The sequence below is a fragment of the Phaethon lepturus genome, unplaced genomic scaffold (assembly GCF_000687285.1).
Source record: "Phaethon lepturus isolate BGI_N335 unplaced genomic scaffold, ASM68728v1 scaffold7142, whole genome shotgun sequence".
Lineage (NCBI taxonomy): Eukaryota > Metazoa > Chordata > Aves > Phaethontiformes > Phaethontidae > Phaethon > Phaethon lepturus.
This window is the reverse complement of record NW_010523988.1, coordinates 314-63892: the sequence shown is the minus strand read 5'-3', so window position 1 is coordinate 63892 and position 63579 is coordinate 314. Positions and strand designations below refer to the sequence as shown.

At 42.1% G+C, this 63579-nt stretch overlaps 1 protein-coding gene across 1 annotated transcript; it reads right to left on the bottom strand.

The window, feature by feature from the left end:
- Positions 1–9261: 9261 nt before the first annotated feature.
- Positions 9262–53285, bottom strand: ARHGEF28 (Rho guanine nucleotide exchange factor (GEF) 28; the record flags this gene model as incomplete). Its single annotated transcript, XM_010282288.1, has 27 exons — positions 53201–53285; positions 46034–46164; positions 43326–43624; positions 40638–40782; positions 39227–39338; positions 35888–35927; positions 35177–35300; positions 33663–33795; positions 33243–33298; positions 31679–31730; positions 30968–31115; positions 30739–30860; positions 29700–29840; positions 29016–29266; positions 27975–28097; positions 27465–27582; positions 26323–26577; positions 25271–25347; positions 24394–24572; positions 23770–23864; positions 22207–22389; positions 19495–19626; positions 18674–18759; positions 14989–15027; positions 14852–14899; positions 12534–13013; positions 9262–9559 (listed from the first exon to the last, which is right to left on the bottom strand). Coding segments are annotated over exons 1-27 (3952 nt in total), but the record flags the coding sequence as incomplete, so codon positions are not given.
- Between the last annotated feature and the right edge of the window lie 10294 nt (positions 53286–63579).

Here is a 63579-nt window from a genome sequence, read left to right as displayed (position 1 = left end):
GCCAGCAGGCTGGAGTCAAAGCAAGCTTCGGCCGGTGGGTAACGCTCCCGCCTGAACGTTTGCTGGAGAAACGGAAATCCCATAAAGTTACGGACCCAAGCAGCCTTTCCAAAGACTCAGCAGACGATGAAACCAAGTCCCCGTTCCTGCTGCCAGCCAGCACACCTCCACGCCTCTCCCGCCCGCTGTCCCAATTTGCACCCCGCAGGTAAAACTTCAATTGCAGTGAAGCTTCCTCTCCTTCCCTCCCCAAGAGAGTAACAGTTAGCATCAACCCTGAAAAAACAGTGTCTCTGGCACATGAATTTACTCCTGGTGAAACAAAAGGGGACATTTACACATCAAAACTATTCTTTTGAGCTCTCTCTTACCACAGACAGACATTATTGTGCTGATTAACTTTGCTTCATATTTTATGGATGGTTTTGGTTTGGTTTTCTTTTAAACTGCAATTTCACTTTGAAATAAACATTAAGTCAAAGACCTTGGCAAACAATTGATTTTGTCCCCCGCTTTTGGCCAGTCCTTCAGATGCAACACAAAGGAGTGTGCTCTGGACTTTGGCAAATATTTTCTTAAGTAGCAGGAGGGCACAACTCTGTTACAAAAACCAAAAGGGGGAGGTCATAAAACACTCTCAAGTCTTCTCCTAAGTACTTCGGTTTCATGTGGTAGTTTCCTAACAACAGACCAGATCCATCACTTCTTACTCATAAAAGCTGACGAGATAAAAAAATATAAGCAGAGGAATACTGAACCAAAATACAGAATTGCTGCAAAAGCAAAAATTAAGGCAATGCACCTGTTTCAAATCAATTTTTCAGATCAATTACATGCTAATCTTACCCTTCAATAGAAGCTGCTGCTTATTGATTAACGCAGGAAAAAATATGACCTTTAGTTTAAGAGTGAGCATCTGAGAAAAGCCACTTATCTGATAGAGTCAGAGATACTTGCTCTCCCCTGAGCAAAAAACACAGGGAAATAGTCACTTCTTTTTTACTGCAGTTTGACTATTAGCACAGCCATTTTTATACATTTTCAGTCAGGATGGCAAGAAGTATATGCACTGATGTTTGCTTCTTGCAGTCATTAAAAAAACAGCAAAAATTGAAAAGTTGCATATTCCCCAAGTTTTGCATCATAAGCATAGGAAGTTTCAGGGTGTGATCAAATATTTTGAAATGGGTGCCCTTTTTAATTGTTTGCTAAATGTTCTGTGAACATATAACTGCTGTGAAAACAATTTGCATAAAAGCTAAAGGGAAAACATCAAAGCCAGAAAAAAAGCACAATTATCAAATAAGCATGTGCCTTCATCCCTTCAGTGAAGTGCTTTCCTTGAGCGCATGGAATGTACTTGGGTCCACTTTCCTTTCTTTTGCTCCCACTTCTCTCCACTGTGGGCAACATTGGTCTTGCCCTTAAGCCCGATTCATCACCACCTCCTTCTACCTTGCACTTACTACAAGTTTTCTTTGTCTCTAGTCCCACAGCTGCACCTCTGTAGACCCCGGCTCTGCTTTGGTCTGACTCCCTCAGGTGCCTTCCCACCCCCTCGCTTCATCTGCTACAGCCCTGCACCAGTCCCATCCCACCACTCCGGAGAGCAGGACACTTGCCCACAGCGGAAGAAAAGTGATGCTATGTCTTAAAACACCCTCCTGCATTCATTTTTGCATTCAGTTCAAAACTGCCTGTGATTAACACAGAAGCCTTTCTTAGTAGGAACTTCATCCCCTTCCCATTGCCAGTGTGCTGTAATGGCAAGTTCGTCTGCATAGGAGGAATATATAGCACAGAAGAACTGCTACTCTGCAGTTCTTGCTGTCAGCAACAGCTATCCTGCAATTCTCAACCTCAATTAAAAAAAAAAAAGAGAAAAAAAATATCTTTTCATCCTTGCCCAATATACTAGTTTCCCTATCTGTCATGTATTCTTTATCACTGAATATATTCAATGACTTTTAAAGGCAGAGGGGTTTCTTTGATTTTTCTATGGTGGACCCTCAAATACAGCCAAATCACATTTATTTTTGTAACATTTCTGTTTCAGCTCTACATCAAACTTCCAAGGGACACTCAAAGAATCTTGGCAGGTGACTGTTGCAAGTTTTCCTATTCGATTAAACTGAAAACAACTTCCATACCAGCACTAAGGCTCATCCCCTCTACTACCCCACCAAAAATTTACACCCAACGGAAATTTTTCTATAGCATCTGCGGAGGCAGAACAAGATACTCCATGCAATCTCCTCTAGCAGTTTGGCTACAGCCAATATAATTTATGTGGAAGGCAACTGGGTGCTCCTGTGATGAATGCCAGTAAAAGACAGACAGACAATCTTCCCCAGTTTCTCAATAAATATTTAACAGCAGATGCTGCTGAGGAGGTTTCATATTACTAAGACTTCATTACTTTTACACAACATGCTACAGGCCATTTCCTGGAATATGTAAAGTATTACACTAAATAATTAAAAAGAGATTGTACTTTTCAAAATAAGCCAGACAGATACACTCGGTGATTCAGCTACATGATTTTACAGGGCGTGTTTGCATACTCAGTATCTTTCAAAATTTGATCATCCATAAACAGCTTCTCCCAGCCATTAGGATGCATTATTTATTCATACTTGTGCATCTATTTCAGGCTCTAACTCCATTACAAAACGTATACAAAACATTTTTAATGTTCTAAAGCAGGGCACGCAACCAGGTCGCCACCCACAGATCGCATTACCTGAGGAAAACACGGACCTCCCAAGGTATCTTCTTGACATCAAACAACAATTAGCAAGACTCTTTGTTTTGTGACTGCTCTTCCTGAGAGATCACCTCTTTTCTTGCAGACTTGTTGCCAAAGTCACAGCTCTGCGCAACCCTGAGCTGGAGCTGCTTCACTACAAACCAGCTGTCGGGCAAAAAAAACCCTGCCCAGGGTCTTCTGCTTCACAACGTGTTCCTTTCCCTCCTTCTACTTCCCTGAAACTCACATCTGTTGGAACAATCTTATTTCAGTAAAGAATAAATCTGTATATAAGAGATATGGTCCAAACCATTCCAGTTTCATTGATGCCAGTAATTCCACTGACTTCAAAAACCACTGCACTGAAGTTGCACTGAACTTGCTGGAACTGTAAATATGAGGAAAATGAGAAAGATTCGGCCATCATTCCGTTGTTAAGATGTCTGCAGGCAATGAAACCCTAAGTATGGTGTGCAGATTTACACCAACACCAGTGGTACCTCAAAAGACGGGTATGGACAATCTCTTCACTCCATTCACCATCTTAAATTACACAGGAAATTCTGTACTTATATTAGCGTACAAAATAAAACCAGAACATCATTAACTGACTTAATTAAAAGGTTATGTAATACTGCTGCATCTACTGTGGTTATGTTCAGAAATGAGAAATAGTATCCTGGGATGAGAAAATTAGTAACAGAACTACAAAACTCTAGCACTGCAGAGCTGAAAAGCAAGTGTTACTTGAAATATACTAATTGCAGATGACATATAACAACATATTTTTCACTTTGGTATCACACTGCCATGTGATTTAATCCCTTTTGCCATCTGCTTTAAACAAATGGCAGTGTCATTCCCAAGAGGGAAAAAATACTTCCCCTGTGACTCCTTTCCACCAAGTATCCCACAGACACTGATGTCTTATGGCAGAGCACGAAACTTGGTGTTCTGTGGTATGGAGAGGAGGCAAATTTGCTGTTGTCTGTTGCAGCATTAAAAGTAAGATCTTACTTGTTCTAATAAATCAATGCAATTTTGAACTTGGGAGATGAGGGTGCTGATGTTACTCAACTTCATATTCTTGCATCTTTCCATGTCATTTTATTCTCGTCGTAACTTATGTTGAGAACTGAATGCACTCTGTGCTCACCTATGCAGCCATCCATTGCAAAAGCAGAAGGGATATGTTGAACGTGGAAAGGGCGATTTGGAATTAATTGCCTGTTCTCAATTGCCAAGTACTCAATTAAAAAAGACAAAAAATTTAAAGTAGCTCAAAATAACACATCTGCTCAGGAGGCTCCCTGACAAACTGGGAGGTCCACAGTCATGTTGTCTTTTACTTTTAAAAGACTTCCCTCCTTCCCAAGTGAAAGAGCAACAGAAAGAATTCAGGGGCAAACAGTGAAAAAAAAAGCCACTATTAAAAATATTGTGAAACTCACCAGAAAACCTCAAAACAGGCAGAAGATCATCTTCACGTGCCATTCTGCAGGTTGTAGGGGGGTGGCCTGTGACTGGCTACAAAGGACACTTTAAACAGGAGACGTGTAAAGTGTGTGCTGTACGGGGCACAATTACCTTCCAGCTCAGAAGACCAGCAGGTCAGAGGTACTCAGGAGGAGTTCATACAGCAGCAATCATACAGAAATTAACTCACAATGGTCACATATGCAGAACTGCGATGACTTTTTTTTGTGGGAGGTAGTCATTATTTATCAGGTTCCAAGTGATGAAAGCGATCTTATTCAACAAAGTCCTCAATATGGGATCCCATTAACCAGCTCCAGCGCTGGTAGTAGTAGCTTATTTGAATAAGGCCTTGAGTTACTGAGCTCCACCCCTTGCCAAAATTCAGGGCTGACTTGGAACCACAGGGAAACAGCTTGTACCTTGTCAGATGACTTTTTAACACTGTAGTGCAAAGCATATTTCACCTGGTTTGTATCACACTTGCATCAGCTTTCCATTTTATACCTCTTCTGACAGCAACAAATTCATCTTACACAAATAGGAGAAAAGAGCCAGGCCCATACAGCACTCTCCTCAAGCTCCCTGATGCAAACATATGCAGGCACTTCTATACCATATCATTAGGACATAACCAATGTTAAGGTAGCCAAAAAACAATGTGTTGTTCTAAGCCTCATCTCAGGTACCAACAGGGAACTAAAACGAATGAATCTGATCTACAGTTTTAAGAACAGGTTCAATAGCGCAATCACCGTTAGCACAATCTGCCTTAGGGAATAGGAAGGGAACTTCTTATAAAGAATAAGGAAAAAAAACATTAGTTATAGGATACTACACATTGTTTCTGGGTTTTCTGTTTTTTCTATTGCAAATTAAATATTTTACATCCCTAGAAAATATTTTCTTTGATGAAAACCACTATAAATTGATTATTTCACCAAAATCAAACGACCTCATTTGCTTATATGCATATATGTACAAATTTCTGTCCTTTAAAAAAGATTAAAATCACATTAGTCAAATAGAGCCCTGTTTTTGCTCCCTGGTTTTGCATGTGGCTGTTTATAGAGATCACGTGTTTTTCTGTGTTCCTCATAAAGGTTTAAACTGTATTTTTCACTACACCATCCATAAAGATCCTTCGTGCTAACACTGCAAACGATGGGGGAAAAGAACCTCCTACAATCAAGTTGCAGTGCCGTTTTCGAGATATATCACTTTTCAACTCCATTCCTGTAGCTACAACACCTGAATAAAAAAAATTAAAGGCAGTACCAGTGAACAATGCTGTTCACTTCAAAGTTTAAAAGAATTAAAATTGCACTGATTCCTGAAATCAAAGAGGTGAATCCATAGGTAAATCCTTAGGCATCACTTCGGCTAGTTAACCTTACATGTCAATTAAATGCAAGACTAATTTATTCAATTCTCAGTCTAGTCTGACACAAAACCTATACTTCCCCTGATTCCTAATTAGCCAAATACTTGTCTTCTTTCATGCAGATAATTTCATAACCATTAGTGTAAAGCATTAACACATTTTCCTTTCAATCATATTTTCCTCCTGTTGACTGACACACCTTTTCTGGCGAGTGTACTTGTGCCAGTTTCATCTTTGTGGGAACTTGCCCCAAGGTCTTTAGTAAAGTTCCCTCCCATACACATAAAACAATGATATATAATCATGATGCTAGCTATGTGAATAGACATATGTATTACCTTAAAAAATATGAATGGAAAATTATGCACTGGAGGAATGTAGCAGTTTCCATTTGAGTGTATTTATGAAGCTAAATTGCATAGTATTTAACATACGGTAGAATGCAGCATGATTAACTCCTTGACAACGTGTTCAGGTGGTGCTTCTCATTAAAAAATTTAAGAATTTTTTGACAGACTAGACTTCTTACAGGATGCCTAATAATTATAGGAAAATTAATCAAAACTAAGAAATTCCTTTTGTGTACACACAAAACTTACTATATACAAGATCTGACCATGTATGCTGTATATGGCTCCAGCAAACCATACTCAGAATTTGTTTCTTAGTTCTACTTTGACTTACTATTTAGAAATGTTTTTTGAAATATGATTATGAGACTTTATACATAGAGCTAGTTCAAAAACATGGGAAAATGTCAGGAAACATGCATCCACATGAAAATATTAAAAGTTACAGCTAACTTTAAAATTCTTTCTAGTCTTTCTCTCACTGCATCTCTGTTGGTTTTCCTTCACAGTGATTGGAACCAACTATATCCTGTAGAGGTGTCAGGAAATGGAGGCACAAGGTCAGAGTTCTTCTCAAACTCTGCTGAATTCTCTGGGTAAAAAGCACGACCAAAAACAACCCAACAAAAAGGAAATCAGCTTCCTTGTATTAAACATCCATACTGCTCAACTTGATTCACACCACTTAGGAACAAGCGATTTACTTCATTTCCATGTGCAGAGCCATTTGCTGGGGCTTTGGATGCCATCTGTCCTTCAGAGGGAAGTTTAGCGTTCTTCTCATTCCCCGCTGCTCGTACAGTGGCTCCTGACACATGACAGAAGCAAGTCTGAATCGTGCAGACTCATGCACTGCATGATGAGAGCATAAAATATTTGTCACCCTCCGAATCACAAATGCGACTGTGGAATGTGGGGACATCTCTCTGGGGGGAGGCTCCCAGCCCTGCCTGCTCCAGCAACGCGCCGGGGGCTTTGCAGCACCATCGGATGCTGCGACGATTTGCTGCGCTGCTTTGCCAAAGATGCCTTATGACTCAATCAAGGCAGTGACTGCAGGTTTTACGGACATGACTTAGCCAGAGAAACTTACTAGCCTGTTACTCTACCTCTTGGGCAGGCTTTGTAGCCAGTGACAGTCCCCAGGCTGCTGGGACCGCACCAGTGCCCTGTTACCAGGGCAAGGTAAGAATGTCTACACAAGATACAGTGACAGCAGCTCAACACAAAGCTGGCCCATTGTAGGTGAAGGGCATCTTTACATACAGAAGCTCCAGCAGCTTATCTTAGAATCAGTGCAATTAAACTGGTACAAGCCAGTTTAATTAAACCAGATGCTCTCATGTGGGCTCAATAGAAAGTATCCTGGTTAGCTTGCATCTGAACATTTGCCAGTGCAAGCTAATCCACTTTTGAGAGGTCTAAACCCACATGTATGTTTCTTTTCAAATTTGCACTAGCTTAGCTAACTTATTACTAAAATGACAACTTCAGTCAAACCAGAACAAGTTTCACCAGGCTAATTATTTAGGCATTTTCAGAAATATTAATCTCTTTTACTAATCAGCTTGGTTTGCTGATTGTGGTGATGAGACTAGCCTGCCCTACCTTTGATTATAAAATGGTATTTTGGCAATCTGTGTACCAAGGACTAGTAAGGCTACAATGGATGTTTCCTTAATATATTACAAGGAGTACTGAGGAGCAACTTCCTTAATCAAGGACTTTTTTAGTTGAAAAACTTCAAGATTTGACCTAAGACAATTGAAAACCATTGTACCTGTGTATGTTTTCAACTTCTGATCCTGCTGCCACTGGTCTTTGCTGTGACCTGAGCTGCATGCAGCTGGTGTGAGGACAGAAGGCATCCTGCACTGCCAGCTGCAGAAGAATCATAGGATCATAGAATGGTTTGTGTTAGAAGGGACCTTTTAAGGTCAAGATCAACTGCCCTGCAATGAGCAGGGACATCTTCAACCAGAGCAGGTTTCTCAGAGCTCTGTCCAAACTGGCCTTGAAGGTTTCCAGGGATGGGGCATTTACCACCTCTCTGGGCAACCTCTGCCAGTGTTTCACCACACTCATCGTGAAAAAGGTCTTCCTTATGTCTAGCCTAAATCTACCCTCTTCTAGTTTAAAACTATTATCCCTTCTCCTATCGCAACAGGCCCTGCTAAAAAGTCTGTCCCCACCTCTCGTGTAATGCCCCTTGAAGTACTACTGGAAGTCTACGATAAGGTCTCCCCGGAGCCTTCTCTTCTTCAGGCTGAACAACCCCAAAATCTCTCAGCCTGTCTTCATAGGAGAGGTGTTCCAGCAAAATGGGAGCTCGGGCACTACTGCAGTGCTGACTTGCCATGTTTCACCTGAATTTCACAACTGTGCAGCAAAACCACACCAGATTACTTAATCTGTCGCACCAAAAGCGCACCATTGTCCCATAAGACCTTTAGCTGTTGTGGTTTTTACATGCTGCTTTACAACTCTCAAAATAAGGAAAGAATGAAGACACCAAGTCAGATCAAAACTAGCATTGTGCAACATAAGAAATAAAACCCAGATAGTTTAAACTTTCCCATTAGCATGTTTTTAAGTCCTTCAGGAAATTTTCAGTGCAATGCAGTGTTCAGATAGGTGGCCTTTTCTACTCACTTTGGTAGCCACCATCAATAACTGCTATGCAATTTACATTATCTTTGGGCGTTCTGGTAAAACACAAGAATAAAGAAAGGTAATGCAGCAAGAACTATTTTTACTAACATGGAAACTTATTGTCAAAGATTGTATTATCCCTTAGAAGTGATGTAATTTTTCTTTCCACAATTACAGAGTCTTTCAAGATACTTTCATTTCTTTCTCAATGAAGAAAGATGAGGGTGTTTGACCACTGATTATCATTTTAAGATGGTAAATCAGAAGCTATTCTAACTAAAAGTCATCAAGTAATGCACATGTGTTCTAAAACAGCCCACAAAATGCACCTGAAACAGCAAGAGTTACTTCAGCTTTTTTAAAAAAAAAAAAAAAATCAAAAAGAATTGGAAAAAGATTTGGAGAGAACAACATTCTGAGTATTGTCTTCCAGACACAAACAGGGGGGTTGTGGGTTTTTTTCCAAAGTTTTCTGTATTTCTGTTCTAATCATTTTTTCACCTACCCTCAACAAGCTTGCAAAGTTTCAACTGTTTTAGCAAAATCTATTGCTTCCAATGCCACCAAGCTGTCTTTATTCCTAGGACTATTCATTCTGAGAGAGGGCAAACTGCCCCTAATACTTGTTAATTAAATAAAGTGTTAATTACCATTATTAAAAGCATCCTTGTTGCTTTTGCAGGAAAAAGACATCTGCTGGTAAGGACCAGTGGATTTCCACAGTGCACTGGTTAACGCTGGCTGACAAGTGTCCATTTTGAGATCCATCTGATTTTCACTAGTCCTTGCTGCATCAGAATTTGCGATGTTCAGTCCATACACACCATCCTCATGAACGAGAGAAGAATCTGATCTGTTGAGACTGCTTAGAGAAACACACACTACAGCTTCATTTAAGTAGAATGTATTTTCGCTATGTAAGCTGTCCAATTGATTATGTCCCATTATCTGCAGAAGGGGAAAAAAAGACAGAGAAAAGCATTTTCACCTTTGTCCAGCACCAGAATCATAGAATCACAGAATTTCTTGAGTTGGAATGGACCTATAAAGATCACTGAGTCCAAGTATCTGCTCCTTGCAGGACTACCTAAAACTGATACTACGAGTATCATCCTGAAGAATCCTTTTACCAGGATACATAAAATTAACTGCCAGACAGAATGGGGATTTATAGCAAATAGTCACCTAATTTCCCAGAAGTTAACCTCAAAACATGTTCAGTTGGATGTGTGTTCAGGAATAAACAGCAATAACACAGTACATTTTGTTTTAGTTCCCCTCAAAGCACAGGAAAACTCAGTAATAATTGTGAAATAGCAAATAACAAAAGGCTGACACCTTAGATGCACTGAGCTCTGCAGACTCCTTTCAGGGGGAAGTTTTGCCCCACAGCTTGACAAGGTACCACTTCACATATGTAAATCTGTGTACACTGCAATCCAAAAAAAACACCCTACCTCAGGTAGACAGGTAATCATAGAGGACAGGACTGCAGCAGTCAAATTAGGGATAGCAAACAGCATTCAGCAAGCAGCCATGGCTCCCAGGGCCTGAAAATGCAACTCCTGCAAAGACCCCCTGCATGCAGGTGTTCATCAAGGCTGAGCTCACAAAAAAAGCAGGAGTAGCAGTGTGAGTTACTGCAATGTTTGGCCATCCAAAACTATCTAGGTTCAGTGTAACAGCAAAAACACCGGGAAGGAAGTACTGGCTGACTGGGAAGCACTCAGCCAGCTCTGCTGCTGCAAGGAGCATGGTAGTGGAAAATGCAGGGCAAAGACTATCCCAAGGCCTGGAAAGCATCCAAAGCCATGTAGTTTACTTGAAATAAAAATACAAGTGGTCTTACACATGAAATATTAGATTAGGAACTACTAGTCTTTAACACTCAGCATTTCATTATTTTGCCTCTCCGTCTGTGCAATCCTGGACACCCCTGCATCAGGCTATCATCCTTTCCAACTTCCTCTCCTCAAAAGATTTCAGAAGTCACATCCATTAAGGCTGATGGGCACGTTCAGTTTTGGTTTTATCATCCACTTCTTCAGCACTGCCAAGCAAGTCAAAATTGTACCACAAGCTATGCTAGTAAGAAGCACCTTCATAGTTTGGGCTTGGGCAAGCATATATGGGTAAGTCATGTTCACACAATGTTCACAAAAGCTGGATGAAAAGGGGGAGGTCAGAGGCCAATCCTTTGCCCCCTCATGCAGGCACAGGCTTAGATGCTGAATGGTCACTGCCTGTTATGGGTCAGTTGCCAGCTGAAAAACCAGGGAGGTGATGGCCTGAAGAAAGACTCTATAGATTTTCTTGTGAAATCGAAAACCTGAGGGAAAAAAAAGCTGTTTGGGTCAGTGAGCTTTGCAAAAGCCAGGCAAAATGTTTTGATTTTCAGGTGTTTTAGAGAACAGTAATGGAAATGGAAACCGTACCAACCAAGGCAGGTCTGGAGGCGAGGTCCCCCCAGGCAGGTAGGCGCCCAGACAGCTGAGTTCAGAGTCAGCCTCTAACCTTCACCCTCAACAAAAACGTAATCATTTTTAGTATTAAACGCTTAAGCAGCTTCAGAGCTACTTCAAATTGCATCTGCTAATAATGACCATCTCCAAGGAATTACACTGTCAAGGATGGAGCCACACACCAACCTCTTCCCTTAAGGGGCTGCTTGTTTCAGGAAGCAGGGCCTGACACATGGGGTTCATGGGAGCCTGGCGTTTACCACTCTTGGAGCAGCCACTGTTCCTCACTGGAGACAGTGCTCTTGTCCAAGAACAAGGACAGCAGCCAAAGACTTCACCAAAAGCTTTTTATGCCTCAAGTATTACAGTAATTTCACTTTCCTACAAGAGGTGGGAGACACAATGTATCTTGCAAATACAGCAGCAAAGCAGAATAAATGACAGATTCTCACACTCACAATTTCCATCTCCTCAATTTAATACCCATCGGTCTGAGCCTGGCTTCTGTAGGGCACCCAGCTTAAAATCACAGAATGGTTGAGATTGGAAGGGATGTCTGGAGGTCATCTGGTCCAACACCTCTGCTCAAGCAGGACCACGAAGAGCAAGTTTTCCAGGACCATATCCAGACAGCTTTTGAATAGCTCTGAGGATGGAGACTCCACAACCTCTCTGGGCAATCCGTGCCAGTGCTCGGTCACCCTCGCAGGAAAACACTGTTTCCTGATGTTCAGCGGGAACCTCCTGTGTTTCTGTTTGTGCCCATTGCCTCTGGTCCTGTTACTGGGCACCACTGAAAAGAGTCTGGCTCCATCATCTTTACACCCTCCATTTAGATATTTATATACATTAATAAGAACCCCCATGAGCCTTTTCTTCTCCAGGCTGAACAGTCTCAACTCTTCTTCATAGCAGAGATGCCTCAGTCCCACAAACATCTTTGTGGTCCTTCACTGGACTCCCATCCCCTACCTCCACCACCCCCCACACCGTAGCTCTATGACTTTTTTGTACTGAGGAGCCAGCACTGGACACAGTACTCCAGGTGTGGCCAAAGTAGAGGGGAAGAATTGCCTCCCTTGACCTACTAACAATATTTTGCCTAAAGCAGCATAGGAGACCATTAGCCTTCTTTGTGGCCATGATGCATTGTTTGCTTATGTTTAACTTAATGTCCACCAGGACCCACTGGTCCTTTTCTGCAAAGCTCCTTTCCAGCTGGGTGGCCTCCAGCATATATTGATGCATGGGGTTGTTCTTTTCCAGGGGCAGGACTTGGCACTTCCCCTGGTTAAACTTCATGAGGTTCAAAGCCCTTTGGATACGCCTGAACCTCAGCTTCCTATGTGCTCACTAATTACGTTACCAACCAACAAAACCCAGGCATACTAGCCTATTCGTCAAGGCAAGCCTCTCTAGGCCTGCAGTCGGGGACATAATTACGGTGGGGAACCACACACCTCATAGCTCCCTGTGGATGACAACAGGCTGCTTTGCTGACCATGCTTCCAGTGCCAGAGGAGCTGCTTCTGCATTTTCACACTGTCTCTTTCTCTCTCCACCATTTTCTGGCCCTCCTGGAGCCTCTCCAGGCTCTGCTGGTACTCCTGCAGCTGCAGCGCCAGTCCCTGGCGGCTCCTCTCCAGCAGCTCCTCCTGGCACCCGCACTCCCTCTCCCGCTGGCCCAGCCGGCCCTCCCTGGCCTCCTGCTCCCGCTGCCGCTGGTCGCATTCGCGCAGCCAGCGCTGCTGCTCTTGCTGAAACTGCTGCTTCAGTTTGTGTATGTTGGCCAGCTCCTCCCTTTGTTTTTCCAGATTCCGGTATTTCTCTTGTTCCAGAAGGAGGTTTAGCCGAGAACCATGGCCCCGACTGGTCTTCTCATTCTCTTGCAGGAGTAACCTTTGGAGCTCTCTGTGGCTGTCCTGGATAGCTAGTGCTGCCTAGACACCACAACAAAATCAGACACAAATGTTTAAAGATTAGCATTAATCCATTTCTGCATTTTTACAAGGAAGCATTATATAAAAATGCTTCAACCTCCCATAATATCAGCACTTAATGCTTTTTGGGAGGTTATTCTTCATGCAAGTGGAGAAAATTCGGTGTTCATGCCTTTACCAAGAGATGTTTCTAAAAGCACTCAACTATTTCGAGTACTTTTAACACAGCTTCTGGTTTACACTTAGTATTCATATATATTTACGTTACAATTGTGCATACGCACTTTAGTTACAGCTGGGGTCCTGTTCTGTCAGAGGATGTTAGGACAAATAGGAAAAAATATTTTTCATGGTTAAAGAGGGCATTAAAGCACTGGGAATGCTACACACAACGAGCTATTCCTAACACAGCTGTGGTTTATATAGATAATACTGTACTGTTTCCAGTACAGCCCACTCCAGCCCTACGGCTCTCCCTGCTAACCTGCAACAGCGCAGTCCTAGCAAGATCAGTCCTACAGGCACCTGCCAACATACCCACGTCAACAGGACCACACTGCTACATGCATCTGGCCGAGATACTTGTGCCGGCAGAAATTTGCAGTATAGTAATGAATTTGGTTTTGGTGTTTCAGTAGTTTATTTTACAACGAAGAGCGCTAGATTCTGTCCTTCACAAGGATGCCGTGACATTGTTTGCATTAAAGATTGTGACATCCTCCAGTAACACAAAAATAAACAGCTGGGATTAAGAAGAAAGAAAAGCAAGAAAGACCTAGATCTGCTGAGGCACTTACTGCACAGCCCATCTTCAAGAGCTGACATGGGAATCTACTTCAGCAGACATTCCCAGAGAATTCCCACAGCCCCGTTATCCCATGCCACCAACCCCAGAAAGAGTTTTTAACTTTATGCAATGTGCCATTCCCACTTTTCTTGGCTCTTCCTCCAGTATTGGGTCAGTTCCAGTGATCTGTAAACAGGGCAAGGACAGCATCCTCTGCTTGTTTCTCTGCACCTATGCTGCCAATTTACGGTCTGAATAATTAAGGCATGATCCCAAGCCTTACTTTAGCTCCCCTCTGGTGTTAAGCTATATGTTTTTCAATTCTTAAAAAAATTTGCTTGAATCACAAACTTTTTGTTTTGCTTTTACATTGCTTCAATCCACTTAGCTTCTAAGCCCAAGGTTTCCAGAATTATTATGAAATATGCTAATGTCAAGAGGTCTAAAAATTAAACATACTCAAATGAAACATGTTAAAATAAAACTATAAACCTGCACCTATATAAGAAAAAATAAATTAAAACATTCAAACTTGTCATGAAAGAGGCAAAAGCTTTAGACTAAGGTTCTACAGAACACACACAATAATTAATTGAGATTGAAATATCTCAAATGGGTTGAGTTTGCTACCCAAGTGGCAGAGGCACTGTTTACTAGTAGCCAGGAGAATATTCTAAACAAAATACTAGAATTTTTCGATATTTGGAACTGTAATTTCATAAATCTGTACATGAAATTACATCAGTTCAGTTAGAGACATCATTTTACTTTTTACTTTCCCCCTAAATTTTTCTACTGTGTACACATCTTTTTGTGGGGGTGGGAGGGGGGGGTGATCCCCAAGCAAGCAAACATTATTCAGTTCTTAAAAGAAACCTACCACTGATGTACAATAAAAATATATTACATGACTTATACAACTTATGCAACAGTTGTTACGAGGTAAATACCCACTGACATGATGTCTAAAAGTAGGGCAAGATGAAGACAAACCTTAAGAAGTAAATTATTACGACTAATTATTCTACAAAGTTATCAGTGGAGTAGTCACCTGTATGCTGTACAAGAGACGGGTTAAGTTCTGGATTGCTTGTATGACCTAGAAAATAAAGCAGAAGGATTTTCAAAGGTTTGACCACTGTTAACTAAATAGTTATTTAAACCCCAGACAGAACGTAGTAAACTCACCTCTGTCCCTGTAGATCGTGGGAAACTCATACTTCCTCCCTAAAATAAACACATCTTGCTTTAAAAGGTAGTTTTTAACTTTGTATCATCTTTTAACAATTGTAGTTAATTTTCTTTTTTTTAAACTAGTGGAGACATACGTATCGCTACAATTGTAGTTAATTTTCTTTTTTTTAAACTAGTGGAGACATACGTATCGCTAATGTATGCAGTGCTGAGTCAAACCTCTTTGTGGGCACATGAAAAAAGAGAGAAGCAATAACCTATGAAGACTAATAATTCACCAACACTGGAGTTTCCGTGGAAATCACTAGAGATTCTAAGCACAACTGTAAAAACAAAAATATTTCATCCACAATTTTAATCCTCTCATGACTAATGCTACACAGAAGAGACAACTCCATTCATTCTTTGTTTACTCGACAGTTTTCATATACAGTAACCAGACTTCTGTAAATACAGCACAGTGGGTTTAGGTTACTTATAGTAGGGTGAAACAGCACGAGACTCTTCAAAAACAGAGATATTAATGTAGCAAGAGGCTAGCAGGAGTCACACTAGCCAGTTACGGCGAGTTACAGCCCCAGGTGCGCTGCGAGGCGCTGAGCGAAGGCTGCGTGCCCGCTCTGTGCTGCAAAACGCACCAGCACGGCTACCGATTGTCCGCTGAGGCGAGACACTTCACGCTTCCCACCCTGCTCCCTTTTCCTAGGAAGCTTTCTGAATTTATGGGGTGAAGCTCCCCATAATCCCTTCAGCATGAAGAACAGCTCCTCTGAGAAAGCCGAGGTGAAACGGTGGGCAAACAGAACACAATCCCTTCTGAGGCTACAATGAAAAGACTTCCTGTGTGATTTTTTTTCTCATTCTTTTTTCAGAGGAGGATTTGAGGAATATTCGCTCTCTCTCTGATTCTCTACTGAGTCTCATTTTCCACCACAGAGAGCAAAGCAGCTGCTCCATTTAGCGGTGGTAACTGAAAATGAAGATGAAAAAGGCCCCACAACGCAGCTCAAAGCAGACAAGCCAGGGGGAAAGGGAGCACCAGCTGCAGCGTTTCCTCCACCCCTCCCTCCCTCTCTCACCATCCCCCTTCAGTATTTCCCCTCAACCCCTCTCCACATCTTCACGTCCTCCTCCGCTTCTCACCGCACCCATGAGCCACTTAACTGCTCGGTTCTGCTGTGAGAAGCTGAGGACGTTGCACGGATGCCTCTGTGCAGCCCAAGGACTGACACAAGGGAGCTCTGCTCCCCCCTTGCTAGGCTGCCAAAATGAGCAGTGGGCAAGGAGGAAGAGCAGAGCCAGGAGGGAGAGAGGAGAAGGAGACCCTGGCAGGGCGAGGAAGAGTGAGTGTACAAAGGCGAGCCCGCTTGCTGAACAAGAGTGAGGCTTCTTTCAGGTTTTTGAAGCCCTTTTTAATTTAGTAAAGGAGGTGTCCAGGGGGATTGAAGGCTTAGCTGGCTTTGCAATGGCCAAGGGGTAGCAGGTGGCCAGCCCAAGCACCTCTGGTCTCCTCCCTGCAGCACCACTTGAGTGCTGGGGGATGAGCCCAAGGCAGGTTTACCCAAGCTCACCAGGAGGACAGCTGTATTGCAGCTGCACCGCTACAGCTTCAGCACAAGCCCTGTAAGTCCGGGTAGTTCTGAAGTAGTATATTCAGCTGTTTAACCTGTGCTGCGGGCCACCATCACCTCCCTGACGCTCTGCCTTAGCACCTTGGTTCAGAGCAACGAGCGGCAGTGGAGATGAGGACGGTCCGAACCCTGGGCAGGCTGTGTGCACAGTGCCTCAGGCAACCCCCTCGAGATGCGATGACAAGGCAGGAGCAGGGGGGACAAGATGGGGACCACCTCCCACCGCTGCCTGCTGGAGAACCCACATGTTGCACAGGCAACGATCTTCCTTCTGATGCTTGGTCAGCATTTAACCCCCGAGCTGGAGACTGTCATTCCATCTGTCTAGCTCCTGGTTTCCCAGGCTAGCTGGTCTGGGCCTGGCGCTGCCACCCCACAACCCCAGGACTGCACAACCAGCCACCAAGGGCAGGCAGGAGAACATACTCCGCCCCTGGAAGCCCTTGTCTTGCCTCTTTTGTTTGCTCGTTCTGCCACCTCCTGGTTAAGTCTGATTCTGACATGTGACATGAGTCTTGCCCGAATAATAGGCCAGACCAGAATAGAGAGTTAGCGGGGAAGAGTTTGCTGCAGATCCCTGTAGTCCAGCTGCAGCTCAAAGCAGGGCTAGCTACAAAGACAGATGGGTTTCCTCAGGGCCTTCTCCAGCCAAATCCGGGAAACCTCCAAGGATGGAGAACCCACAGCCTCTCTGGATAACCTGATCAGGTTCCTGCTTGATCACCCTCATGGTGACTTTTTTTCCTTATATACAGTCAGAATTTCCCTTGCTGCAACTTGTAATCTTGAATGCTGATCCTTTTGCTGTGCACCTTTGAGAAAAGCCTGGCTCTGCGTTCTCTATAACCCCTATATATAGGGTTTCTCTATAACCGTTCTCTATAACAATGGCAATGTTTTCATGTGGAGCTACTGGACATTTTAATGGGCTATTTCCTGAGCCCCTCTATCCTCTGTTAGGTTATTTTATTTCCCCTCACCTAGCTTCTGTGCTCCCTCTCTTAGACTTTTGTTTTCCACACACACTCTTCTTCCTACTCCCTTCTAACACAGAAGTCTAGTAAGTAAGATGACTTAGAGCTGAACATGAGGAAAGGTTAGAGGGAGATTAATGTATTAGCAAGAATCTTCCAGAAATAACTAGAAAAAAACCCCAAGGTTTCAGGCACACAAGCCCTCCTTCAGATCTGATCCAAAGACATTATGCTAACACTAAGTATCTCCTTTTCTAGCAAACTTTGCCTTCCATTTCAAGCCAAGTATTTTCTACTCTTGTCTCTCCCTTTTATTCCTTTTGTTGTCCTGCTTCTCCACCTAAGGAATCCACAATTACAGTTCAGTTTATTTCCACACAGTAATTCATACTGCTCGTACTCTTACGCTCTGCTGCTACATTAAATTTGTCATTCCCAATTTTGCCTAGAACTGACTTTTGATTCTGCTTTTTCCCCAGATTTGCTTATGAGTTATAGGACTTTGAAAAATGGGCAGTTTCTCTTCTATTCTCTAATTGCTCCATTTTGTTTTAATTCAAAATTCTGAAGCAAGCTGGTGTAACACAATCCATCCTATTTTATCTGCTTGCTCTCAGGACAAAGTTCTTCCAATGCACAAGTCTTCCCTGCATTATCCAAGCATTGCAGAAGACTTTCATCATCCTGTGAACAGGAAGAGGGAGTAGAGGGAATACCATTGTCAGCTCCGTAGACATGGATGTATTGAATATGATGACAGCAGAGAACCAGGCTCTTAAGTGGCCCATAAAAGGGGTACAAAACATTATGGCTGTTATTGCAACCCATCGATCTGTAAGCTTTGCAGGAAAAATGTTAGGTGTTTGGCTTGTTTATAATTGCTTTTTTAAAATTCATTATTAATTGCAGTGACCTCTATTAAATGGAATTATTTGGATTTGAGTGAAATGTGCCTATGCCATGCTTTGCGTTTTGGAACTGTCTTTAGATACCCCATAAAAATTAGGGCAGCATTTACATTCCCGGTGCCCAGAGTGCTATGTGCAACACAGGAAGAAACATTGGTTACAATACCTTATCCTCTAGGCTGGCAGCTGCCATTTCCTTTTCAACACTGAGATCAACTTCAGATGATTCTTCAACTTCTTTTATTTCTGTATCTGACAAATAAATCACCCCAAAATGCAAGAGAAAGGTATCAAAGCACATTCTGACTAGAGAAACAAAGGGCACACTTTTACAGCTACTCACAGGATGCTGAAAATAGAGAATTATGGAATTTGAAGTTACATAATGGATTCTAGGCTGAGGAAAACAAATTTGGAAGTCTGGATGGCACAGGTGGGACAATTCAGTTTTCCTACCTTAAAAACTAGTAGTGTTTCACTTCTGAAAGTTTGGAGATAAGTATAGCCACATCACTAAAAACGCTCTGCAGCAATGTTTTTTACAGGACTTTATTTCCATTTTTGCTGCAAGAAATCCATGCTATACCTTTTACAGATTAAATTATTGGAATGTCAATCCTGGTTTTCAGGCCTTCCGACAAAAATCAACCGACTTCGGATAGAAGAATTCGGAAAACTGCAATACAGATCTGCTGTGGTGCTGGGCAACAACAACAAGAAAGCATATGGAGATATGCAAATCTGACTCAATACCGCTGAATGCAGGCATGTGCAACAGAAAAGGTGCAGTGGATGCAAGCCCTTCATCTACTTCAATGAAGTTATATGACAATTTACACTATCTGAGCATTTGCGCAAAGAAAACTTTTATTACATTATTTTCTATTTATTCTGCCATAGACTGAGCAAGCTTTCAAAAAAAAAAAAACAATCCAGTATCAATGATTTTAGCACTCTGAATATGTAAAAGCATCAAATTTTACTCACCACCAGGAACAGATTCCAAGATGTCACTGGCACTAAATCTGTGCCTCACGCTAAATTCCTCAATATTTTCCTCTGCTGATCTGTCTGTTTCACTCAATTGTGATGTCGTTACAGCAACATGGAGACTTTCAACTAGAGAGGAAAACATGCAGAATTAAAGAGGGCCCTTAAATAGCTCCCTAATGCACAAATCAATGACACAGAATCATAGAATAATTTAGGTTGTAAGGGACCTCAGGAGGTCATCTAGTCCAACTCCTGACCCAAAGCTGGTCAAACTAAACTTGGTTGCTCAGAGCTTTGCACAGACAAGCTTCTGACATCTCCAAAGATGGAGATTTCACAGCCTCTCTGGGCAACCTGTTCTGGTTTTTGACCACCCTCACGGTTCTTTTCATTAAATTGGTATTGCCTGTGTTCCAACTTGTGCCTGTTGCCTCTCGTCCTATCACCATGTGCCTCCATGAAAAATCTGGCTTTTTTGTATCCTCCTGTTAGGCAGCTGAGGACAGCACTGAGAGCCCACCAAGCCTTCTTCTCTCAAAGCTGAACAGACCAACTATCTCAGCCTCTCCTCAGACGTCATGTGCTCCAGCCCCCTAGTCCTCCTGATGCCTTTCACTGGATTTGCTCCAGTTTGTCAATGCCTCTCTTGCTCAGAGGAGACCAGCACTGGTCACAGAACTCCAGATCGGACTCACCAGGGATGAGTAGAGGGAGGATCACCTCCCTCAACCTGCTGGCAACTCTTCCTAATGCAGCAGCCTGGGGGGCAGTTGGCTGTCTTTTCCAAAAGGGTACATTGCTGCCTCATGGTCAACCTGCTGTCAAGTAGGACTCCCAGGTCTACTTCTGCAAAGCTATTTTTCTATCCAGTCAGTGTCCAGCCTGTACTGACACATGGGATTACTCCATCCCAGATGCAGAACTGTGCACTTGTCTTTGTAGAACTTCTAGGGGGTTTCTCTTAGCTCATTTTCACAATCTGCAGAAGTCTCTCCAGCACATTGATCACCCTGCCTCATTTGGTGACAGCCATTAATTTGTTAAGAGTGTACTCAATCCCTTAGCTAACTTCATTAATAAATATACTGAACAGTATTGGTCTTGGGATCCACCCCTAAGGGAACCTCCTAATAACATGCTGCCAGCTGGACACTGTATCACTGACCTACTGGATACTACAGCCAGTGCAGACAGTGTTGAAAGCGTTGCAGATGACAAGGTAAACAATATACACTGCTCTCCTCTCATCATAAAATCCATCAGGTTGGTCAGACACAATTTGCCCTTGATGAATCCATGCCAGCTGTTCCCAGTCACTTTCTTGTCCTTCATGTTCTTGGAAATGGCTTCCAGGAGGATTTGCTCTATCACTGTCTCATAGACAGTGGTGAGGCTGATTATTTTGTAGTTCCCTATACATTCCTTCTTGAAGAGGGGTGTGATGCTTGCTGCCCTCAAGTCGTCAGGAATCTCTCCTGATCACTGTGATCTTTCAAAGATGATAGAAAGTGGCGTCACAATGACATTGGCCAGCTCCCTGAGCAGCCTTGGATTTATCCTATCTCATCTCATTGGATTTGTGTATATCCTATTTGCTTAAGCACTTTCTAATTCTATCCTTCTCTACTGTGAGCAATGCTTTATTCCCATAGAGTCTGCTATTAGCAGTATAAGACTTAGTATTTCTGTTCTGGAAAATGATCCCCACAAATTGTCTACAGTGTAAGCAACTGTAAATTCCTTACAGTGTGCCGAAGAGTCATGAAATCCAAGACATGATCAACATGAGCATGAGAGAAAGTGAAAATTAGAAGTGGGCAGACTAAGATGTGTAAGTACAGGTTGCCATTTTAGCTAAAATGACGTTTACTATTGCATCACTGACTTACATTCCCTACCCAAGTTTTATCAATTTTATCAATAAAATACCCTCTGACTTCATAATGATGACAGAGACCAACCTTCACTGCTTTATCAGCTGAAATGTGGTTATTAGCCCACAGCTCTCCATCTAGGTGATGCTAAAATCTTGTAGTCCATCTCAAAGAGCATACAGCTCATGCTGGATATGGCTCCATTTACGAGGACTCTTTTCAGATGAGTTTAGCAGGAGTTCAGCTGAACATCCAGTTAGCCAAGGTATTCACAAATACCATTCCCTTCCTTCCTTAGGAGGAATGCACTGTAGATAGCACAAGGCTGTATCATCTCTATAGCAATTCTACGGCTCCTACAGCAATTCCGGCACGCATTCCTTGGCAGATCTGCCAAGATCAATGCAGTATGGTCTGTATATGACCCTATATGATTCTGATCTGTCATCAAATCAGCCAAGGTCAGTGAAGATCGGGGACTAGATGCAATATCACACTGCATCCTGTGATCTGCTTCACAGGGCTGCACTGCAAGGAGAAGAGCTAAGGAAACAATCCTCAGGTGCAACCCAAGACCATGTACCTGCCTGCTTACCTATGATGTTATGCACTAAACATACCCCTTATCTTGCAATCTGGCAGGTATCATCTCGTGCACCTGACAAGCATAACCTTGAGAGATTTCTGTTCAATGCCCTTTGCCAAGTTTCGACACTGCCAGTTCTTGAGACTTGACGGAATCACAGCACAAGGAAACACAGCTGTTCTTTGCTACCTTGAAGTATCTGCCCACATGAAGAACCACCAGTCCACTCTTCCCATGCAAACTCACCTTCTCTGAGTGCTGCTGCCAGCAATGAAGCAGCCTGTGGAGTTTCTCCAGAATCAGGTTTGATAAGAAGGTGAGGCTCCACATGAACATCCTCAAACCCACTCATATTTCCCAGCTCTGCATAGATATGCAGCTTCTCTTCCAAATAACTGCAGATCTGCTGGTCCTGGTTACTCAGTGATTCTGTCAACCAAAATTGAACACTGTAGTAGTATTTTTTATCCTGCAGGCAAAGCACATTCCCCATTCACCCTTCTAATCCTTACACCTGTCCTGGTTTCAGCCAGGATAGAGTTGATTTTCTTCACAGAAACTAGTGTGAGACTGTGTTTTGGATTTGGCATGAGAAAATGTTGATAACGTGCTGATATTCTGAGTTGTTGCTGAGCAGTCAGGGACAGCCCAGCTTCTGGGGCTGGCCTGCCAGCAAGAAGGCTGGGGGTGCACAGGAAGCTGGGAGGGGACACGGCCAGGACAGCTGACCCAGGCTGGCCAAAGAGATATTCCATACCATATGACGTCATGCCCCGTACATAAACTGGAGTTGGCCGGGGGGCAGGAATCACTGCTTGGGGACGGGCTGTCGATCACTGGGTGGTGAGCAATTGCTATATCGGGCATCACTTGTTCTTGTACATTCCTTTGTCGGTATTTTTATCACTGTTGTTTTCTTCTCTCTTGCTGTCCTATTAAACTGCTTTTATCTCAACCCATGAGTTCTTTCCCCAATTCTCTCTCCCGTCCAACTGTGGGGTCGGGGGAGTGAGCAAGCAGCTGCATTGTGCTTAGTTGCCTACTGGGGCTAAACCACAACATAGAAATTGCTAACTCAAGTTTGGATTTTTTTTAAATGTCCAGGAACCAAATTCATCCCATAGTCCATCTTAACGAAAGACCCATCAAGACCATATGATGAGGTGGCCTTGGCTGCACTCTGGGGCCCTCAGCTACCTCCCATTGCACTTTACAGTTATCAATGCTGGAAAAGCACTTGCCTCAGGCACCCAGAAGATGCACTGAGTCAGTGCCTCAACATCAAAGAAGAACACCTACTGTCAGTGGAGGATGTCCTTCCTTTGTGGCTCTCTACAGGAAGGACATTGGTGGAACTTCTCTCCTCGCAGAAGTATAAAGATGTGGAAGTCAGGTGCAGGGGAACCAAAGAAGTAGAATTTATCCCTATCAGCTACGTGTTCAGATAAAAATAATGGCATCAAAGGATGAAATGCCATAAACAAGCACAAAGCCACACAATTGCTAAAGATTTGAGGTATTTTCACGACCTGGGAACTATCTGGCCCTGATGCTAATCTGGGAAATTCAGTGTTTATTCTGAGAGCACCCATTTTTCTTTTACTTTTGTACCCATGGTAAAGTAGCAAAATTACCAAGTGTTTGGGAAGAAATGGTTCTCTTTCAATAAACTCACATTATACAATCAGTTTTCTCTGCTGTGACCCTGTCTATCGAGCCACTCTGAACCCATCAGCCAGTATGGGCACATTATTCATCCTGAACTCTCAGGCTGCAGGTGGTCTCAGAGTGGCAGGAAAGGTACCCCACCTTGACATTTCTGAATTCTGTATGCTTTGGCGTCAGCGATACGTCTGTCCTCATCAGACTCACTCATTTTTCCTTCTTCTTCTTCCTCTGGACAACTTCAAAAGATGAAAGACAAACAAAGGTGGATAAAGCAGTATCTGCATGTCACATACTCATCTTCAGTACAGTGTTGTGTTCATAATAAACAGAACACAACATCAACTAAGCATAAGCTTGGGCCCCATGAGGAGCAATGCTTTCCCTGCCATTCTTAAGGAGCTGACACCAAGATAACAGGCATGATTGGGGATTTCCCCCAGATGTTTGTATGGACGCCTGCAGGACTCTGGAAAGCATTCAGTGCCAAAGGCAGAGGCGAGAGAAGCTTACAATGGCTGGTAAGAACTTCTAATAGGGAGCAGGAAGGGTCTGCTGGTTCAGTGGGAAACCAGAATTAACATCAGAAGTTTGGCAGAAGTGATGGTGAGATTTTGGGGTCTGTGAATCCTGAGCTCAGAGGAAAACTCAGCCTCACAGAATGGATCCAACACAAGGCAGAATAAAGAGCACGCTGCCACGAATATCCCACCGATCTCCCGTCTGCTTTGGACTACCAGGATGAAAACCCAAAGTCTTTTCCTGTACCTTTCCACTGCATCTTGAATATGCCTCATCCAGTTGTTACGTTCCTCTTTGGAGTTGGTATGAACCTCATACATCTCAGGCCCTGCAGATGAAGCGCTAATCAGAAACATCCCCCTTTCTTCGTTGGCTACTTCTCTTACTATGAGCCTCTGAAGGGAGATTACAGAAGGCTTCTGGTCCTGGGGGAAACAGTCACAGCACATGCAAACAATAAATTACTCTCTTATAGAACACCACACTTTTAGAAAAGGACGATTTTTCAATAGGACTAATTCTAATCCTGGCACAGTCAGACTACATATGTTCTCACCAGGCATAAGAGCCTGCAAGTTTTCAGTATTCAGACATCTTTTTGAACTATTTCTTACAATACATTATAGTATTTATGAACAAGTAAAGCACTGGGTACGTGCTAAAAAGTAAATCCCAGAGACTCAATGATACTGAGGCACAGTGTTCATATAGTGTTTATATTTATATAGTTTGGGAACTTCTCTCTATGACCTTTCATACATTTTATGTGTGTTTACTACTACATTTGCAGTTAAAATTACTCTTCTGTTTTATTTTATAGAACCAGACGTTAAAATTAATTTTAGATAATTGAAACAGCCTGCTCTGCTTCCTGCCTTCATAATTAGATGAGGCATGACACTGAAATAAACATTGTTATTTTCATCTTTCTTCCTAAAATATTATTTAATTTTGAAGATAAATTTAATTTTCCATATACTGGAATATTACTGTTCTGAATACACTACCAGGATTTCAGGAAAAAAAGCATTATGTGGGAATAACCTAGAAAAGGACCTACTTTTTGAGAAATACACAAATAGAAGTGCAACGTGTATATTCAAGTATTTGATAATATACTTACAACAGCTGCAAAGATGTATTTTTGATCTTTTTCTTGTAAGAACAGTAGCAGATCGGTTAGAAGCAGAGCTAAGGTGTCTTAAAATGAGAAAAGGAAAATAATGTTTTTTAATTAAAGTTATTACAATTACAGTTAATTTCTTCTTTTATCTTTGGAACGCGAGAGCCCTGATGAATAAATATCCCACAGAATCCTACAGTAAACTAAATAGGAAATATCTGGATTAGCCTATGGTCTGCATGAAGTAACTGCAAGCCATCACTTTGCATGTCCCTGGAAAGACCACACTTTCTGCTGTCCACCCTCCTGCTGGAGCACTGGCCCAGGGGAAGAAGAAATCCTTGCTCAGTACAGCTTCCCCAGGCCACTCACAGGCAACCTGGCAAAGACTATCCCACATAAATTTTGTGTTGCCTGTGCTGTGGCATATACTTACAGCACAGCATTACACTGGTAAAAGTATTTCTGGAATAACGATGAACAGATAGCTTTAAGATAGCTTTTTTTTTACAGAAAGCTGTACAACAAATATTAGTAAGCTCCAAAAAAACCCCAAACCCTACATGTGATTAACATAAAAAAATCAAATTCTGAGCTTGCATGTGAAAATTGGGATACAGCCAAATGTGGCTTCAGGTTTTCTTTTCCACTGCAGATGCCCCAGCACCACTAAAGAACAGCACGTGATTTTTCATGCATTATTTTCAGTGGCCAGTACTGTGAACAATATAAATGTACAAGTCAAAACTCTGTGTTACGGGATGAAATTGCAAACCAGAGAACTAACAGGAGGGTACTGGAAGAAGAAATGCAGCTGATGGCTCTGTACGTGAACTTGCCTTCTTACCCAGATGTACAGTGGATTAATAACAAACGATGGCAGCGTCTGGAACTACTCTTCTAGCAATTAGTGGCATATTCTCAATACCATTACCTTAGAAATTCATCTTTGAAATACAGCATAATAAAGTATTTTTATTCTTAAAGCAAAAAATCTTCATATGTTATTTGCAAATAAAGAATTAAAGGACTTTACCGCTCCGATGGAATACCTTTGAATCGACCAGTCGCTGTCTTCCAGTACACTAAACCTTCATGAAGAAGTATTCTCTCTTTTCTTATCAAGTCTTGCTTCCTAAAAACATGGCCATTTTTCAGCTTTGTGTATGTTTTGTTTTCAGTTCTGCTGAGAATTTCCAGCAGTTTTTGCTTTTTCTCATATTCATTCACTTTCAAATCTACTGCTGCAATCATGTCCTTGATTAGGCGAAGGGCTTTGCAGAGGTCTTTATGTTCTTCTGTTCCTTCTGTATGAAACAAAAAATAAACAACATGATGGTAGTCATCATATTCAAGAGAAGATATCATTCCTTTCTTTCTGGAAACAATCAACATGGTGCAAAAGCTTCAATTGATAAATATGTCATTTTAAGTTGAACCTGGCAGTCAATTTACTGGAAATATTTGAGGCATCTACCTTTGTTTTATTTGCCTATTAAAAGATGACATGTACCTCAGATTTATTCATTAGTCAAAACAACATGTTGCATAGTTTCTGACATATTTATGAATGCTTAGCATTTTAAAAAAATTACTGGCTAAGTAAATCATATAGTATATTACTCTTCTGGGTAGGTAAAAAAAACAAACCCTTGAAACAGGATTGCAAACACAAAGGGTTTGCATTTGGATATGCAGCTTTCTACAACACTCATTTATTGCCCATTTGGGGAGCAATGTATGTAAGTTATTAGTATTTCTAAAATGTTCTAAGGAATTCCAGAGGTCATTCAAGCTTTGTTTGAAAAACTGGAGAGTAATTTACGAAATGTTTGCCTAGCCCTACTTACAAAAGACTCCACTAGAATTAATTTCAAAAAAGGTGCAGATGCATGCCTGAATTAGTTCACATCCTCTAGTCAAGATCTTTTCCTAAAAGAAGCATGCTCTTCTGGACTTCTATGGCTTAGCCAGCTGGAATACTGCAAATCGTCACAGCCCACCCTTGACAAAGACTACATACACCGGACACCCTGCTTAGGAGACATTTGTCTGAACAGTAGATATTTATGTTGCCCTGGTTCATTACAGAGCAGTGAATTTCACCTTTCATTATGCTGTAGCAGTACATATCCCTTACGTTAGAAACACACTAGGGTTCCAGACATGAAGCAACACCTCAGCTTTCATTCACCTTTTGAGTACTGCAATATCCTTTCAACCAGAACAGGGTATTTGGTGATTCGCTGGGTGACGAGCAAAATGCACTCAGGGATTCCTCGGCGTCGTGCCAGCAGGTTACTATTTCTCAGCTGCACAGATACAAATATATACCTTAAGTAGTAAATGGATATTAAACCACCGATTGACTAATACAAAATAATATATAAATGCATTAGAATAAGCTAAAACAAAACGCTGGGTTATCTGAACCATCCCCATGGAACAATTGCTGCCCTGAGGGATGAGGTGTACTATAACAGCAACATGTGTGTAATACACTATGGATGCCAAAGCTTTCTAAAATTTGAAAGAAAAATGTAATTTATCAGCTCATTGGTTAAGAAGAAAAAAACTTTGCCATTTTTATTAGCTATTAAAAGTGAGTTACTGAATATAATTTCAATCCTAAATCTAAGTAAAAGCTATGTATCTTTTTGCTGATCGTTTTGTCAATAGTGATCACATTGCCCCGTAAACTTACTTTAATAAAATTCTGGAACTTCTTGTTTTGTTGCAACTCTTTGAAGAGATTAACAGCTTCTTTTTGATGGCTGCAAAACTCTCCGTATATTTTCTTCATTTTAGTTGCATTTTCCTCTGAAAACTGAAGAAATTAGTAAGTGAATTGTGCTCAATGTTGCGCCTAACAGGAAAGCATACAACTTCAATTAATGTATTTTGTACAAATACGTAACTTTTATGCTACTTCTTTCTCAAGTTCTCTGAATTTCACTAGCATGGCCTGTCACTACAGAATGAAAACAGGCTAGCTGGTTTTAGGAGCAAGAAGAGCAAAGTAGGCTGGAGAGAGCACAAGCAGCCTCCACTACAGTCTTGCCAGTAATAGTTACAATTACTGTAACGGTGTTTCCGTCACCTCTTTGCAAACACAATCCCTTTGAGGCTTATTTGCATTTGTCTGATCTCCACGCTGCTTCTAGACAAGGTAACGGTTCAGCTTCTTTATTTCAGTGGTGTGGACACTGACTGACTGAAGGTGAAAAGCCACATTCTCTTGATTGCAAGGAACTAACGTGTGACCAGCAAGCAGTTAGTTAACTGTCCTAGGCCACCATAAACATGCTGTGACTACCCCTTCTCTAGTGAGCAGCAAGTCGAGATGCACTGGGACAGATTGCTACAAGAAATGAACAGGTAATTTCCATCATCAGTCAATTCTTCACACCTCGGCTCAGCTATTAAAAAAGTGAATCCATTGCTTCCGTTTTTTGCAGCCCGTGGTATGATGGCAGCAGCCTTCTGCTGTGAACAAGACAAAATTCACCACTTCTCTCACCACTTGTACCATGTAGGCAGAAGTTCATCCCAGGTTCACACAGTTACCTGTCAGTAATGATTTCCTCTCATTGCTATTTCACCCTGCAGTAATCTGGAGGGGACAGTCTTTGAATTTTATGAGGCAACCATAGCCCTCTTCTTGCCCACAAATTTTTAAAGTCAATAAATGATTTAATCTGGGAACCTTGCGTATGTAAAGGATTAACACAGCTGATGCCTCTACCTGCTGCACAAGGATGTCTCCAATTCTGCTGATGACAAAATTACGTTCATTCCCTGCCTCACATGATTCCTGCCGTCTCTCCTTCATTCTGCAAAAGAATTGCCTGTGCATCTCCCGTAGCTCATCTAAGCAGGGGAATATTCTGTCCACTGTGCTGTGGTCCAGCTGCAGTTCTTCTTTCATCCCCTTCCTGAATATTTCAGACATAATGAACAGGGTATGGATGTGATGCACTTCTGTTTGCATCAGCTCTGCAAGTATAAAAAAAACCAGCATAGTATAGTAATCACCAGAACATTTTGCACACCTTCTAAGATAGACTTAGCAACATTCAAATATACAGTCATAATCATTCTTTTCTGTGTGAGCCTCATGCAGGAAGACTTAATTTATCTGTCTCTGGCATGGTTCTCTCAACTGTATTGCACTGAACAAGCTGGGGTTGCAACTGCTTGTGCTGGGGACTGGATGAGGTCCCTTTCAACCTCAACGATTCTGCAAAAAGGGTAGTCATGTCTCTGGTAGTCACTACTCTCCATTTCCTTAGCTTTAGGACACATCATAATTTGTGACAAAAATGTTCTTTGAACCTTCTTATTATTCCGGACATAAAACGTATAGGTTCCCTCTCTCTTTTCTACACCAGATTGTTTTTAAACCTATACAAAGCTTTGAAATACTGACCGAAAATGACATCCTGCCTCCTGATGACATCCTTTTCTTGCTTGCTACAGAACACTGGATCCACAACAAGACTCCAGGACTCTGCCTCAAACTCTTGTGCATCTGTGCGGAGATCAGTCCACTGAGACAAATCCACATCATCTACAACAAAACGCGTACCTCATTAACACCAGCATATGAACAGTAAGGGGAGTCCCTTTGCACCTGCAGATCTATTCACATAATAAGGGGAACACATCACAGGGATGACCTTTGGAGAAGGTTTCTGCAAACATTGGCAGTGGCTTTACAGAGAAGTTTGCCAGGTGTCAGTATTATTACCAAAGTGTTGAAATGCAAATGTGACAGCGAGGGAGAACAAAAAACCCCACCTTTCTTTTCTCAGATTAAATCCTTTTTATACTTGCTTGGCAAAGTTTTTAAAATTTAAAAATAAAACCCAACATTTTCAAAACTAGTTTTGGTGGTGGAGAGGCACTGGCCATTTTGCAGATGTCCAGTGAGAGATATCTGCACCATTCTTTGTGAGCAAATGCCCTTCAGCTTTGAAATTCAGTCTCACACGTAGCTGTAGAAAAAGCCTATTTCTATTCACTTCACAAGGATAATGTAGCCATTGTAGGAGGGCAGTTCACCAGTGAGAGGTAAGATTTTGGGGCTACTGAGGAAATAAGTGATGTAGGTTTACATTTTGCAATGTAGACTGTCAATGGAGATGATTAGATGAGTGCAGAAGAAAAGTATATTGCTGTTCTGGTTCTGCAAGCATGTGAAATACATTTATCCCAGTTATTTTCAAATGGTAACACCACACAAAAATATTCTAAAAGTTATCAAAGAGTTAGTTACAAGGAAGAAAGGAAAAGTTGTATTTTAAGATTAATGCATCTGATCATACCATTTTAATGAGGGACACAATTGTAATTATCAAAAATACGTGCTTTCTTTTAGCAGATGAAGTGGCTTCCTGTGTCAACTAAGGAGTTTTTCTATTTTGCACTTTCCAATACAGGTTTGTAAAATGTGCAGTACTTCTCACCTTCCATCATAAAATGATCCATCGAAGAAAAGGTCCCTAATGCTTGTAACATCTCTTCAGACCGTGACTTGGACCTCCAGGTGCTGGTCTCGGAGTCTTGTTCAGAAAATGGTGCAGACCTCCTATAGCAGGAAAAAAAAAAAAAATCCCACATTTTTTTAATGGTTTCAATTTTCCTAGAAAGGTTGAATGATGTGTTTAGGATAGTTCCCTGGCAGCTGCCTTCTACCTTTCAAAACTGGCACTGGGGACACTTTTGGACAAGAAGTGGGACTGTTGTGAGGCTTCCCTCCTTCCAGCAGACAGTCCGATAGGCAGAGAGGAAGAAGAATGCACTGGGGAGAGCACTGTCTGTGAAACATCTCCAGGCAGGGAATCTGTGAGGCAAACCACAACGCAAAATTCTGACAAACAATGTAGAGTATGTCATCGACAGCACAGTTATATTGTGAAATGCTATCTCGTGTTCATATAGACCTACACTGGGTATCAAGAATGTCCGCTTGCCATGGTACAAGACTGTGATGCTGTCCCACGGAATATAAAGATAAGCCTGTAGGCAAAGAAGAATATCTCCAGTGTGAACATTACTGGTAGGAAAACAACCTCAAATCATACATGCTCTAGCATTGCAACCTGAATGCAGGAGACCCAGATATTTGTGCATACGACCAAAAGCACAAGACAGAACTGACTACTTTTGATATTCACTTTCACTGAAAACAAAACATAGTAATACTCCCACTTATTTTAGCAGAGAAGGAGTTAATTCAAGAGCCATTTCTTTAAAAAATCCTACTCATATCAGAGACACACACACTTTCTTACAGATACTTAAATGAGAAACACACAAATGATGTAGTAAAGTTCATATTGTCAGTCCCAGGATTTTTAACCACGGGTTAACTTAGAAGTGCTAGGTTTACTCTTCTTAACTTACTTGTTACACCTGCTTGGGGTTTGTTTTTATTATGGTATCTCTCCTGGGATTTCTGAAAAAAGAAGAATTTTTTGAAATTGCAATGAAAACATAGCTGGTAACAGACTAAATAGTCAAGTAGTAACTCACTGCCGCGTATCATCACACAATGGGCTTCAAGAAAATGGTCCTAAATTATGGTCCTAATTTCTACCTATAACCAATAAATCCAAGTTTATTACTTAACAGTAGATAACTATATCCAGAGTAGAATGGTATTATTTGTACTACTACTGAATCTCTTTATTTGAAACCAAGTCACTGAGAGCATTCTACTTTCTCCATATGACTACTGCCTGTGAAGGCTGCAAGAAAAGGCATTCACATTCAGGGCTTTATAGTCAAATAAACTTGAAGCACTTGTGGCAGGGCACTACCTGAGGAAGCCTGGGTATCACACGCAGAATCAATCCCCCTTCTAAACTGCACTTTTGCAAAACCTGTAGCAAAAGCCTGCTGTGCTTAAGCATGTATTTCACTTGAGATGGGTCAGTGAACGTTTTCTGCACCTCATTCTTCTTGAGAGGAGCCAAAGGTGGTAGGGGCTCTTGTGTCCTCTTGATAGAAAACCCACCAGTCCCAGTAAATAAAGGTACCACTTCAGCTGTCCTAATGCCCTAAAGTTGCCCAGAAATTTGTGCAAGGCTATAATGCAACAACTATAACCAAAATAAATAAAAACACCTGATTTATGTCCAGTCTAAGGCTTGTTTACCCTGAAGAGTCTCTGTGGAAACATGTTGTCCCTGCAAGTCACCATAATGCAAAACTCAGCTACATCAGTAAAACACACTCCACTAATTTGAAAAAAGACCTGTATTGCTGCAGTACACTCCTCTGCAAGTCCCATTTTATTCCATGAGGGCAGAAACCTTACACAACTATTTTTGATAGTGACTTTTTTGTCATGATAACCTCACCATGCCTGTGTTCCTACCTACAAGGAGATAGTATCCATCAACTATAGCGCTGATTTTGCCCTGCAGTGGCAGCTGAGCACTGGGAGTGACTGCCTCGGCAGGCTGTGGAGTCTATTCCTCCAGAGACTTTCCAGAAGACATCAGACAAACATCTGCCCAAATTGTTACCTAGATGTCAGCCTGCCTGAGGGTAAGGAGATGGACTAGGTCGCCTCCCTAAGCCCCTTCCATATCTGCTTTCCATTATTCCAAACACAGGAGATCCTCCTTCCTACACGAGGGGATATCTGTGGTTTTGAGGAGCGTTTCCTTTTAAGCCCTTTCTGTATCCCTCCAGACACACTATTTTATAATTTGACCTTGCAACTCTTCAAAAACAGAAATATTTCTTTACACTTATTTTTGACCCCCTTCTAAAAACTGTTGTTCAAGCACAGTGCTTGCTCTGCTGCTCACATTAGATGTTTTGACAGCCTTGCAGCCCCTTGCACACAGGCACTGGGTCTGGGCCGGCTGTGTGTACTTTCTTTTTTCCTTCGTGACATTTCTAGACCCCTTGGAAAGCAGGCATGCTGTAGTAAGAACAGTGCAGTATAGGAAGTTACCTTGGTGCACAGAGGAGCAGACTCCTTGCAGCTTTTATGCACAATCACGTTGCAATCTGAAACAGAAGGTGCATTTCAAAGACTGGCACCCAACAGGGTCCCCACAGAAAATGCTACTCTGAGGCTTCACATTTTTCCCTCCTCCATGTCCACTTACTAACGTGGCCCTTAGATGCTTTGATGTTCCAGCCCCCGGCTAGGAAAGTGTCTTTGCCTATCGTGCTGGGGCTAGGAGATGGTCCCTCCTGAAGCTGTCACCCGCCGTCCTTCCTCCCTGCCTTGCCAACCTCGGCTCGTTACATAAACCAGGTACATCCAAATCTAGGCAAGGTTTCTTCTTGAAACAAAACACTGAACCAGGATCCCAAAGCAGGATTCGGAATACTGTAAGGTCACACGTGAAAACCAGCAACTACTTACGGGAGCACTGCAGTGACTCCTTTCCTAGGAGGGCCTTTTCACAGGTCATACATGGGACAACTCCCGAGAAGGTCCCGTTCATAAAATTGTGCCTGCTCAGCTTCTCTTTATCTTTGGTATCTTTATTTTTTGTCTTCATGCCCAACAGCAGAGGCAGGAAAAAAAGTAAAAAAAGGGACATTAGAAAGGAAGATAAATTAATTCAGTCTTAAGAACACTAAAACAATCCCTTTGAAGAGCAAAATATTCTAAAACATTCATTCCCTAGAAGACTTGTAACCGTACACTGTATTATTACATTCAAGATTGCTGAAGTCCTAAAATGATGCAGGCATTGCTTTCACTGGCAGCTAATCAGGCAAGCATTATCAAGGAAGACTGGCAGAAATACATTCATAAAGCTGCAAAAAGGAAAGGGCTGGGGGGAGCGGGGGAAAAAAAAAAAAGTATCTACAAACTGTCATTGACTTGCTGCACATACAAACAAATATCAGTGTCTACACCTCCCTAAGGCATACATGCAAACTCGTGCCTCTGCAGTTAAACCTGCAGTTATATAAATTTAGACGATTTGTCTTTAGATCTTAAAAGACATGAGAAATAACCTATTTTTAATGAGTGTTAATGAATTTAATCAATTCTGCCTATTTTTACAGTACGCTGCTTGGTGCGAGTATACTTTTCCCCGAGCAGCCCTGATATTTATTCTTTAGGAGACAGGCTTATGTATGGCTGATGGGCAGGACATACGTGTTTGCAGCCAGTTCTGTCACTTGTGAAGATACTGCCTCAGCCAACCATCCTCACATCTAGGTACGTTCGGATATCCTGGAGCACTGGAAGGCATACTAGAAAGCCTACAAAACTGCCAGAAGGCCAACCGGAAAGATCCTGTAGGCCAAACCCATCTCTCAAGCTGCTAATTGATGCTGTTAATCTAAATTTCAGATGTCTCAAAATTAAACACATATCATAGTATGCATGTTTGACTGTGCAGGCCTCAAGTCTGCAAGTCTTTAACACTAAGCAGTACTTACTCATGCAAGAAGTCCCATTAACTTCAAATAAGGCAAATTCAACTGATTACATGCCAACGTAGAAGTCACAGACTCACGTACTTATTGAGAGTAATTGCAAGAACAGGCCCATACTTCTTAATTTTATGTAACAAAGAAAATTATTTCTTAAAGACAATTCATCCATATAAACTTTGGCTAAATCTTCAAATGACATTATTAATAACATCACAAAAATGACAAGGGAAATACTTTATATTGTTCAGCAAAGGCTACTGTTGAAAAGGAAAGCTGTTTTCTAATATGAAGGCTATTTCAGGGTACCCTGCATACGTTTTAAAATTGAAAAATAAAGATAAAAGTTTCTTCCTATTACTTAAATGGTTTTGTAACAAACAACAACTTACCTTTACATAAAAATTTAGATTCTCATCTGTAATTCATTTAATTACAGTGACATAATTACACGTAATAATACAGACATAAACCCCAAATTACCTTGCTCTTATTCCGTGTGCTGGTCATTCTGTTCATCAGAAAGCTGAAAGTCCGACTCACTTTACATTTTTCAGACTCGTTTTTTGAGGGTACAATGTATTTATTCCATTCCTCCTCCTGAATCCTAAAACAGAGACCAGTGAAAAAACCCTCATTCCAGTGGCAACAGTCCCTTAAAACAGAGCAGAATCTGGACTTTTGCTTGTTTCACCTAACACTTACAATTACATTTTATTACGAGCTTAGTCGGTGTTATTAAAAAGACTGCAACCCCTCTTTGTAGAAAGGAGTAACAGGGGCCCAAGGAGCGCTCTGAACCTGCAACGTGTTACAAGCTTGCCCAGCTCACGGTCGGTATCAAAAGCCTCCCTGCTTTCACTACGGTGTTTTTGGACCTCCCTCCAGTGGAGAGGAGCTCCCGTCGCGAGCAGGGGCACATCCCTACCGTGCAGCTCCCACAGCGGTGCCCAGCGCATCTCCGCCGCGGGAGGTGCGCGGTGAGGACGGCACGGAGAGCGCCGGGCTGAGCTCAGCACGGGGTTTAGGCATGGCCTTACAGACCCCCTGGGCAGGCAGCACTCCCCGAAACTGCTGCTAAAAACCCCGCTGCGAGGGGTGGCAAGGCTTCTTCCCCGCTCAGCTCCCTAGATGGCATTCTTGCACAGACCTGCTGCCGGCGCCGCAGAACGCGGGTGCGACAAGTACCCGTACCTTTTCTCTCGGGACTGCTCGGGCAGGCTGTACGCTCGCTCTGCAAGACATAAACAGTGTTCGGGCACTCAGACTGCAAGGTCGTCAGGTTTATTTGAAACGCACGACCTCCATCGGGCCGTTAAGCTTGTCATTAAGGGCTTGCAATGTCATTTCAAAGTTAGGAAAGCACACACATTAGAAGCAGCATTCATGAGGGTAAGACCGCTGCCTGCTAAGCTTTGTTTAGTTGACAGAATCTGCCAGAACTGAGATGGATACCAGTGAATGCCAGTATCTGCAAACAGTCTTTTTTTAAGAATAACAAAAATGTTTCTTTTGTTTTTCTTAACAACCCAGACTTGAATGATTCACACTTCATTTTGCTTTTTATACAATTTGTTGTAAAATACCTAAATGACATTCTTCTAATATTTGTAATTACCTATCTTATGCAGGTTTATCTACAGTATTAAAAAAATTTAAGTCTCTCTACATAAAGAAGAGTATTACTAGTCTATGTACTGCAGAGGATGTGTAATGTGTTACAAGTTTACATCACAGAAACAATAGAGAGGACTCAAGGGGACACTTTTCAACAAACTGTCTAAAAAGCAAAATAAAAGACAAATAATTCAGTTGGGTTGTTCTGGAAAGAAAAAAAAAAAAACCACCACAACGGCAAACACGATAGAGACCATACTACCATTTCCAAATTAGAAGTCATTCCATTCTGTAGACCTTTTTTGCAGAGCTACCACAGGTATGGTTCAGAAAGATACTTAAACACCTGCCTAAGTCAAAGCATCAGACGATGCCTTCCCTAGAGTTAGATACAGACTGAAATGTGCTTCGCTGAACTAGCATGTCTTCAGCCAAACACAGACTTCAGGTTAGTGAGAGCTAGAATATTTACCAAAGAAGCAGGGAGACTAAAAGGGCATTTCAGTTAGTTGCCAGGCACAACCTGTGCCTCAGGATGCTTTCAGAAAAAACGAAGGCCATGTACCCATGGGAGATGGAAGACAGCCTCATGCAAAACAGCACCATGGGGTTGGCACTGAGGTACTTACTACAAGGGTGGAGCAGAGACACTGACTTAGAGAGTGAAAGAGCCTGAAGGAGGGATCGACCACTGTTCGTGAGCACACCATCTACAGAGCAGGGACAAATCCTTTACTGGTACAGCCTGGTAATACCTTCTTGAATAAAAGCAGGCAGTTGTTTAAACCTGAGCATACTGAAAAGCTTCCATCAGAAACGGATAGTGATTTCCCACTTTTTTCTCATACTTTGTGCAAGAAAGACCGTCCTGTTGCCATCCTGCATTCAACTGCTTTGGCTTACGTTTCTTTGCAATGTACAAGGTCAGCAGCACCTCCCTCCTGCACGGCTAAGCCCTGGACGCAATGGCCAAAGCACTGACACCTTTGGAGGGGGAAAGGGCAGGTTTTCAGTGCGCAGACACCTGCAGAGACCCAGACCCAATCCCGCTACAGCCCGCAGAGATCAGGATCAACCAGCTTCTTGGACCAAGCTCTTGGGCTAGTCCCGTAGCCAGATGTGAGCACAGCTGTGCCTGCCCCACACAGTAATCACCACTGCCAGGTGCCAGACACTCTGTTCAATGCTCCTGTCCCCGCAAAACGCTGGCAAGACAAGGGACGAGGCAGGAGATGCTGGTGGCAGGGAAGGAACAGCAGGAACCTCAGCAGACCACCACCCTCCCTCCCAGCAGCACACTGCATCTGCCGTGCGGGCTGCAGAACAGCCCGTCTCCCAGGCATGGACAGGAAAGCATCTCCACCTTCTCCACAAGACAGGTAAAGGACCAGCACCAACTGTCCCAGGAGGAAGGGGAGAGAGAATGAGCAGGACATCACCCAAGCCCAGGTCAGGTCAGAGTAGGTAATGGTGTCAGGATGAAGCTTAACGGGCTGACACCAACAATCCCTTGGCTGCAAGGTCAAAGGAATTCTGTTGTAATTTCAACACCACACTGCTGATCTGCCATTCTCTACTTCTGTGACATGCTTCCCTCTTCCTTCTGCCTTGTTTTGTCAAAGACTTCTCACCTAATCTGTTGGATACAAACGTTTACAAATACATTAAGAGATGGGGAAAAATACAACACAGCTGCGCACCGCAGGCTGCAATACATACTCCTCCTTACCAGGGGACACAAAATCTTACAGTGAATTTAGACAACCACAGACAAGTTATTCACTGCACTGTTTAACACAGTTTCTTAAGGAAAAAAAAGATGTCTGCAGTCACTGTATGTCTGCCCATCAGTTTTCTCCATCTCAATCCCCAACAGCTTTTGAATTTGTTAACTGGTTTCAAAGTTAACGGTAACATTTCCACAACTTTTGCGTGTTTTCACATTCAGTGTCATAGAATCACAGAATGGTCTGGGTGGAAGGGACCTTCAAAGATCACCTAGTCCAACCCCCCTGCCATAGGCAGGAATACCTTCCACTAGATCAGGTTGCTCAAAGCCTCATCCAACCTAAACTTGAACGCTTCCAGTGACAGGGCATCCACAACTGCTCTGGGTTCCATCCCATCTGGTTCAATCTAACTCACATCTTGCTCAGGACTAGTGGAAAGCTAACAGGAGGGAGAGACAACCTGGAAGTATGGCAACAGACAGGGTTATAGCGACAGAGGCCAGGTCTCTTGAAATGCAAGTGGTTTTTAATTGATGTGATCTGTATGAAAAGCACAGTATTGCTTTGCATGGTTTTCAAATACAACCCATACCCTCACTGCAAAAAGTGTGGGTTTTCTACTAAATATCAAACTACATGTCAAGAAATAAAGCATGTTGGAAACAATTTGTAAAAAATTACAAGCTCTTGGAGCTGTACCTCTGGTTTCACTTGATGGAGAGGGTCGTTTTTGCTCCCCAGCCTTGGAGATAATAGCCCATCCCTGTTTCAGTGATTGCCCAGGATCTACAAGAAGCTGGGGCCATCTGCCCTGTGTGATGCCTGTTCTGCGTCCTCCTCCTGAGCTTCCTCATGGTCTCTGATGGGCACCCAGTGGGAGGCTGGGGTAATCATCTTCCAAAAAGAAGATTACTGCCCTTGCCTGCTTTACTTTGTCTGACTAATGCTCTCCCAGTTTGTGTGCCCTCACGAGGATCAGCTGCTCTATCACAGGAGGACATGACAGGGCAGTAGGCAGGAGAAGAGTGAGAGACAACGGTAGGGCTATATGAAGGCAACCAAACCCTGCTTCCATGCATGTTGGCAAAGTCTGTGTACAGGACAGGCCTGCGTAAAGCCATCAGCACTGGGCTGAAGCAGGCAGGCATGGGCTGAAGCTGGGCAGGTGCAAAGCCAGAGCACTGACCTTCATTCAAATCCCCAGCTGTGAAGTCCCGAGGAATGCGAGGTCTTCCTAATAAACCTTTGGGCGAGGAGCAGGAATAGGAGCGTGACCGAATCCCAGACACTGTGCATTCCTACAATTGCAGCAAATTAAAATTTGTGTCATTTTGAAATGCATCAGAAACAGAAACAAAATAAATCAGAGACAGAATTTCTGAAAGATGGCTGAACACACGCACACATTTTCTTGGCTCCATTAAAGCTTTTAAGTTGAAGTATGATTTTTGACAACTTCATCTGAATTCTCAAGAAGTCTGTCATATTTCCACCATGCTACATTTTTGTGTATTACAGGAAATAATTTGTGGGTACAAGTTAGACTAAGAAAATGCTTACATTATTCTCCAGTTTGGTGGCAAGCACCATCCAAACAGTGTTGCTGGCCATTATATCTGATGACCAAGCTATCTTCTTTTACCAAGGGAACCATTAACCTTAGTACTTTAATACCTTAAGAACATCTCATGTATACTAACACCCTGCCTTGGTAATTATTGATGTCAGAGTTTCCAAAGAAAGGAGTTAGCCTCCTTCTTTCTTCTCTCTGCGTTTTTTTTTATTGTGCCTGAAAAGAATTTCTCATCTCCAAATATGCCAATGATAAGGCTTGAAAGGAAACCCCCTGATTTTTGATACATCATTTACTTTTCAACAGAGCAAACTCCTGAACTGCTTACCTCATTGTGTTTAAAAGTAGCCCTAACAGAATTCAGTGTTTGTGCTGGACTTTTTTTTCTCACTTCATGTAATCATTTGCCAAAGGTCAGATAAAGCTCTAAAGTGGCAAGAAGCCTAATAAAATCATGAAGAATCCCTAGGAACAAAAAGTAACTCTATGCAAGTGCCTGAAGATCTCAGAAATGGCACCATGGTCTAATGAAAATGAAGCTAGCCAGGATACTTTAGAAAACCATAATGAAGAGGAGAGATTTGCACTGGTCAATGCACAAAACCCAACTGAATTTCCCCTGAATCTAGCAATTGTTTTAAAACAGGCAGCAGGCTGTTTTATACTTTACAAAGCTGTTACCCTTTCACATAACTACAGCTGGTTAAACATTTCCTCACTAAATATATTTTCTTTAGAAAACCTCAGGTTCAGTGAATCAGCATATTTCCTTTGAAACACTTCTGATAAATGATGCTTTTTTTAAAGCTGGAGTGAATCTCCAATGGACTTTTCCCATTGCTGCTGCTGATCCCAGACACAATTGAGGAGCTCCAGCTCCACAACCTTGTGTGTGCTTGTCTCCAGAGGGACTAGCACTGCCAGCTGGGAATGCATTTTTCCCCTTCAGATTCAGATGTTTCTCACATGTTTTCAGTGATATACTTAAAAGGAAAACAATGCAAACCAAGAGTGTATCAAATACCTTGGGCTGCAGACTGGTAGGTAAGTCTAATCCATCTCTGCTACAAGCCATGGCCTCTGAAGAGCTGAGGGGAGCATAGTGAACATGGGATCTGTCTGAAACACCTCCACTTCCACCGTCTACTTCAAGGTCATCGAGACTTGAACTGAAGCGTACAACAAAGTCTATAATTACTATGAATTCTAGTTACAATCCATCTCAACCTTAATGCAACATGCAAAGATACTGCTGTATACACTGACCAATGACAACGCAAACCACCACGATTATGTCAGGTAAGTCATGCTCTGAGTACCCTCTCAGGTTTGCAGTCACCTGGTCACGGTCAGTCACTCTGTACAGGACTCATCTGACCCAACCTCATGGATCTGCAGTACAGTCGTGCATCGCCCACGATCACACAGACTCCCATCACAGTCAGCCACCTCTGGAGGATGATTTTCAGACCCATGTTCAGCACCTCCCTTAAAAATGTCATGTTTTGTTCCACATATGTACCTGCCTCTCCACATAAATGATAAGGAGAACTGAGACAACCAGCTCAGATTTCAGTATTAAGATACGTGGGTATATACGGATACTTTGTGGGCACGTGTATTTGAAAGATATGACGTGGCTATTCACAGACATCTTTTTTTCTACATCTGTGACTTGATGGAGGATGGAAGAGAAAACTAACAAGACAGATGAAGGTGGGCCTGAGACCATTTTTGAGATTCATTCCAAAAGATATAAACTTAAAAACATACAGGACTATAAACAGACTGAGAAAAATCTCTGTCTAAATCAATACCCCAAACACCTAAAGGCTACTTGATTCGGGAGGGTTCCTGAGAGGAAGAGCACAGTAAGGTTTCTCAGCAGTACCAGGATTTCCCGGGATGGATCCCATTAGCTGCAAGAGCAAGTTCATGGTCTCTTCATCAGAGTGACTGGAAGGAACGGTTGACTGCTTGCAATAACATTCCAGCCTTACAACATAAAACTTTCAATTATGTGTGGTATTTCTAAATAGCCAGAGTCCCTACCAGGAATAATAGCACAATAATTCCTTCACACACCACTACAATTCACTTTGTTGAAGGGCAAATCTATCAATACTGTCCAAAACTACTTCCTTGTTACACTTCTGAAGACCTAGACCATCTTTCGTAATGTTTCCTAGTAATAGCCCATGTGTTATCTCAGAAACAAGTTATTTAACTGCATTATCAGTTACTGTCATATTTTAAAATTGGCAAAGCAATATATGTCTATGTCAATAGACAAGCATATGTGTTTTACTGGGGGTAACTTACACGGGGAATTTTTCTGACATAAAAAGCTGGTTTAGAGATCTGCTAAGTAACTTGCCACATCACCTCAGATACTTCAAAAAAGGCGTTGCTGGGATTACATATTGATAGTATCATTTTATGTGTAATATTTGGATCACTTATTGTTGACATATTAAGGTCAATCCCATCTCTCCGAAAATTCATATAAGCTCTTACAGCTCACGTACAGGGACCTGACTTAGGTCTTAAAAAAAGGTGGAAACATCTAAAAATACACAGAAGAAAAATGCTTATGACAGAAAGGCAGAAGAAGACTATTTCTAGTAATCTACATGATATCTCCATAGCTAGTAAAAATAAAAGGTTTGCGAAAGAACAACTCCTAGTCTCACATTTATTGTCTTATTTGTATTAAGGTTCCTCCTAGTGAGACTTCATAGTTGCATAAGAAACTCAGAATTAAGGCAGAGAAAATGTTATTGCCCCTTCAATCAACAACGGACAGACACTACTGCTTCCTTACTGTTTTTACATAGATATGATGCCATACCTCCAGCTAGTCCAAACACTCTTAAGAGGTGGGAGACAGATTCAAATTTCCTCCTGTACAAGGAGGAACTGATTTCATGCCTCTTCTATCCAGAGAAGCCTGGACAGATGTCTCTTCTTATCCAGAGAAGCAATAAAGCCTTTTTATAAAGGAAATCTACTAATTATTAAAAACTTATATAAATAATTAAAAAATTATTTAAAAAAATTATAAATTCATCTTCAAAGCCCTCTGCATTCCTGAAGCCAACCAGTTCACAACACAACCTAAAGCCATGTGGAGGAGTATCCTCAGACTGCTCTGCTGGCAGCAAACCTGCGTACCAGCAAAAGAGCACAAAAACAGTCTGAACTTATCAGAAACATGAGCTGTACTCTGTAGTATGTCTTTTGAGGTAAAAAAATATATGCAAGTAAGTCGGTCCTTCTACAGGCTAGTGCAAAGAATGGAAAGATTCCCAGAGTTCAACAGATTTTGGACTATTTTCTTAATGGAAAATACAACTGAGGAAAACTAGGGTGAAATTCTGGTTTCTGACAAAAATGACACAATGGAAACTCTTACAGTGAACAGCTGATTCTGGTTTTTTTTTTTAAAGAACACATACAAGAAAAAAGGTATAAAAGTACAAATTTGCATTAAAAATTAATTTACTTAGAGGACACCTTTTATTTGTTAAAAATGTCTTCATACCTATTTTATGAAAACAGATCATTAAGACAATTTATATATCAGTGATTGAAAACAGTGACTTTACTGCAGTAATATTATTTATTACTCCAGATTCTGCTCCATCTTTTGAAATAAAAGGTCATCATAAATAATCCTTACTCTGGCCAGATCATCAACTCAATTCCATACCTTCTTTTTTTCACATCAGCATACAGTTGGCCCCGATCCTTAATAAATCCGTGGGTCTTGAATGGAAGGTATGAATCTGCTCCATACAGATCAGAAGGTGAAACAGTATGTCTTAAACCTGCATTTTCTCCATTTTTCATTGACCTTTCATTTTCTTCATTTGGAACATATACATATTGGTCATTCTCCTCAAGGGAGGGAGAGGAAGAGCTCTTAGCCATCAGGATTGAGTTGGTGGGATTCAAATATTCACTGCTGACACCATCTCCATGAACATAGTTAGTCTTTAAATCTCCAGCCTACAGAGAAAAAAATGAATGCTGGTAAGAGGCAGTAACAAGATGTATTGTCAGGGAACAAGGATCAGACTAGTTTACCATTTTATTTATGGTTATATGTTTTGCCTTCCCCCACTCCCCCATTGCTTTTTACAGCACATGAATTGAAAGCAAGTTATACGGCTAAGATATTTGAGACCTTGCATTACTTTTTTCCATAAATAGAACAGCAACGAATTGGTATTTGGAAGTCTAATGGAATTCTCACTCATGTTTATACCTTTTGTTAAATGTTTCAATTCATATATTTATAGCTTTGATTAAAAAAATATCCTTAAGTCAAGCAAAAAATATGCATAACATATCACTGTGAGAGACATATGGAGAGGAATTCAAAGACTGTGCAATTTAATTTAGAAAAATCAGCCTACACATCAATGCACTTTTAATTTTCCAGCACAAATTTTCTAAGCTTTGAGATGAAGACACATGACCTGGAACAGAGGTTCTCCAGGGGAGGAAGGGAAAGGAATCTTTATTTTTTGCCATTAAGCAATTATGGACATGAAGAACCCCTTCACTTGCACAAAGACAGGAATGGAGTTGGGAATTATGTTTTCTCAGGTATAGGGATCAGGATTTAGTCCCTGGTAATAAATAATTCTTTGTGCAGCTGAGGTTGAATTCTCCTGTCAACTCTGCAGAGAATATTAAAATACAGTTTATTGTCAGTCTTTTAGTTAGATGCTACTGTCATCTATTTAGATGCTGAATAATATTGAAAAGTCACATCGCCACTGAAAACACTCAACTTCCAAAAAACACCTGTATAAAAGCAAGAAGAAAGGAAGCGTCTCCAAAGCCATGGCCTTTCAGATTGCGGACTTCCTCCTCTCCAGCCCCACTTGAGATATGTTTTCACCCCCATTGTAATGATGTTTCTCTTCATAAAAGACAGAAAGAACTGCTGGCATTTTTACAGCAGCCCATGTCTGCATTCAAAGATTCGGCACATGCAAGTCTGGAATTACTTTTGTTGCGCTGTGCAGATGAGATGCACGAAGGTAAAATGCTTCTCCCAGGTCTTACACAGCTCTTCCCCCCTTCAAAGTTATTCCTGCCCAGGCAGCAATTCCCCTCCGCACCAGAGGCACCTCCTCCAGCAGCCGCTCCAGCTCCTGCTGCGTGGTGCTTAGCGGGAGAATTTGCCTCCAATCAGCAATTTAACAAATTTGCATGCGGTTCGGTATTGAGCAAAGGTTCGTAATCCAAGTTGAAGGACCCCCCCCAGCAATATACCCAGGCAATATCCACATCCGTAACGCTTCTGCAGCTCTGTCCTTCCAACCATTGTTAAAGTCAGGGGTTCACAGATTGCATATATAGACCCCTGCCAGCTGCTTGCTCCTAGGTCATTATTTCACGCATCTTTCAGTAACCTTAGGTGCATTTTGAGCACGCTGGCCTCTGGCTGAAACTTCCGCCTCAGTTGTCACAATGAATCAGACCTGCAGTGAACGCTGTGGCTGAAGTGTTTCAGGGAATGGGGAAAAAAAAAGGGGGAAGGGGCAGAATCACACTTGCAAAATCTCAGTCTTCTCCTAACATTATGATCTCATAATTTCTTACTCCTATATTCCAACGTTCACGCCAGGGAGAAGCCACAGCAGGTTACAAATAAAGAAATCACTTCAACCATCACTGAAACATAGCTACGTACCATCAGAATTTGGCCGCTGCTTAACTACACACAACCGCTATACACAAGAGTTGTACTAGTCCCCCCTGCCCAAGTTATGGTATCTGAGGGTGACCATGAAGGAGAGATTTCAGGTGCAACATGATGATATAAAATATGATTTGGTCTGGACACTCCAGCTCATCTCAAGATGGTGAGAAATATATCAGAAACACGAATACTAAGTCAGGTTCTCTAGTATTAGAATGCTCCATGCCAGTTGTAGGTCATGGACTTCACCTTCTCAGCAGTATCACATTTTTGTTGAGCCTCTAAGCTTAGCTATGAGCTTATAATTAATTTCTAAAATTAGCCAGCATCAGCAAATTCACCTCTTTTGTGAACGTAAGAATTCAGAAAATCTGAAGTGCACATAAACAAGTTACATAGTGTTAATGTTTCTTAGAAAGAAGCAATGCAATCTAGCTCACAAACACACAAGGAAGACAGTAAGAGCTGCCTTAGAGTTCTCCCTACAGACTAGGAAGAATAATTCCTATCATCAACTGAATCTGTTAAAAGAGGCCTCATAAACGGGTTACAAACTACAGCTGAGAAGTGTGAGGTATTACTGGTTTTATTTTAGACCTTTATTAATTGGCCACACACCATTGCTGACAGATCCAGAAGATCCTACTATCACATAACAGAAGATGATGAAAAAAATCCCAAAAGTTCAAACATAAGCTTACTTGGTCTACTACCATGCAGTTTGCATATACTTCATCACTTCCACTCAGCATGGCAGAAAGTCTGGTTGCAGCAAAGAAAGTAGGTGGAGCCTTGAGTTTCCTGAGAACATCAAGGGTAGAGTGTCTCTGCTCTGGAAAAAAGAAATTGTGGAAGATATGCCATTAAATCTCAAACCATTTTCTTCTCATGTATATATGCTGTCATAAAAATGGCAAAGTTAAACATTAAGCATCAAATCTTAGGATTACAATTTGAGTAATATTTGTGTGGCAACCCAAAAATCTGCCCATTTTGTAATTGCCTCACTTGCTGTATGTGCCAAGAAGCCTATAGTTGACAAGCCTCTAAAAGGTACCACAGAATCATTCATATAACTTAAAAATAAGTGTTCCTGTATCTTGGCTAGCAAAACCTTCTATTTTCCACCTAAGCTAGTACTCTGTAGAGATCTGTGGTTGCAAATGTACATAGGACAAGATTTATGGGCTGGGATTAAATATGCATGATTCTGACCTATACATTAAATACCTAACATCTGATACATTATATAAATGGAATACTGTTCAACTGCAGCCAAATAAGGACTCTCCTAAAGCACTCTACCTACTAGAAGCAACATAAATACTAATCTTAAACCAATAAAGCAGATTACTGTTCTTGGAAAAAAAACAGCAACAAAATTGTAAGAGGGATATAAATAAAACACCACTGATAGTGCCTTTATAGACTGACAGCAGTCAATCAAGATTTGACCCATGAACAACACATTTAGGATAAAGACTGCATCTCATCTGCTTTTGGTACTGAAATGAGAAATTACCAGTTTCACCAGAAATCATTAACAGAAATTCAGAGTTTAGTTTTCAATAGTGTGTCCGTGACTGCAAATATGGTAAGAAGCTGCACTTTATTCCATGGCTTTGAGCAGCAGAAAACCTAACCAAGTGCTACAGAAACACTGTCAATCTGCCCTGCAGGCCCACGTCTCTTAAAGCTGCTTATAAGTATGAAGCGTATGCACCAATCCAGCACTTGAGCTGGTAGTCAAGGCCTCATATTATCTTCTGATTGTAAAAGGAGCAAAATTTGAGAAAGCAGAAACCAATCTTCTTCTAGGTGGTGTGAAAACAGGCTTAAACAAAAAAATCACAAGTTGTAATTTCCTTATTTTATGATGCTGCAAGTCAAACATTGCCACTGGAAGTGAACTGAGGTAGACTAGCATAAGAATTATGTGATAGAGAAAGTTATCATACCAAGCAAAATATCCGAAATCAAAACTCTCAATGAACTTAACTCCAGTTTGTCTGTTATTGAAAATTATGCAAAAAATCCTTCTTAGTCTGCATCAGAAATTTACTTTCTGCAAAGGTGAAAAGGAAAAGGTACCACTAAAGACTCTCCCCAGGCTATATTGCTAAAGTAATGTAACTGCTTTTGGTAGATCACAGAATCATATAGCATGGTTTGGGTTGGAAAGGAACTTATTTAAATATCATCTAGTCCAATCCCCCTGCCATGGGCAAGGACATCTTTCTCTAGATCAGGTTGCTCAAAGCCCCATCCAAGATGCCTATTGCCATCAGACTGCAAGAAAAGTTGTAACGAAGAAATAGCACTGGATTAGAAACCACACTTACCAAGGCCTATGGCATTTGTTCCTTTGGGAAAAACAAAACAAAACAAAAAAGCTCACAGACCATTGCCAAAATTGCAATGCTACACCACAGCTTTTATTTAATTTTAAGAGGCTATCTCATAAAGCCCAAGAACAGTAAGCTCTATACTTAAGAGAAAACTGGAAATTCTCATTTAGAAATGGCACACTATGAATTATTTGGTTTCTAGTCCTGGCAGGCCTTGTGGGATCTCATACCATTAAAATATCCTTACGCTTCTCATTTTGCTTCTTCCTCCTTCAAGAATTTTAACGTGATTTTTGTGACTGCCATCTTGAGAACCGCTAAAGCTACAAACCACTTCCTCACATCTGTCAAGATCCCAAAGCCTTTGTTTATAAATGGTATAAAAGCATTGTTTTCTACAGCAGTTCATCAGAATTTGGCAGCTAAAATCATATGGAAATGTGATTTGGCAAAACTGGCAGTACTTTCTTGCGGCAAGTAAAGCTGCGAAAGGGATGGTCTTAAACTAACAACAGGAAGAAAAAAAAGTCACGCTTTCCATTGCTTCTTGTACATTTATTATTACCTTCCCCAGCACGCACTCACTCCTGTATGTAAATCCCCTGGGTACAACTGGCACGGGCGGTATTCGGCCCCAGTGCTAGGCTGCAAAGGTTTGATACACACCCCTGAAAAACAGCCCAGGTGTTAGGGATTCCCAAATCACGGCGTACACCCAAGCCTATGGAGACAGTTTCTTGACTACAGCAACAGTCCCCACTGCTGAGGTCTCTACAGTCAGCTAATGGACTCCGCTACGAATTACATGTCCCGAGCCAGGAACAAGAAAATCCCCCTATTCCTTCACATTTTTTACTTACATAGCAACTTTTAACACCAAATTTTACATTATTTTAAAATTCTGTAAAAGACTAACAACCTAAGTAACAATTTCTGAAGAAAACCACTGCAACTACAAGAAGATATATCAGAGTATGTTATCTGCAGTGCTTTCCATCAATAAATCTGTATTATCACTGACAAATGCCGTATGTTTTTCTGGCGATGTTCTGGTCAGTCTGTTGTTAAAGGTGAGATGTCTGAATACATATTCATTGGGGCTTTAAATGAACAGACAAAAGGTAGCAGGTTATTTTGGGCTTCATGTTGCAATATGACCCCACTGTACCTCCTTACTCCCACTCTGCCCCCCAGTTTCAAACATGCATGAAGGGACCACTACATCAAACTAACTTTGTAACGAGAGAAGTATTTCAAGACTTTGCTGAACGCAGGGGAGAGCATCATTAATTACACATTGACTGTGCTAGTAACTTATTTCCACTGGACAAGTCCGCATAGTTTAAAAAGTGACAAAACCATCACAAACGCCCAGATCACACACTGCTTGCCTACACCCCCACTAATTGCCTCCAGCCTCCCTCGCTGGCTACAAGTCATCTGGATCTTATGGGGACCATTAGCAGACCTTCCTCCAGGTTAACGTGGCAGCAAGCAATAGCTTGCTGCACTGGGTACCAGTAGCAATACGCAGCAAAGCTGTCCTTGCCTGGAAGATGAGGAATAGCAACAAAATGTGTTTTCAAACAAAAACGTCTCGAAAAATCTCCCCCACCCATTCGAAATGCTTATTCTCACCGCAGATGCAAAACTTCAGCACAGCTTATGGGAAGACAGGTAAGAGTACCAGGGGAAACTGGCACTTCTTGTGGGAGTAAAGGTGCCCCACAGAGTTTTAGCTGTGAAAGTCACTAATGGACTTCAAGATGCTTACTTTGGTAAAAATGACCCAAACACCACAGAGCTGAGTTGCTCTGGTACTGAAACAACGCAGCAAGCACAGCTCACCAAGCTGATCCCCCCGCTAGAACTGAACGTTCTCTGGCTGTACACTGTGCCATGGCCACAGAAGAAGAAAAAAATAAAAGCATGTCTCCTTTAGCCGAGGCTGTGGCTCTCTGCCATCTGCCTGGTAAACAGTCGAGAAAGATGTATGCGTTATTTAGATGTAGGTGAACAAAAGGCACAGGGCTGGGAAGCATAATCTCCAAACATGGATAAAATAAAAGACCTTGACCAATGAATAACGAGGCACAAGTTCTCTACATCTTCTCCCATGTTGTCATCAAAGTTATACAGCAAACGCTGCTCGTGTTACCAGGCACAAAAGTTTATAAAAATACTTCAACTTTAAAAAAAAAAAAAAAAAAACACAATCATCACAGCAATAATTCAAAACATGCTTTATGCTGGCATATGAAAATGTATAGCCTTGAATGACCTGTGTCAGAAAATGGCAAGAACATAACACTGACTGTTTTTCCACAAAAATCAAAACTTAAATTGTTCTATGAGACAGCACACAGCAGAAGATGAAATACATCAATGTGAGCAAGCTGAAAGCCAGGAAAAAAAATTACAAATTCCCTTCTCTAGATACGATGAATAGTTTTCAGACATCACCACATTTACCCCCAGCAATCTGAGCAGGGGTTAATGTTTAACTGAAGTAACAGAGCTATGAAGTCAGCGAAAAATGCAGGCAGTTAAGTGCATGGATCACGCAGGACTGCCGAAATACTCCTGTAAATGCAGAAGCGGTCACCTGAATTTGGAGAAAGAAGTCCACACATTCTTGGTGAGGGGCTGACCAAAGTGACATGCATGTCTGTAATGTGTGGTCCACATCTAATGGGGCATCTGTATCCCCAATTCAGGTATCTTAGTGCTTCATTCAGACACTGCAACTACTCATGAATGCAAAATTAAGCAAGTACGTAAGAATAGCGTTACACAGAGGGTAAAGCAAGGTAGGCTTTGAAGTGCTCCTGTCGTAAAGACAAACATTTAACTGTTCTAAATCTATAGAGTAGAAACCAAAGCATTGCATTTCCTATATACTACATGGAGAGGATCAGGCATCTGGGTGCTAGAAATCAGACCATCATGTTCAAGATGTGGTCCTAAAGTAGCCACTAAGAAACACTGAGGACAAAGGCGCTCATCAACCACTGACTTTGATCTTTGTCACCTAAACGTGAGACATGAGAAAGCATCCCTTTCCAACCTGGGATTCACAGCCCTGACCTCCCTCCCTGGAGCAGGCACCTTGCCTACTATACAAATAAATATACAAACACAAATAAGTTGCTATTTCATTTTATACAACAGCACAACAGATAAAGTACTTTCCCAAGACACAGGATGCTTAGTTCCAATTCCCACCTCTGCCCAAGTGGCCTCGGCACGTGACTCCCACCTCCCCACAGAGTGGGACAGGCTTGTCAGAGACAGGTATCCTCAGCACCCCTGAAGGTTGTTTTAACGCCTCCAAAAAGGCTCTGAGAGTCACTGCACTGTCCTGCAGGCAAGGAACAAAATGTGGACCCCCTCCCCAGCCCAACCACTAAAACACGGTCGTGTTCACATGCTCTGTGGAGCCTAATTAACCTTCAATCATGCCGTGCACAGGCAGCCGCAGCAGGAGGGAGGGAGCCTGCAAGGCACGGCCCAAAGGTGTGCAGGCTGCCCTTGGCTCCTGCCAGCCCCCCGGAGTTCAGGGGGACGGACGGGGCTCCACCACCTAGGCTGAGAGCAGGGACAAAAGCTGGCCTGGGGACACACAGGGAACCTAAAATCTGGGAATGCTGATGGGTATGTTGCAAAGTGGGGTGGGTGAGACTTTCCGCTTTGGACTCTGTCAGCGGAGGTTTGCGGAGCTCCCCTTGCCTCCCGGGGGGAGCAACCCCAGAGCAGGACACCAGCAGCCTGCTGTTTCGGAGGGGAAGGGAGGAGGTTGACATTTCATTGCCCAGATCAGCTGGAGCACCCAGCGCAGGTACCCAACGATGACCTCATGACTTTCGGGGTGGGGAGGAAGAATCCCGCTCCGCTTCCCATCGGGCACTACAGGTCTCTTGTTCACCGAGACCTGAGCTCCCGCAGGAGGGAGAGGCACCCGTGAGGTATGTGCCCCACACCTGCGCACCAGGACCAACTGTCCCAGTTCAGGTACTAACAGAAAAAACAAAAACACACAGATCGCGAGCGTAGATCCTGAGCCTGCTGTCCCCTTGCAGAGGTGCTTCTCCCACCCCGTCGGCAGCCAGAATTTCAATTCCCCAAGCACAACTGAATCCTAGGACTTTACCACTAGAACATGTGCAGGCACTCAAGAGCACGTTCTTCCTCCAACAACCCCACATACATGTCAGCTGTGCATACAAGCCACATGTGCTGGTATACTATTAACAGGGATGGGAAACAAGACGCAATACTGAAACATGCAAACACTAGATCTGCATACAGTGCTTTACAACAGGGGAAGTATTAAAAAAAAAAAGGCTGTCTAAAGATAAAATAAATAACAACAGCATTAGTGCTACGGAGGATGGCTGTGCAGCTACAGCATTTACAGATAAGAGTCCTCATGAGAGATGTAAAGAACACACACCATGCAACTTGCAACCCATTTCATCTTCTTTGCAAAACGCATGTTCCTCCATACGCATTGCAGAAACTCCTATGCACTTGGGAAATACTAGATTTCCCCATGAATAAAAGTAAAAAGTTCATAAAGTGTTCTGCACGTTAAGATGTGCATTCTGTACACATTTTTTACTCTAAAACTAGGTCAAAGTCTCAGTCTGTGTAAACATGATTCTCCTGGCTCACTGACTTTAATGACACTGATGGATCTTACTGCTCTTACTTGTTTTTTAATCCCTTTCTCAAACACACAAAAGCAATTTTATGCAAGGAAGCACAAATTAAATTTTTTGCCATTCTTTCTCTTCATTTCTTTGCTTTAAGATGTAGTAAAAATTTATCTGTCCTCATTAAAGCTTTCAATGAGAGCTCTTCCTAACATAAACGTGCTGGTCAGTGCCTTTCAACCTCCTTAAAAACCCCTTTATCATACTGACAACATTTATAATGCTTACCTCCCAAAGACTTTTCCACAAAGGAGGGCAGTGTCTAACTGTGCAAAGACAGTAACTGACCCTGCCACCAAAGAGAGTAACTGACCCTTTGGCTTTCTTTCACAGAAAGCAAAAAAGATTTCCCGCTTCATTCTGGTAAGATTTTTGTACATAATATAAAAAAAAAAAAAAAATCCTGTTAGCTGTTGAGGCGTATTTGAATTACCAAATTCTCTCTGAATGAAAACAACTGTAACCAGCAGAGCTTTCTGCAGCCGCTGCCGTGCTGTGCAGCTCCCAGGGCACCAGAGCTTCTCAGTGAGAGCTACACATGCAACCAGAAGGAAAAAAAAGCTCTAACAGAGTAAAGAAATAAAAACTACTTTAAAGAACAGTACATAATGTGGAGAAAACACTTTCTTCTTGCTTAACAAATTCCAACACCATTATCTACAAAAGCATAACTAACAGTGAGGTAGAGTTTCAAGAGAAAACAAAAGCATGCGAGCTGTTCATAGCCACCTGCACACAACCAGACAATGAAAAGGAGGCAGAGCTATCAAGCAAGAGTCACTTAAAAGACGACAGCTTTTTCTACCTGGTTTGGATGCCCTTCTTCGAATCCTCATTTTAGGCAACGAAGGCCAAGAGTAATTAAAAGGTGAATCAGAGTCTGAGTCCATTTTTGTGCTAAATAAACAGAAAGCAGATTCCCAAAGTTGCACTTTGTTGTTCTCAACAGCAAGTCAAGTCTAAGAGTGATGTAAAATAAAGGAATGGACAAAGAAGGATCAAATTGCCCACTAAACACAGGGGAGGGAGAAGCTGCAAATGTTTGCTCTCTTCAGGCGTCCAGGCATGTAGACAGATCAGGCTGCAAATATTAAGGCAGAAGCAAGGAGGTTAAAGTATGAGAGCTTCGAGTGGAGCTGTTGCATCGTGGTCCAGAGCTATTTGAAAGGTCACTGTGTGCCAATGAATCATTAACTCACCTTTCCATTTTGATGTAAATGAAAACAATAGGAGCCGAGTAAGGAATGAGAAAATACATCTCAAAAGTAAACAAACTATTGCAAGCTTTTTCAAAGCTTTGTTTCAAAGTTAAAAGTGGGGTTTACAAGGACTCTCAAATTAAGGACAGGCAAAATGCTGGAGTTAAAGAAGCCAACTATTAACAGTAAGCTAAAAGCACGAATCAATCTGCTGGACTCTATATTACTGCAGAGCAATACCTCTTCTCCCAGTATTTACAACTTTGGCAAGACCTCGGGATGCTGCAGCTGGAAAAGTAGCGATAACCCACTCAAAATCTGTCACTCCCATCTTTCTAGCTCAAATGAGCTTAAAGCTTAAGTGTTATAAAGAAAGATTACACTGTCATTAGAGGAGCTCTTTTATAATATTTACTCTGAATAGTATTTTCTCCTTCACACAGTAACCAAGTTAGACAGTGAATCATAAGGATTTTGTAGAGCTGGCACCTCTACAGCTCTGGTTTAACCTCACGGCAACGCACAATACAGCTAGTGACTAATTTACAACAAATCCTCCATTCTTACACAGTCTCCCTGAACAACTCATAGGCAATTAGTATTCAGTAGGAACTCATTACCCCTTCCCCCAACATCTTTACACTACACAAACTACATTTTTTTTAAACAAGCTCAAATGTGGCTATACAAGAGCTAATACAAAAATAACATGTCCACTGTTTCTTAACCAGCTCCACCAAACATTTCTTTTAGTTACTCCACAATGTATGTGTTTTTGTATTCCACATAAAGGAGGAGAGGCAATGTGGATCAGCTTAAATGTCAGTTTTTGGAAGATGATGACATTTGAGCTTGTTAACATTCCTTACTTCACTTCAATTATTTTTCGGGCTGCTGAGGTCTGCAGCGCTACTTCTGTATTATGTTTCAAGTGATTCCTCAATACGCATTTCAGTCGGTGATAACAACGTATTTGTTGAAAGAAAATAATGCAATTCAAATGCAAATTTAATTCAAAACCCATTAGAAAAATATCTATCACGTTTTCAGGGATAAAATAATTATTATACAAGCACTTCATAAAGTGCACAAATTACATAAAACACAGTTGAAACACATCATTGTTCTGCCCTTCCCTTAACTGAAGTTCTGCCAGCTTTGTTAGGCCTGAAAAGAATAATTCGCCCCAGACGCTGGAAGCCTTAGACTTTCACTTTAAATATTAGGCACTCCCATAGACTTTGTTTGATTTATATATATAATTAACAGCCCCGGGGAATTACAACAGACAATGGATGACTGAAAATACAGAGAGGATATAAATCCACGCTTTAAGCACCCACTACAAAATATCCCCACTCCCTGGAATGTCAGGTTCAAATTGCACTGGTAAATCCCCTGGGCATACGGGAATGCAGGCACTGACGTACACCTTCCCACCTGCACACCATCCAGGGCACTCGCCGGCCTCCCATCGTGGCCACAGTTTGAGAGAAAAGGAAAGGACGCGGCATATTTGTTGCACAACTTGTTCACTCAGGAAATGTCTTCCCAACTGCTCCAACACAAAAGATTTCCCCTCTACGCAGCAGTTTTCCCTACCCAAGCGCGCCGTCTCGCTCATCGGGTGTATTTAATGCCAACCGGAATAAAAGTCTTAATTTCAGACATGTACAAAAGGCAGCATTCCATGGGCGAACAGCAGTTTACATTTAGAGAGAGCTGTATGTTTTACCCTGGCTTTAAAATTTCTCGCCTTTCAATTTTAGCAATCGTTCCTTTGTTCTACCTTATGAGAAACGTCAAATTTTGCTTACTTCTCTGGTATCTCCATTTGTGAATTTTTTATCTAAATTGACCAATTCTGGCTTTTTTCACTTATACATTCAACTAAAATACACTTACTCGCTCCCATCGGTCTTCCGGGACTTCTGTTTAGCCCAGGAAGGGATAACTAGAACTGAACAAAACACTCACAATGCAGAAATGCAGCCGATGTATTTAATGGCATTAAAATATTTTACATGCCGAGACATTTGCTTTCCTGAATGACCTTTGTACGCTGCATAAATGTTTTCATGGGCTGCTCAGTTATTGCCTGCTCCCTCCCTTAAACTAGCAGCATTCATTCAGAACCTTCTAACACAAATGAGTAATTAAAGATTGTTAAATAATTTTTCAACAGCAGCCCTATTACAGAACAGTCAGAATCCAGCTACTAAACTTCTGCGGTGATAAAAACCTGATCATTTACTCCTGCCATTTATCCTCTAATTCTTGGACAAGTTCTTAGGCTTTTCACCTGCTTACTGCAATCTCCCCTGAACAGGATCTTGCACAGGAATTTGTCAATGGTGGTCTAAAAGCGCAGATAAATTATCAACCTTAACTGGTATTTCTTAAGGTTAATTGAATATCACTCACGTTATTTGCTCTGCTTGGGCCTTGTGAAAGATTTTTTTTTTTCCTAGTTTGTAAAACTCCTTTATGCAGCCATGAAAGACTTCACGCTGCTTTTTGCCACAAAGAACGCTTTGCCTTATAGTCTTCTATATTAAATAGAAGAAGAATATTTTTCTTCCCTGTTCTCGCACTTTGTGGGATGATCCAACCCACTTTTCACCTGCCACTCTTTTTTCCAAAGTGGTGGCATTTGCATGCAGCTGGCACAGAGACCTGGCAGCTGAAGAGATAAAAAGTGCTTTCTAGCTGGAAAATATTAACCTTACTTTCCACCGAAAAAATGTTTTCAATTATGTATACCAAGGTATAGATGTGAAGATAAAGAACAAATGGGGTTTTTGCGTGCATTACCTAAGGCTAATGGTTTTGATAAATAATGTAATGCCTTAAATTCCTTCATTCAATGCTTGCCAAAGCACATCCGTATGATATAAATGTTTTTCAGAGATATTACAGTCTATTGTCTATTGTCTGATCGTTCCCGCGGCTCGTGGCAAGACGGAAGGAAGCAGAGGAATGTCACCAGCATCCGCAGTCTCCATAGAACGGCACTGTCGCCTCCTCGGCGCACTCAGAGGACAGCCCCGTGGGTGGTGAGCGGGTGGGCTCCCTCTCCCCAAACACTCCTAAACCATGGGCTGACAGCTCGCTCTCTCGGGCAGACCAGAAGGAGACAACAGCCCTGAGCCCAGTGCCCCCTCCCCAGAGAGAGAAGGGATGCACACGGGATGGAAAGCAGGGCTACTGACCCCAGAAACAGGGCTGGGGAGGGTCGCTGTTGGACACAGGTGAGGTGAGAGCTGCCTGAACAATGATTCTGCCAGAAATGCCCTGCCTAGCTTGCTCTGGGCAGTCTCCCCTGACATTAAGGATGAAATTGATTCCCCCACCTTTCTTCTGCCCCAGGTGCAGCAGAGCCTGCAATCATTTCCCAAAGCTGCAGAGAAAGCTCTGACAAGGAAAGATGGTGTAGAAAGGGCTAGGTGATCTTCTCCACTAGCCCCTGTGACCCACAGGCACACGTGGCTTTCCTACCTTCCTCAGTCTGTTGTCTTCATTGTTTACAGCACATCTTCCCACAGAGGATCAGACAATGTACCTGGACAAAATACCTGCATTGCCCTACATTAGACGTAACAATCATGCTGAAAACTCAGCAAACGTGAATTAAAGACATTTAAATTAAAAGCAGATGCTACCAGCCAGATCCTACACACCAAGCACCCTCCAAACTCCAACGCTCTTGCCGCCTGCCCGCAATGATGACATGATGGCTGTGCAGACTGCTGCCAGCAACCGCCTCACGGGTCTTGCAGGATGCCTTGTCACACGCATTATTTCTACCACCTCTCTTCTCTACCAAAGACCTTGGTCTTTCTTATGAAAGTTTGTACTGGAATAGTGGGAAAAACTTTGCCACATCACTATTCTCCCCCTCTCCCTTTCCCAAATCACAGGGGAAACACTGAAGAACACAGAAGCAAACATAGATCCTTATGATCTTGGCAGATGACCTCCCACACTTGTTTTTATGATCTTCCTTATTGCTAAATTTCTAATGGGTGATTCATGCACTTAGTTTGGGGAACCAGCCCCTTTATATCCCTATTTTGTGAACAGAGACCTGTTGAGGCCTCCCACAAGTAGCACGAGAGTTGGGGATTTAAACTTGTTCAGTAGTGGACCTCAGAAGGCCCAGGCAGGCAGTCACTGCCCGTCATCGCTGCCCAACGTATGACAGCATTCGGTGGATCCCGCCTCTCTCGCTAGCACGCCACAGCAGGCTCCGCATCCCGCATCAGCCGGAGCAGGACCGGGCTGGGAAGGGCAGGGAGCAGGCAGGTGAAGGAGGAACGGGGGATTTTCTTGCACTGCACACTTTCTATTGAAAACATGCCTGCTTTCCACCCTTTCAACCCCGATGAGGCCACAGGTTTCAACAGGGCGGAAGATGGTTAGCGTTCAGCATGGCAGAGCCTCTTCCTCCCACAACCAGTTTAAGGCGGCAGATTTTGCTCTCCCAGAAAAGCGTGGTCGCGGGTGAATTCAGCTATCAAACCTAGGCACGTTCCGACATGAGAGTAAATAGCACTGACCTCCCCAGCCCCCAAACCTCCCGCTCACACCTCCCCTCATGCAGGTCTTCTCCACTCTTCCAGTCAAACAGATGATGAAGAAACCCATGCACACTGGAGACCCCTTTTCTGTAATGAAAATCTCTTATAGATGCTGTGTTGACAGATACCAGAAATATTAATGACAAATACAAAATAATGATACGGGACTATAAACTTGGGTCAATTTTTCATTGACTTATTTGTGCAGTTTCTTGAACACTGGCCTGGAAACGAACACAGAACAGCTGCCGCCTTCACCTGCCTGCTGAGAGCTGCAGGCCACCTTACCCACCTCCCAAAATGCTGTTTTACACAGACCCCCGAGTGCACAGAAACACTCTGCAGTCACCGCAGGCTGCAGGAGAGGCAGAGTCAATTTGTGTGTGCCACTTTCTGGACTGCTTTAAGCTAGACTGCCAGTCCGAGTGGTTTTATGCTCCATTGCATTTACTTCCATCTGGATCTATCCTTTTACCAGCCCCAGACAGGGCACATAGAATCACACTGTTGCTGCAAACCATTCAGACCGAGAGGAGACCGTGCCACCTAAATTTATACCTAGCTCATGACTATTCCCCTGCAATAATATCTCTAATTACAATGTGAATTATGAAATTATTTTTTGAGGCTGTTCTTTTATTGTTTTCTTTGAAACCAGGGTGACAACTACAGTTAGAACAGCTGTAACTGAGTAAGACTAATTTTTCATGCTAAAAGTATCATGTTTGTGATATTCAATGCATTATTCTACAAAAAGCTATTAGCAATACTTACCTCTTTTGAAAAGCAACTGTTTGTAAGTGGTGTTTTAGGAAAAACAACGAGAAAAAATCTTGTTTCTTTGATAAACTAAATGAGCAATGTACCTTCAAAAATTTAGGAGAAACAGCTTTGCATAAACCATGCTAGTACTGCAAGATCCTTGGAGAATACCCACAAGATTGGGATGAAGAAGTTTTTACAAAACTGAAGCAAAAACATGACCTCTGCCCAATTCTGACTCAATGTAGCCCCAAAGAGCCAGTGGCCATGCACACTGCATTATCACTGGCTTTGTCCTGAACTCTTCATGTTGTCCAGCTCACTGTCCCACTGCAGGATTTCAGTGTTCCTCTGACTCAGACCTTTCTGATGTCTGGTTCATGACTGACTGCAGTTTGTTTTTTTTTTCCTTTTTTAATCGCACCATTCACCTGATGTGGTTTAGGATAACGAGCTCAGTTTAGGATAACAAGCTCATTAATACTACTTTCACATGACAGCGGTCGGTATGCCCTAACTCTTGAAATACCCACTAAGCACTTCCAACAAAGTACATAAAGAGATAATTTGCTTAAATGCTCTCCTTGTCCAGTATCTATTCACATCAAAAGACTAGCTGGGATATGCAGTACACATGCGGATGGAAAGCTCATCACTTTTTGTCCCATACCCTGATGAAAAGCTCCCTTGAGTTTATTTGCAAAAGCTTGAGAACTAAAGGCTAGGCTAGAGTCATTAAAAAACCTCTTCCTGGTTTCAGCTCCACAGAGGCCTGTGTGAGCCCCAGCAACACGGAGAGCACACATGGCCTCACATGAAAGCAAACCCAAGTTTGACTTGGACCTTGCTCCTACTGAAGTTTCGCCAATGACTCGGTTGTTGAGTCTACACTTACACTGGCAGCCTGCACCACCAAAAAGTTCACCAAAGACCCATCTCATTAAAAATCCAATTTTCCATGTTTCAGGGAAGACTTCAAGGGAAGGGCTGCCTCTCAAGGAGGAGGAAAGCTGAGAAATCTGTTCATGTGTGCACTTTCAAGACTACAACTGTTTTCTTCAGAATGTATTTCTGGATTATATTTCACATTTAAAGAGTAACTTGACATTAGATATATCCCAGATTGTTTATTTATGTTAGCAGGAAATGAGACCAGGCAGAAGACGGGCAAAATTGCTTATTTAAACATCAGGAAAATAAGAGCCTCTTTTTGAAGGAGTATTTTGTTGAGCAAATTTGTTTTGGATTTTAGGGAGAGGAGGAGGACAAGTTCTGGGAAGCCAGACAGCACATGTTTGTAACTTGTTCATTTTTCTTTCTGTCTTCCTTTTGAGGTTAACTTGAATTATAATGTCTCAGAAAATCAAGAGTGGAGGAAACTCCAAGAAACAAGAACAAGCTTGTTTTAGTCCCTAATGCTGCTTCTTCCAGATTTCTCCATGGCTTTTTAATTAAGCTCAGTTCAGGCTTACATCCCAGGAAGATTTTACTTCCCACATCTTCTGTAGCTCTCAACTATTCTGCAATCTTCAATATTTAGTTTTTTTATAGACACTAAACGAATGAGAATATGTTTTATCTACTGAAATAAACTACTGTCATGTTTATATGTTGTTTAAAGGTTGCTTCTGGCAGGACTCTGACAGATCAACTCCAAATTAAGCCTTTCTTCTGCAAGGTGCAAGGAACCATGCAAAGATTTTACAGAAGTAGAAGCAGCAATATAAAGATCTCTGAAAGCTGCAGCAAAAAAGGGCAGAGTGCAATTGCCACAGTCATTAGCTGCGGCAATAACTCTGCAGTTTTCTTCAGCTATTATTTTTCTCTGCAGTTTTCAGACCACCTACCTTTCAACTAAAAATTAGTTTTTAAAAAAGCCTCCTTTACCACAAACTGACCTTCCAGAACTTCTTCAGCACAACCAGTCTGAGTATTTGCACATCTCCAATCTTCCAATTATTGCAGTGCCTTTCTCACCTCACTCTGTATGGTCCTCCTTGTTTCAGGAGAAAAACTGAGACACAGGGAAAAGATAAGTGACATGCCCAAGATCCTACCATAAATTCGTTAAGGAGAGAAACCAAAGCAAAGGTTTGCAGCTCCCGGACTAGAGATGGTACAGCTGGATCATCCAACCTCTCTCAAAGCATACAAAAGGGAAAGACAGGATCGAAAGCTGCCAGAAAAAGATAAAAGCGACCACAAACAGAAAAGATCTTCATAGCCTTAATGACAGGACTCTTGTAACTGTCTCAAATAGGCAACACTTAACACGTAACTTTCACTTTTAGTTATCAATAACCGTAAAATTATTTCCTGTAGTTCCAATGTCAAAACAGGCACATGCCTCAAAACACTTATGAATGCAAACATTCTGCACACCAAAAACCAAAAGCAAACAAACACTAAAAATGGAGTGAAAGATGTGACCGCAGTAAGTAGAAAGACTAATCATTTTACAGATATAACAAAAACTGCGCAAAGGCAGGACTCCAGGCAGCAGGACCATGCTTTTTTCTGTCTTAAAAAACACACCTTTTTAAGTCTTACCAACTACGGTAAGGAAATCTAATTTAAAAAGAACAAAACAGCAACACTGAAACCAGATTTTTCTGCAGATTACAGAGCAGCCCTACCAGTTTACACAGAGAAGATGATCATTATGTTCTGTTCCTTAAACTGATCTGTGGTTAAACTGGGATTTCTGTGGAACCATGAATATCAACAGGCAGACTCTACTAAAAATGTTTTGTAGCTGCCTAGTCACATACAGCGAACTGCCAAAAATTTGGCATCAGTACTTTTATCTCTTGAAGTGCAAAACGTGGCTTGCAGAACTGTTTCACCTCCGGCAGAGCAAACAGAATAGATTAGACAGACATGACTAGGTCATTGGCACTGTAACTAGGCGAGCAGGAAAAATATTTTGATAAATTAACATCATCCTGCCTTCCTGAAGTTTAAGGTGAAGGGAAAGCTGTATTTCCTTGGAAGAAAAACTGGGGGTTAGATTTTTCTTATTGGAAAAAGGAAACTTTTGCAGCTTTATAAATGGCCTTGTGAACATCCTCTTTCCCAACCAGCTATGAAAAACAGGAAAGAATTATAAATGTTTAAAAACACATGCCCAGCTAACACTGTCACATGCCCAACAGTAACTGGATTCAGCTGTCACCTCCTAGAGTCTCTCCCAAAATGTACAGGGTTGCTGACTTTGAGGATGACAATGCCTGGCAATAATACATATGCTTAATATTGAAAGGAAAAAAAAAAAACCCTTTTTTTGTTGCTTTCCATTTTGTTTCTTTCATTCACTCTCCCCAACTGGACATTGTTTTTGTCTCTCAATCTTTCCAGTGTGCTTCCTTCAATGAAAATAAAAGGTCTTTTTTTTCTTTTGTAAACACAAAACAGATCTCAATTTCGAGGGGAGACAAAAACAGGGGGAAGAAGATTGGCAGGTGTGACTAGCACTGAACTCAGGAGTTTGTACGAAAAACCCTGTTCAGCCTCATCTAGCATCCTGTTGTGCCCCGCAGTTTACTCCTATTCCTTCAATTCTTGAATATGGCAAACCCCAAAACCATTGTCTGTAGTTCACGTGTCTTCTTATTGGCCCATCCGCACCCTGACATTCACAGAGGTGGGACCCCAGGGGCTCTCCAGTAATCCTGGAGGACAAGAAGCCTCTTGCAGAAAAAATTGAACTGCACTTCTCAAAACTGAAGTACAAGACTCTGCATAAGGCAGTCAGGTCCCAACCCAAGGATGGAGAGTTGGTACCCTTTTAGCATCCTACCAACTGTTGTGAGTACCCCTGCAAAGATACTCCCAAAACTTTGTTGGGTGTGGGGAAAGAGCCAGAACAGTCAATATGCTTGAAAGGGCAGTCTGGGGAAGAAAAAAGAGAGCAGGAACAGCAGAGCCCTTTCAGGAGCCACCGCTTCTTTAAAGGTCCCTTCCAACCCAAATCATTCCATAACAAGATTGATTTTTGGTAAAGGTTTCTAAAAGCAAGGACCAGGTGGCCAAGAAGGCCAACAGCGTCCTGGCCTGTATCAGCAATCGTGTGGCCAACAGGAGCAGGGAAGTGATCGTGCCCCTGTACTCAGCACTGGTGAGGCCACACCTTGAATCCTGTGTTCAGTTTTGGGGCCCTCACTACAAGAAGGACATTGAATTGCTGGAGCAATTGCAAGGGCATTGCAAGGGCAGTGGAGCTGGTGAGGGGTCTGGAGTACAATTCATATGAGGAGCAGCTGAGGGAACTGGGGTGGTTTAGCCCGGAGAAGAGGAGGCTGAGGGGAGACCTTATTGCTCTCTACAACTACCTGAAAGGGGGTTGTGGCGAGGTGGGTGTCAGTTGTTGAGAGAAGCCGCTGCCCGAGCACACACACACCAGTCACGGAGTCACACACGCAGCACCCAAGACTTTACCTGCTGGGACTGGAGTCCCTTTGCAGCGGGCGACTCCAGGGAGCCGATGGGTGCCCCTTTCGACTCCTCCTGCACACGTACACTCACTGTCGGGCACCTCCTTTTCACTCAGGCTCAACCCGAGGTTTCCGGAAGCAGAACCTCCGACACAACGGAGTAAAATGCTGAAGAACAGCTTGAGCTGGATGCTGCCAGAGAGCAACCCT